The following is a 72,089-nucleotide window of genomic DNA, read 5'->3' on the forward strand; positions in this document are numbered from 1 at the left end:
CACTGTCTCTTCCTGGTGCCCACAGAACTCTCAGCTCTTTCTCCAGTGCCATGTCTGCCTGGATGCCACCATGCTTCCTGCCATGACAATAATGGGCTAACTCTCTGACCTGTAAGCCAGTCCCAATTAAATGCTTTTCTTTGTAAGAGTTGCTGTGGTCATGGTGTCTCTTCACAGAAATAAGACCCTAAGACAATAATACTCAAATTACAAAACTTTGAAATTAGATTAAGAAAATAAGTGCTCCCAAAAGGCAGATGAAATTTATTCAGAATAATATAACCAATACAGCATTTAATAGAGTAATATGAATTATATTAATTAATGTAATTAATTAATAATTGTAATTATTATTACAATTTTCACTTGGTTCCATTGCATCTGTATAAGGAGTGATTTCTCTACAATAATTTTATGAAACGAATGACTTAGGGCTTGAGATTCCTTTATTTGTATTTATTTTGTTTTACACATGGAATATATTAATTTTAATTAGATCCTACCCCAGGATAGAGGTAGGGGTGAGGCTTTAGGTATTAACAGTAGTGGCAATTGTTTGTACAAAATGTAACTATAAAAATTTATGCATCCCTTTATTAGTGTTGGATGACACTTTGGTCCATTACATTGAAATGAAATATAAAGAAAAACCAACAGACCCATAAAGCAAGGAAAATGGGACATAGTTTGTGTTCCACTCTAATTAATGTGACTTTAGATCTTTATTGGCCATTGGAGTTCACTATAAAAGGACTCAGTACATCAAATTTTCATGTTTAGAAGGATTAATAATCTGCTTATGTATTTCTGTGTATACTGCGCGTATACAAAGCAATATACACAGGTACTTTAAATAGGACTTCTCACTAGCGTGTAAAATTAATTTGATACTAAGATTTAAGTTTAGGTTAAACATTTTATTTTTAGTCTACAAAAACCTCCGTATTATACTTACACAGTGAATTATATTTCCTGTCTGTAGTTTCACCCCTCTCTTGCTGCCCTACTAATTACACGCTGACAGTTTTTGTTGAGTGTGTGTGGCATAAGGGACTACTGTTCATCATGTAGTCTTATGAAAGAGGTATCAAGTAGTGTTTAAATAGAAAGGGGTCAAATAAGAAGGCATTGCTGTCATTGCTCACATCACTACAACCGTCCCAGTCAAGGTAGAAGGATTGCTTCTTTTCCTTTCAGCGTCCGAGGAATGTGAGAGGGGAGCACCCGTGAGAAGACGCTCACAATACACAAGGGTGGCTAATATCAGCACTCTGGTTTTCAGGCAAAGAAGGTAATCTTTAGCTATCTGATGATAAATTCTATTTTCTCCTATTTGAAAAGTTTTCATTTGTAAAGTTACCTACAAGTCGAACAGCAATTCCTAAAGGCTTCTCTCTTGGATAACTAAAGCTTTCAATATATCTTGACTTCAGTTATGGATTCCTTTGGGAAGACATTTTAAAGGATAAAGCGCATATACATTTACAATAGATTCCTTATTTCTTTTGAAAGTTTGTGACTCCTTTATAACAAAAAAGTTTAGGTTCGTATGTGATACTTAAATATTTCTTTTTTTTTTTTTTTTTTTTTTTTTTTGGATTTTTTTTTTTGCTGGGGACTGAACCCAGGGCCTTGCGCTTGCTAGGCAAGCGCTCTACCACTGAGCTAAATCCCAACCTTAAATATTTCTTGATTAGTGTGGGGTTCTACTTGCTAAAAGAAAGCTTAGTTCACATTCACCTAAAAAATCCCTGAGAAAAGAATGAACTATTGAAGATAAAGTCTCAGACTTTATCAGGCACTAGCTACGGGCTTCCATGTCCCCATCCTTTAAACCAGGGAAAGAAAGGAAATTCAGGCTCTTCAGCTTGGCCTCAGCATTAGCAGTAAACTCCTGGGTGGCTTTCTGCAGAGGAAGCCGGGGTGGGCCCATTGGAATCCCAGAGACCAGGGTCATGATGGCTTTGGTCTGCGACACTCCGAAACCTAGATGGGAAAAATAAGGAGTGAGACATTTCTGCTACTTCTCACTTCTCCACAAACGTCTCAAAGGAACAATTGTACACCTAAAAGATAAGAACACTTGCAGTTCCGTTAGTCTGAGCTGGGCGTGGCGTGCGCACCTGTAATTCCAGCACTTGGGAGGTAGAGAGAAGGGAAGCAGAGTTTAAGGTAAGTCTTGGCTACACGAGACCCCGTCCCACACATACACAGTAGAATGGGAATCGCTCCTTTCAGGGCTCTTAAGAGATGGTCCAGCATTTAAAAGCATCCCCTATTCTTCCAGAAGACCACATTTTGGTTCCCAGCACCATGGTAGCCAATGCAGAGTGGCCTGAAACCCGTTGTCATTCCAGCTTTAGGGGATTCGATACCCTTCTTCTGGCCTCTGTGGGTACTGCACTCATGAAAAAATTCCTACACTTGCCTCATCCCCACCCTGACTCCAAAACACAACTAAAAATTAAATATCTGTGGTAGAGTGTTCACTTAGTATATAAGAGTCCCTGAGCTCAAGTCTCTGCCTTACTGTAAATGAATAAACAAACAAACAAATAAACAAACAAGCAACATTAAACAACATAAAGAGTCAAAGCTGGAGCCTACGATATAGCTCAGCAGGTAAAGGCAGAGCTTCCAATGTAACCGAGTTCAATCCCCAGGACCCACATGGTGGAAAAAGAGAACTGATTCCCTCGAACTGGCCTCTAACATCTACATGGGGGCTATGATACACTTGTAAGTTTCACATACAACTCAATAAATACATAAAATGAAACAAATAAACAATAAAAACACAAACCCCACAAAGTCAACCTTCAAAGCAAGAAGGAGCCATGCGAAGTGGAACACATCAATAACCCCAGCACCCAGGCGGAACATGAGGATGAAGAGTTAAGGGAAGTGTGTAGGTAAAGAGTTGGCTTGGAGCTGGAGAGATGGCTCAGCGGTTAAGAGCACTGACTGCTCTTCCCGAGGTCCTGAGTTCAAATCCCAGCAACCACATGGTGGCTCACAACCATCTGCTATGGGATCTGATGCCCTCTTCTGGTGTCTGAAGACAGCTACAGTGTACTCATATACATTAAATAAATTAAAAAAAAAAAAAAAAAAAGAGTTGGCTCTACTGAGCTCTTTAAGAGCATTGGCTACTCTTCTAGAGGGCCTAGGTTCAATTTCCACCACCCACTTGGCAGCTCATAACTATGTGTAACTCTAATTTGAAGGGATCCAATACCTATCCACTTCTAGCCTGCTTGGGTACAAGACACACATGTGGTACATAGACATATGGGCAGCAAAACTCTTTAAAAAAGGGATTTATTAATTTAATGTACATGAGTACACTGTAGCTGTCTTCAGACACACCAGAAGAGGTCATTGGATCCCATTACAGATGGTTGTGAGCCACCATGTGGTTGCTGGGTATTGAAGTCAGGACCTCTGGAAGAGCAGACAGTGCTCTTAACCATTGAGCCATCTCTCCAACCCAAGCAAAACACTCTTACACATAAGAATAAGAACAAATTTAAAATAAATAATAGAGCTGTGTGGTGGTGGTGTATGTCTTTAACTTTAGCCCTCAGGAGGCAGAGGCAGGTGGATCTCTGAGTTCCAGGCCAAAACATCTGTAAAAGGATTTGATGCCCTCTTCTGGTGTGTCTAAAGATAGCAACAGTGTACTCACATTTAAAAAAGAAAATAAAAAAACAAAACAAAACAAAACCCTCAATTATATCGTTTCCCTCTTGATGCTAATTTTTATTTATTTTATTTTTTAAAATTTATTTATGTGTGCATGTACTCGCATATGTAAGGGTGCACTCATAGACCAGTAGAGGGTGTTGGATCCATTGGAGCTCTTGTGGGTAGCTCTAAGAGGGTGCTAGAATTTGAACTTTGGTTCTTTGCTAGAGCATAAAACATTCTTAAACACCGAGCCATCTCTCCACAACCCCTAAAGCCCTCTTAGAGATCAGGTTTTACAATATATCCATGGCTGGCCTGAACCTGGTAGATGAGTTGTGTTGGAACTTGTGGAAATCTTCTTGTCCCTGCTTTTACGGGGCTGGTATTATAGTCATTTTATTTATATTTCATTTTATTATTTATTTTGACAGGCTCTAGAGCCCTGCCTGGCCTTAAACTCTCTTATGTAGCCAAGAATGACCTGGAAAGTGGTCCTCCAGCCTCCATTATCCTGGTGCTGGGATTACAGACAAAGTATTGCCACGCCTCACTTTGCAGTTCATTTTCTACCTTAATGTACTTTAGAAACATAATTATTGTATCAAAATCACAATCTTTGTGAAAAGTATTAGTTAAGACAAAAGAATAATAGTGCTAATTAACAGAACCGGTGGCGCCCCACCATGACAACATTACTGAACAGGGAGAGCAAATAGAATACTGTGTTGGACGCCTTGAGAAAGCCAGCTGAAACTCTGGGAATGAGACCAAGTAGACAATAGGTGCTTGGGCAGAGCAGAGAGTTGCTACAATGAGGCAAGGAGGCTCTGAAAGGGAGGCGGGAGGTCTGCCAAGAACACAGAGAGCTTCCCGGCCTGACCCATGCTCAGCTATCCCGAGGGCCCATCTCCTGTAGCAGCAAAGGAACGGCAGCGGCTGTCGCTGGCTGTGCAGGAAGTTAAGAGGCTCTGCAGAGGTTTCTCTACTCAGACTCGCTGTGTTTCCCCCTAATTTCCCTTTGTCATCCAAACCTCCAACGTTTAAATACACTGGTGTTAATAAACTCATTTTTCAATTTCATATACTCTTGGGAGAACTGTCAGTCATTCATAATTTAGTAAGATCTGCATTCAGAACGCCTTCCTCCAAGTACTTAGGGTGAGATCAGCCATAGCTCAGCAGTAGAATTTTAATGAGCAGAGGCAAATAATGGTAGGGAGGGGTGTAGAAGAATAGAAAATGCTGTGTGCACGCGCACACACATGCATGCACACACACACACACACACACACACACACACACACACACACACAAGAGAGCAACATGCTGGTGGAGGAGAGACATTTGTAGGAGGCTGAGGGCCAAAGTTGATTCCAGCATGATATTTAGTTGATGCTGAAGGTCAGGGGCAGGACTCTGCTCACAGCTGAACACAAGAGGCATGCTGGGAGTGATGGAAGCCATTTTTCACACCTGATCAGCTTTGGGGAATCATGGAGTTGGCTTGGCCTACTTGCCTTGAGAGGCATGTGTCATGGGTCTTTCAGGTTATAGTCCGTGGTTCCTGGGGGCCTGTGTGCCTTTCAGTTCTTTAGAAACGAAGGCAGAGGAACATTCAGGCCATATCTGTATCTCTGCTTTCTCTAGAAGTCAGTGAAGCATATAGATAGAAACTTGACAGAACAATCAGTCTTAGGCATATACTCTTGGGTATATAGCTTGTGGATCTCATTGTATCCTGGCAACTGCAATTGTATTCTTCTTGGTAACTGCTATTACATCCTTTCTTTTCTTTCTTTCTTCTTCCTTTTTCTTTCTTTCTTTTTTTTCCTTTTTTTTTTTTGGTTCTTTTTTTCGGAGCTGGGGACCGAACCCAGGGCCTTGCGCTTCCTAGGCAAGTGCTCTACCACTGAGCTAAATCTCCAACCCCTCTTTCTTTTTTTGAAAGGGTTTCTTTGTGTAGTCTTGGCTGTCCTTAAACTCTGTAAAGAGTGGGTAGCCTCAAACTTGCCTCTCCCTCTCAGGTGCTAGGGTTAAAGGTATGCACCACGATAGCCTGGCTCTATTCTGTTTCTCATAAGGGTGTAGAATGTCTGATTGCTCCTGGCCATGGTGGCACATATACCTTTAATTGCAGCACTGGGGAGGCAGAGGCAAGTAGATCTCTGATTTTGAGGCCAGGCTGGTCTACAGAGTGAGTTCCAGGACAGTGAACAAACAAACAGCCAAAGTAGTAACAACGAAAAAAGTCTGATTGCTTGAAAAAAACAAACAAACTTGTCACAGTCTCAGGCTTGCTGTGTGACCCCTGTGACCCACCCCAGATGGATGACACTCCCTGAGACCATAATCAGGTAACCCTGGCTCAGTAAGCAAGTGCTGGCTGTCAGCTTTCAGAGAGGACCAAGGGCACTCACCTAGCTTGATCACGTAGTTGATAAATCTCTGGATGCAGAACTAGAACAGAAGAAAGTATCTGTGGTCAGCATCATCACACTGTGAAAACCACATCTGTAGTTCAGACGTCAAACCCCAGAGACTACAGAGGCCTTAGCTTTCTGTAGATCCATCAGAGCGGGAGAAAGAAGCTCGTGAGGCAGCTAAGTCTGCTCAGGCTGCAGGAGAAAATGGACGTCCCCTGAGCTCTCCTCTTATCTCCATTTGTGCAAGTGCACACACCCATGGCAGGTAAACAGGTAAATGTCAAAAGCAGAAAGCCACTGAGCTGTGTTTATAGGGAAGGCATCCTGACCTTCTATATCTAGAGTTTTACTTTTAACAGAGGCTTCTCAGCAAACACCCTGCTGTGATCTCATTTAAATTTCTTTGTAACCCTTTGAAGGTAGTGACTTCAGTACACATCACATCCCCTCCATGGCTACAGTGTTTAGGAACAGTGTATGCCTCTCTTGAGAAGGCCACACACACACTCTGTTTCTAAGACAATCTCTTTCTAGGAACCTCCATGCTTAAATCCACATTAAACTTGTCTCCTAGCAAGCTCGAAAACACTCGCTCCTCACGAAATCCTTTTCTGTGGCAAAGTCAAGAATGTCTTTAGGGCTGAGGACGGAGTTTAGATGGTTGAGACACTCTCCTAGCATGCAAATAGCCCTGGGTTCCACCGAGAGCACTGGGAAAGACCAGGTGTGAGCCTGGCATGGCGGGGTCTGTCTGTAATCCCAGTGGTAGCAGGATTCATAAGTTCGAGGCCAGCTTGAATTAAGTAACAAGACCCTATCTCAAAGAGCCAAAAATCAGAACAAAACTAACCAACCAAAAAAGTCCTTAAAAGTCCCAACCCACCAACCAACTCTCCAAACTTACTGTGATGGTAGACCTTCTTATAATTCTATTTGATTTATTGCCTTGAAAAACTGCATACTCTGTAGTATTAAGATTGGCTCTTCCGGGCTGGAGAGATGGCTCAGCGGTTAAGAGCACTGACTGCTCTTCCAGAGGTCCTGAGTTCAAACCCCAGCAACCACACGGTGGCTCACAACCATCTGTAATGGGATCGGATGCCCTCTTCTGGTGTGTCTGAACAGCTACAGTGTACTTATATATAATAAATAAATAAATCTTAAAAAAAAAAAAAAAAAAGATTGGCTCTTCCATGACGTCTCTGTTGTCCTCCCAGTAGCCAACACACACACAGTAGCAACTGTTGCTTCTGTGTCTTTGAAATACACCTTTCTATTGTAAGAGTCTCAGCAGGGTGCGGTGACAAAAAACACTGGGTGAGGGGATGGGGTGGGGCAGCTAAGGGAGGAGAACTGCTTTCAGTTCTAGCTCATCAGGTAGGTAGCAAGGTCCTAACTCAAAACAAAACCAGGGCTGGAGAGGTGGCTCATCCGGTAGGAAAAAATGCTGTGTGCACCTGACCATCCCAGTTAGGACCCTGGAGCCCACATAAAAACGTGGGGACTGACTCCCTAAAGTTGTTCTCTAACACATGTGCACAAACACACACACACACAGACTCCTCAAAGCCGGCCTTCTTTTGCAGTCTGTTTACTTCCCGCCTGTTGGGTGTTTCCCACTCTGAGCTTACTTCCCGGTGCACACCGGTGACTTCTCTTGACTCTCCATTATCCTTCCCCTCTCTATTTTAGGTTCTCAGCATCACACTTTGACATTTCTTGGTGATTCAGGTGGAACTTCCTTAAGGGTGGGCACACGTACGTCTGTCATTGCATCTGTTAGGTCTCAGGCCCTCTGTATGTCTAGAAACGAGTTCAAACTGGACTATAGAAGAATTTCTGAAGGTTAGATACAAGCCAGCACTTGCGAAATGGGTTTTCTTTTCTTTTTTTTTTTTTTTTTGATTTATGCATTTTGCCTGCATGTATGCCTGAAGGCCAGTAGGGGGCACCAGATGTCATAACAGATGGAATTGAACTCAGGACCTCTGGAAGGGCAGCCAGCGCTCTTAACCTCTGAGCCACCTCTCCAGCCCATGAAATGGATTTTCTAACCTGAAAAGAGTGCTTTCCTAGCAGCTACTCATCCTTCTCATAGTCTCCATGGCTTGCCCATCCCATGTTCCCTTGGTACTCTATTCTCTGCTCTCTTGTGCTTTTTGGGGTTCTTTCTATGCTCTGTCTCTTGCTAGTTCCACTCCCCTCCCCCACTCTCCCACCTTCCCAGCCCTGGCCATGCTCAGTCTGCTTGCTTTGCTTTGTGAGAGCCAAAGTAATGTTTTAAGTTTTAATGAGTGTGCCTAAGAGATCCATCAGACAAAAATGCCCCTAACGTGTAAGACCCTTTAAGGACAGATACTTCCTGAAGTACCGGAGGCTATTGCCTATGGACGATAAAAAGCCAGATGTTCTTAATACCCTAATAGGGTTTGTTGGACTCAACTGCAGGGATGCACATGATTACGCGTGTAGGTGAGAGGTGTGTTGGTAAGACATATCTCAGGATGTGTGCTTGCCCCTGATTGAACTTGGTGGGAAATAAGATTGGCATTGTGGGATTGCCTCCTTAAGCCTCTGCAAATATGACTCATTGTCACCCACTGGGAACCATGGCACAGACATGGCCAGTATTTAATTAGAGCTTGCTGCAAAGTTGTGGCGATGATCTTATTCTCCACAGGTGGGATTAACACTCTCTATATAACCCTTCCAGATCCTCTGGGCAGTTTCTCTTTCTTACCCACAATAAAGACCTTCCCCCTATTGGAGAAAGCTGTCATGTTGACAGTTTCTTTTTTTTTTTTTTTCCTGGAGCTGGGGACCGAACCCAGGGCCTTGCGCTTCCTAGGCAAGTGCTCTACCACTGAGCTAAATCCCCAACCCCATGTTGACAGTTTCTTTACTGTGCCCCTTTACATGCAGGAGCATTGGACAGGAGCCTCAGGCAGGAGAATACCATGAGTTCCTAGCTAGCCCGGGTCAGAGTATGAGACCCTGTCCCCTCAATGAACAATAATAACAAAAATTAAGGATGGATGGAACTGGAAAGTTGGCTGCTCTTCTGGAGGACCCAGGTTCAGTTCCTAAGATCCACATGGCAGCTCAGGTTGTCTGCAACTCTAGTTCAGGGAACTCAACACTCCACATACTCTGTGTGCTTGCGTGTGCGTGTGTGTGTGTGTGTGTGTATAGTGCATGTGTGTAGGCAAGCAAAACACTAAAGGATGGCATGGAGTTACTCTTACAGAACTATAATCACAAAAAACCTTGAAGATAGAATAAAAGTAAGATCCTTTATAGGAGGAAGAAAGGACTCTTTCCTATATGGGCCGTGTATCCCCTTGGATACGGGGACAGGGAGGATTGGGGGCAGGTTCCATTAAACAAACAAACAAACAAAAAAGAACAGAAGAAAGAGTCAGAGACCCTCAAGCCTGCTGAGAGGAGACACAGGAATCTCAGAAAAAGAAGGCAGTGACTTCAGTGATGAAGAACGGGTTTATTTACCTGGTAACTTAGTGCTGACGCCAAGTCCTTCTGTTCAAAAGCCTCCAACATCTGGTTTGTCTTTTTTCCCAGGTAGTTATAGGTACTGGCAAGACCACAGAAAAATAAATAAATAAATAAAAAATCCCAAGCTAAATAATTCGGTGGGAAGGGTCCAAGCTCTTTATATTCATTTGATATTTAAAAGGGCAAAATTAGGGGCAGTGGATTGCCTCAGTGGTAGAGGCTAATTTAGCATATGTAAGGGTCTAGGTTCAGTCACACACACACGCACACACACACACACACACACACACACACACACACACACACACACACACACACACACACACACACACACACACACACACACACACACACACACACACACACACATACACACACACATACATACACACACACACACACACACACACACACACACACACACACACACACACACACACACACACACACACATACATACATACACACACACACACACACACACACACACACACACACACACATACACACACACACACACACACACACACACACACACACACACACACACATACCCCTGAATTCCAGCCTGGGCAACATAGTAAGAACCTGACCAAATGAGGTTTAAGGCCATCCCAAGCTACATAGTAAATGTGAACTTAACTTGGGCTACATGAGATCTTGTCTTTAAGGCCAAAAATCAATACAAACATACATAAAGGAAAAAATATACCTAGGGCCCCCACTATTCTATTTGTCAATTGATAAGAAAAACCAGTCTGTCTTCAGTTCTGAGTTCTCTAGCAACACAAAGCGGGGCCAGAGGAGGAGGCAGAGTGATGGGTTATTTCTCCATTGGTGAAATGAGCCAATCCAAGCCAGATTAGATTATGTTAAAGGCAGGTTTATTGGGAAGCTGCTCTTGGATGGGCAAGTTCACTGGCCCCAAGGGAAGTTGCCATGGGGAAGGGGGAGGAGCTAGGTGTGGGAGAAAGAGACAAAGGGGGGAAAAGGGAGAGGGGGACAGAGATAGGGAAGAAGAGAGTGAGGGAGAAAGGGAGATATGAAGGGAGGAGGAGAGGGAGAAGGAAGTGGGAGGGAGGGAGAGAGGGGGGATAAGGAAGGAGAGAGAAGGAGAAGGAGAGGAAGAGGGATAGGGAAAGGGATAGGGAAGGAGAGAAAGAGAGGGAGAGGTCGAAGAAGAGAGAGAGCAAAATATCTCAATTAAATAGGGAGGAACCTTTGGGGGAAGAGCAGCCCAGCCCCTGGGCTGGAAAGTTCAGGGTTGAGGGCAGAGTATGCCAGGTAGGGACTGAGGAATGCTGGGAGAACCTAGAGGCCAACATAGAGAACACCAGAGGGGATATAATCAGAGAGTAAAAGTTGGAGGTGGGTTTTAGTCCAGAGAGGCTGAGGCCAACAGCTGCCTAGGGTACACACACGGACTTAGAAGTAGACAACTGGGGTTCAAATGTAGCTGGATTATGAACTAAAAGTCACGTGCTGCAGTGCACGGTCACAAATGCCTGTAATCTCAGCACTCGGGAGGCTGAGGGAGAAGGACCTCTTCCAGTTTGAGTCTAGCAGGTTCTAGACACTTGGGAGGTGGAGCAGGAAATTCAAAGTCATTTTCAGCTGTATTGTGAGTTTGAGGTCAGCCTGGGCTACATCAATGGATCAAGCCAACAGTGTTTATCAAAGGCATGCATACCAAGACTCGGTGAAGAGTGCCTTAGCTACCCCTGAGGAAATACGCATTCAGCCGGTGCAGTTTACCGTGTCTGCAACATTACCCTACTTAGGTTAGCAAGTACAATGGGCGCACTGAATGAACTGCTTGGCTTGTGCTGGGTAGGCATAGGGCCACAAGACTGTGGATTCCTGGCCACAGTGGACTGGACTTGGGTGGACCCTTGACTAAGTCAGATGGTGCAAACAATGTCCTGAAATGGGGAAGAGAAACAAAGGCATGCAGAAGATGCAGAAGTGAGCAGCTTCAGGGGCCCCTTGGGGAGGGGTGGCTTGCTGTGGATGGTGAGAGTTTTCATGGGCTCTAGGGTGTGGCTGCCTTTATCTCTGTCTTTTACCTGGCTGGTCGGCATTTTATAACAACTAACTTACTGTTTGCTTTAAAGGCAGGCTAGCTTGAATGGATTTCTGTCTTTTGTAACTGAGTTTCTGATAAACCAGCTTCGAGATACTGACCATCAGGGTCTACAGAGAGAACAATAGGCCCTGCTAAGCTGGAGTCCCCAGCCCCTTCAGCCTACAAGCTCACCCTTCAGCCTCCTTCAGCCTACGTGCTCACCCGCCTTGCCTGATTACAATGGAATGTAATTTCCGAGTAGGAATGACAGCTATGTCTGGAAATGATGCAATGACAGGCGAGGTGACTTGCATTAGAGAGGACTATTGTGGAACACAGCTTTCTTCTTTAGGATTTCTATTATTATTTTTATGTGTCTGTGTGTGCACGTCATGGGTTTATGGACACCATGTGTCAGCTGGAGTCTGCAGAGGTGAGAAGAAAGCGCCAGAGCCTGCAAATACAGTTTCAGGTGGTTGTGAGCTGCGATGTGGGTGCTGGGAACTGAACCCAGGGCCCCTGCAAGAGCAGCCAGCAACTGCAATTGTTGTTGTCTTTTTTTTTCTTTCTTTTTTAAAGATTTATTATTTATTATATATAAGTACACTGTAGCTGTCTTCAGACACACTAGAAGAGGACATCAGATCCCATTATAGATGGTCATGAACCACCATGTGGTTGCTGGGAATTGAACTCAGGACCTCTGGAAGAGCAGTCAGCACACTTAACCACTGAGCCATCTCTCCAGCCCCCTCGCCCCCCTTTTTTTCTTGACAGAGTCTATCTATTAGCTATCTAAAAATCATGGCTATCCTTCTGCTTCGAGCCTTCGAATGCTGGTATTACAGGCACAGATCACCACATGTGACCATATTGGAGTGCTTTTATTTGTTTTGCTGCCATTGTTTCGAGACAGAGTCTGATGGAATTCAGACTCGATCCGAACTTTTTATGTAGTTGAGGATGAGTTTGGAGTTCTAATCCTGCTTCCTCTACCTCTCACGTGCTGGCTTATAGGTTTGCGCCAATATTCCAAGCCTCTTCCTCCCTTCTAACGCTGGAGGATCATTTCCTTAACATTTGGGAGAAAAACCACAGAGTGAACAGAGGTGGGGAGATTGCTGAAGGGGAGAGAAGGCCATTCCTTTCCAGCTAGGGTCCATCTTTCCAGGGCTGACTGTGACAAATGACTTCTAACTCAGTTTCTTTTCAATGAAAGCGCCTGTCATTACAGGGGACTTCTATCGGAAAGGACGAAAATGCTAGAAGCCCGTCTACCTCAGTGGTAAGTGACTTTAAATTCGTAATCACTAGGAAAGACAGGTCAGACTTACCTGCCTACTGCTCCAGTTGCTCCCAGGACCAGAGCACTCAACAGTTGCTGATGAGAAAGAGACAAAGAATTCAGGCTTTGAGAAAGAGAAGAGCCCTCAGTCAGAAACAGCTGAGTGATCACTTTGAACTTGGGACACGCCCAACGGGGACTTACCTCATCCACCCCGAACAGCAGAGCAAACTGTCGCTGGTGGTTCTGATCGACACACTGGCCGAAATCTAAGAGGTCAGTGTCGCTGAACTTCAGTCCTTGAAAGGAGGGGATCTTATCCTGAATCCCGTCGAGCAGCTCCTCAGCACGAACTTTGGAACAACAAACACATCAATAATCCTCACAGCCAACAGACACCATCAAGTACCATCTCGAGATGGCCTTTTCACACATGACTGTATTCCCCTTCCCATGCAATCTTTAAAAAGTCAAACACAGATGGTGTATGCCTGTAATCTCAGCAGTCAGCAGGCAGAAGCAGACAGTTTCTGTGAGTTTGAGGTCAGTGTGGTCTGGGCCATCCAGGATGAGATATATAGTGAGACTGTCTCAATAAACAGACAGACAGACAGACAGACAGACAGACAGAGGCAGGTGGACTTGTGAGTTTGAAGAAGCAGGAGGAGGAGGAGGAAGAAGAGGAGGGGGAGGAGGAAGAAGAGGAGGGGGAAGAGGAAGAAGAAGAGGAGGAGGAAGAAGAGGAGGAGGAGGGGGGAGGAGGCGGAAGAAGAGGGGAGGAGGAGGAAGAGGAAGAAGAAGAAGAAGAACAACAACAACAACTAGTAATAATAACTCATGCAGCCTAGACTGACCTTAAACTTATTGTGTAGCAGAGAATGACTTGGAATTCCTGATCCACCTGTCTCCACCAAAAACTACATGTCAGTCTATCAACTCTTAAGCTTAAGTACTTCCATATAAAGTGATGCTGCTCATGACCATCTCTAACCCCAGTCCAAGGGAATCTGATGCCCTCTTCTGACTTTCAAGGTCACCAGACACACGTGGTGCAGATACACATGCGAGCCAGTCACTTGCCCTCATACACATAAAATAAATAGAATTGAGAAGAATTTGAACCTGACTTACTCTTCACCCCAGTCAGTGAGGGGATGTGATAGTAGTAAAACGGCAAAGCAGGGGCTGCGGCAGCCACCTCCCTCAGGAAACTTATCAGGGCATCTGAAAGAACAGGAGTCACATGAACACGTGGGAGACAAGCACTTTCCTGTATTAGAAAATGGTTCAATGAGACGCAGCCAGCTTCCGAAAGCTGGAATTCCTGACCACCCTACCACTCGCCTATACAACTACAACATCACTGCGCCTTAAGATTTATTTTTCTTTCTGTCCAAAGGTCGAAATGAGGGGGCTGGAGAGATGGTTCAGAAATGAGAAGCACTGGCTGCTCTTCCAGAGGAACCCGGACTGACTTCTACACTCACACGGTGGCTCACAACCCTCCAGTCCAGGAGGATCTGACACGGTCTTCTGGTCTCTGAGGGAACCAAGCCTGTCTATGTGGTTCAGACATATATGTAGAACACACACACACACACACACACACACACACACACACACACACATACACACTCACACTCATATACACAAACACACACACTCATACACACAAATGCATACACACACACTCATATACACACACTCACACACACATACACACATACATGTACACATATACACACATACATACACACACATACACACACACATACACACACAAATAAATAAGATGAAAAAAAATGCTAATTGTTTTCCTACCACACTAGTATACCATTAAACAACTGGCCTTCACTGGGCAGGGCGGGCACACCTTTAATCACAACACTCAGACTTGGGAAGCAGAGGCAGATAGATGGGTGTCTGTGAGTTCACTAGCCTGATACACTAGCAAGTCCCAAGCTAGCCAATGCTGCATAGTGAGACCCTTCCTCAAAAAATAAAAATGAAAAATAAAAGAAAAAGAGAAAAGGTTCCAGGGAAGCTGGGAAACGGCCCGGCAGTATCTGTTTCTCCAATAGGCATAAAGACCTCAGTTCCGAGCTTTAGCACCCACATAGAAAGCAGGCAGTGGTGTGCGTCTGTAACCCTTGTTCTGAGAAAGTAGACATAGTTAGGGTTCAGTGCTGTGAGCAGACACCATGACCAAGGCAAGTCTTACAAAAGTCAACATTTAATGGGGGCTGCCTTACAGGGTCAGAGGTTCAGTCCATTATCGTCAAGGCAGGAGCATGGCAGCGTCCAGGAAGGCGTGGTGCAGGGGGCTGAGAGTTCTACATCATCTGAAGGCTGCTAGGAGAAGACTGATTCCAGGCAGCTAGCGTGAGTGAGGGTCTTAAGCCCATGCCCACAGTGACACACCTACTCCAACTAGGCCACACCTACTCCAACAGGGCCACACCTACTCCAACAAGGCCACACCTACTCCAACAGGGCCAAGTTTATACAAACATGACATAAATACAGGAGAATCCTTGACCAGTCAGTGAGCTTCAGGCCAGTGACAGAGTAACCCTGTCTCAAAAAATACGGTGGATGGTGAAAAGATGCCTGAAGCCAACTATTAGCCTCCACCTGTACATGCATGCAACACAACAAAACACATACACACACACACACACACACACATACACATACACACACACTGGGACTGAGGGTGTAGCTCAGATGAAGATGTATATATATCAGACCCGAGTGCTAGGTTTGATCACAATCATGGTCCACTAGTAGGAGACGATCACTACATATTACCATGAAAACCAGAGGCCAGCCATGGAGGCCTTCTGTCCTTTTAGCCCAGGAGGGCTATGTGACAACCACAGAGACTATGCACCAGAGCCACAGCAAAGCAGCAGTGACCAAGTCAGTTCTACAAAAGCAGAGACACCAGCTTCAAGAGGGAAGTTATAGCCGGGCCTGCAGCACTGTAGGCCTGTGAACCCAGCTTCTTGGGAGACTGAGGCCAGAGGATCAGGAGTTCAAGGTCTGGGGTCTGGGCGGGTGGGGTGGGGTGGGAAGGTTAGTGTGATCCCCGAGATCCACAAAGGAGAGAGCTGAACATTGAAAGTTCTTTTTTTTTTTTTTTAAAAAATATTTATTATATATGAGTACACTGTAGCTGTTCAGACACACCAGAAGAGGGCATCAGGTCCCATTACAGATGGTTGTGAGCCACCATGTGGTTGCTGGGATTTGAACTCAGGACCTCTGGAAGAGCAGTCAGTGCTCTTAACCACTGAGCCATCTCTCCAGCCCACGTTGGAAGTTCTTATCCCCTCACCTCCATACTCAACGTGGCCATGTGCATGCACATCTATACACACACGCACACATGCATGCAGCCCATCTGGGCAATGAAATCAATTCGGGACCAGCCTGAGTTGTTTTCTTAAAAATTTAAAAAAGCTTTAAAAAAAAGAAAAGGGCTGGCCATGGCGGCAAACTCCTTTAATCCCAGCACTTGGGAGGTAGAGGGAGTGCATCTCTGTGAGTTTGAAGCCAGCCTGGTGTACAAAGAGAGTTCCAGAACAGCCAGGGCTGTTCCACAGAGAAACCCGGTCTCTAAAAAACCAACAAAAAAGTACGTGTGTCAGGGATAAGAGTGGTGACTCATGTCATTGGCACTTGCCCCCTTTTCGGACTGAGCCAGAAAGACCAGACGCCTGCCTCTGGTTTACTGAGGAAGTGGGAGTCCTCTGGTTATCAAGTCAACTGAGGCCCTACTCAGACACTGAGAGCTGGCTTACACTGTGTGTGACACCCAAAAGTGGGACATTGTTATGTGTCATACCTTCTTTGTGCACTGTGAAAATATGTCCAGCACAGGGGAAAATTGTCCTGTATAATTCATTTCTTTGTTCATTTCTTTGGAAAAACTGCTCATGTAAAAATTTGCAAAACAGCCTTTTAAAGGTCTATTCTAAACTCTCAAACTGTCAGTAAATAAGTTACCACCTGTTGTGGATCCTAGAGCTCAGTGCATGCTAGGCAAGGGTACAAACCCCAGTACATCCCAAAAACCCTTTACTTCTTTTATTACTAATCAATGTTGAATAAAATATCATACTCTCTTATTGGTGGAGACAAGAAGAGCAGAAATTCAACATTTCCTGCTGCGTAAAGAGCTCAAAGGCCAGGCATGGTGGCGCATGTCTCTAATATAGCACTCGGGAGGCAGAAGCAGGCAGATTTCTATATGAGTTGGAGGCTAGCCTGGTCTACATAGTGAGTTCCAGGATAGCCAGGGATATACAGAGTAATCCTGTCTCAGTGCCCTCTCCCCAAACAAATAAACAAGAGTTCAAGGGAAGGCTGGGCTATTTGAGAGCTGATCTTTAAAAAAAAAACCAGACCAGAACTAACCCACTCTGTCTCTGTCTCTGTGTCTGTCTTTCTGTCTCTGCCCCTCTCTCCCTCTCCTTATATTTGGATACGAATAGTTTCTTCAAAGAAAGAAAGCACTATAGAAGGAGAAAGCAATAGCTTGCTTGGGAGACAGTGGGCGACTTGGTGAAATCCCTTTTCACCTCATCGCAACGCGTCAATCCTAAATAGGACGGACGTGTAGCTTCAAGATGACCATCATTTATACCTGACTTTTGAGAAAAATGGGCTCATGCTTTGACATACGACTGTGAAACCTCATAACTTATTCCACCAGGAGTGTACACCTGACCCAAACAGAGGCACCTACCAGCTGGGGCTCAGTAGATGACCAGCCAGGCGAGCAGTGTGCTAGTCTGTATCTGCTTGGCCCAGGGAGTGCCACTATTTGGAGGCGTGGCCTTGTTGAAGTAGGTGTGGCCTTGTTGAAGTGGGTGTGGCCTTGTTGGAGGAAGTGTGTCACTGTGGAATTGGCTTTGAGACCCTTGTCCTAGCTTCCTGGAAGCCAGCCTTTTCCTAGATGCCTTCAGAATGAGAGGTGGAACTCTCAGCTCTGCCAGCCCCCATGCCTGCCTGGATGCTGCCATGCTCCTGCCTTGATGATAATGGACTGAACCTCTGAACCTGTAAGCCAGCTCCAATCAAATGTCCTTTATGAGAGTTGCCTTGGTCATGGTGTCTGTTCACAGCAATAAAACCCTAACGAAGACAGATGGCAAAATCCAAGTGCTTTGTTATAGAGCTTGGAGGAGGAACGGTATTCCATTGCAATGTGACGCTGCCAGTCTACAGGACTTTGCGTTTATGAATTAAATATATATAAATCACACACACACACACACACACACACACACACACACACACACACAATTAATGAGAGAAAGAGGTGAACGGGGCAAAGCAGTGTGCACTCAGACCAATGCCCTTCCTTACCTTTGTTCTGTGACTTGAAAAAGAAAGGCGCAATGACAGCAATGCCATCAGCTCCAATTTCTGCTGCATGTTGGGCCTGGAGAAAAAAGGGCCAGAGTAGAGTTAGCGATGGGAGTCCCACAGCCTACTCCTCGACAGACACTAGAGTTCAGCGACAACCTCTTCAGGTCTGCCAACTAACCCCCCTGCTAGAGAATGGACAGATTAACCAATTCAATGAAAACAGTGGTTCTCAACCTTCTGACGCTGCGACCCTTTAATACATATTGTGGGGACCTCCCCCAACTATAAATTTACTTTCACTGATAATTCTGAACTGTAATTTTGCTGCTGTTATGAGTCGTTGTGTAAAGATCTGCATTTCCTGATAGTCTTAGCCCACCCCTGTGAAAGGGTCACTGACTCCCCGCCACAAGGGGTCAAGACTTACAGAATTGAGAACCACTAACTTAAAACATCATGGTCAAGAATGTCCCAGATTGGGCCGGAGAGAAGGCTCAGTGGTTAAGAGCACTGACTGCTCTTCCAGAGGTCCTGAGTTCAATTCCCAGCAACCACATGGTGGCTCACAACCATCTGTAATGAGATCTGATGCCCTCTTTTTGGTGAGTCTGAAGACAGCTACAGTATACTTATATTAAATAAATAAGTACCCCCCCCCTTTTTTAAAGAATGTCCTGGTTCAGGTGAGCTGAGGGCTTAGTTTATTTTTTCACAGCAAGTGCTGCTCACTGGGCCGTCTTTCTGGCACCTCTTGATTTATTCCCATTGATTTTATTTTTGTGTGTTTGTACAGAGTCATCCACAGAGACCAGAAGATGGTGTCAGATCCCTGGAGCTAAAGTTACAGGCAGTGGCAAGCCTCCATGTAGGTGCTGGGAATCAAACCTGGGTCCTCTGGAAGAACAGTCAGTGCTCTTAACCTCTGAGCCATCTTTTCAGTCACCCCCAAGAGTCTCTGCTTGCTTTTGTCTTTTGACACAGCCTTGGCCTAAGTAGACCAGGCTTGACCTCACAGAGACCCACCTGCTTCAGCCTCTCCAGTGCTTGGGTCCCTCCACGGTTAGACTATTCTTGAACTAAAGATCTGCCTCCTTCCACCTTCTCAGAAACAGGAATTAAAGGCCTGTGCCACCAGGCCTGGCTACTTGTTTGGATTTCAGTCAGCACACACCCACCCCAAAATCTTACCACACCACCCAAACCACTTTGCTAAGCCACGAGCAGTTCCTTTACAACAGAGAAACTTGCATGCATAATTTCTCTTCCACTGTTCTGCCTACTCAGCGATACTATCTTTCCCACGGGATGGTGTAACAGTCATGTTTTGAGCTGACATTACAGATGGGGAGTGCGGTTGAGAAAGGTTAAGAAGGAGAAGAGTATAAACACCACAAAAGAAACACAGTGCCAAGCTCTGACATCCTCTTCAACTCCCCTAGAGGGAAGGAAAAAACCCACAAGTCCTCTCCTTGGGCACTCCTAACACTTTAAAATGTTTATTTTATTTATAATTTTATGAGAATAGGTGTTTTGTCTACACACATATCTATGTACCACATGTATGCCTGGTGCCCAGGGAAGCTGGGGAAAGGTACCAAATACCCTGGAACTGGAGTTACAGACAGTCGTGAGCTGCCATATGAGTGCTGGAAATTGAACCTGGATTCTTTGGAGGAGCAGTCAGTGCTCTTAACCACTGAGCCATCTCTCCAGCCCCTAACATTTTAAATCTATCTTAAGAAGAATATCAAGGGGTGCTGGAGAGATGGCTCAGCGGTTAAGAGCACCCGATTACTCTTCCAGAGGTCCTGAGTTCAATTCCCAGCAACCACATGGTGGCTTACAACCATCTGTAAAGAGATCTGATGCCCTCTTCTGGTGTATCTGAAGACAGCTACAGTGTACTTATATATAATAAATAAATCTTTAAAAAAAAAAAAAAAAAAAAGAAGAGTATCAAGGGCTGGAGAGATGGCTCAGCGGTTAAGAGCACCCGACTACTCGTCCAGAGGTCCTGAGTTCAATTCCCAGCAACCACATGGTGGCTCACAACCATCTGTAAAGAGATCTGATGCCCTCTTCTGGTGTATCTGAAGACAGCTACAGTGTACTTATATATAATAAATGAATAAATCTTTAAAAAAAAAAAAAAGAAGAAGAAGAAAGGGATCCTTATCTGAGAGGTGAAAAGAGGGAATGACCAGAGGGAGCAGGTGACCTGACTGTCTAAGGCTCACTAGAGGGTTCAGCTTAGTAGACAGCAATACCGTTGCTTCCCTGTGTACTGATATTTTAGGAGCTCATCCCTGTCCCAAAGGACAGCATTCATGATCTCTCTCTATACTAATTGTGTTCAGTTGTGTTCTTTCCATCTGACATGACGGCATTTTAATCTTTGTTTATTTGTGTGTGCCTGCATATGGGCTCAGAGAACAACTTGTGGGTTATTATTTTTGAGACATGGTCTCACTGTGTAGTCCTGGCTGGCCCAGAAGTCACAGAGTTCCAACTGCCTTGGCCCCTCGTGTGCTGAGATTAAAGGCATATACTAGGATGCCAGATTTTACCTTTATCATTATTTTTTTTTTCAGTCTCTTGCTGAACTTGATACTTGTCCATTGATCGGGTTGGTCTGGCTGACTGATGAGCTTCAGAGATCCGCCTGTCTCTGCTTGCTCTAAGGTTAGCGTAATGGGCACTGTAGCCACGCCCACCTTTCTACGTGGTTTCTGAGGCTCTGAATCCAGGTTCTCATGCTTGCTGAACACATACTTCACCAACTGAGCTATCCTAGCCCATCCCTTTGGTTTATCTAAGAACATTTAACTGTAATTCCACGAGTATATAGTATTCACTCACATTAGAGCCAAATAATATGAAAAACAGACAAATTTTATGGAGCTAGACTACTAAAACACTGTAATCTTGGAGCTAGAATATCCTGGGGACACAGTTAATTTGTAGTTGTATGAGGTCTGGACCGTCTGATAAGCCCTTTGTTCTTTCCGTAATCAAATCACCCAGGCCCCAGAACCATCACTACCTGCTTTTGCTTGTTTTCTCTTGAGACCAAGTGACACTATGTGGCCCAGGTTGGTTTCCAGCTCCCGATTCCCCTGCTTCAGTCTCCAGAGAGCTAGGATTACAGAGTGTCTGCCACTTTGCCTGGCTCTGGTCTGGCCTTCTGATCTAACATAGCCTAATCGCTAATCCTAGAGCAACCCAAGTCTCTGTTTCCTTGATCCTATGTCCTAGCTGAAGACTGTATCTGACGAGTGTCTGCAGTTCTGAACGGGGAGCTCGTCTGATAGGTTTCTGGCTTACAGCTTTGGTTTTGAACCTCTGAAGAACCCCATTCTCCAGGGCCGCCCATTTCCTATTCCCTCTCTGTCCAGCAGATGGCCTTGCCTTCACTTCGCAGAAAACACAGATGTTGGCCCATGCTCTGCAGACTCAGCGACTTTATATCCAACCTCAGCTCTTCCTGGAGGAAGTTCTTTTGTCTCCTGTCCACTTGCTGGGTCCGGCGTGGCTTTGGTGGGGACAGAATGACATAGTTCTTGCCCCTGGGGCAGGGCCAGCAGAGTGGGGCTATATGAATATCAGTGGCTGTCATGAGCACAAGGCTTGTTTGCAAAATAATGAACATATTTTCACATTCTCCCAAGGAATGGAATGTCCTCTCTGTTTACTTTAATGGCTCTATAATAATCTGAGCATGCATGAGTCCGGGAGGTGAAGGTGTGGCTAATGGTAAACATTGGGACCTTTAAGGGGACAGCCTTAAGGATGTGGAAGAGAGCTCTACAAACATGGGTTAGAAAATATATCACTTCTCAACTATGCAGAAATATAAGAATGAAGTATGAATTATATGAACCTAACGGAACAGAGGCAGCTGCATTAATGAGCCACCTTGTCAGAAAGACACAAAGGCAGGCAGATTCCTGAGTTCAAGGTCAGCCTGGGACATATCCAGTCCAGGTCCAGGTGTGGCAGAAATGGTAATTTCAGGATGGGGGTCCCACCCAGCTAGTTTATCATCTATGCTATCAGAGGCAGCAAGCTCTCCGAATTCTTTTGCAATGTTGAAAAAAATGTGTGCTTGCTGTTTCCTAAGAATTAAGGGGCTGGGGTCACCGGATGCTGATTCTTAGGATATTCAAAAGGAGACCTGAAGTAAATAACTTGATTGACATGAAAATAAAAGATTTATGATCTGCAGGAGATGAGCTGTCCAGAGAACTTTTTAGACTAGCAGGAGAAAACTGCTTGGAGAACGGTCTCAAGCAGCACACACACACATACACACACACACACGCACACACACACACACACACACACACAGAGAGAGAGAGGGGGGGGGGAGCGAGCTGTCTGTAATCTTCAGAAAGAAGGCAGAAAGCATGACAGAGAGAAGGCAGACAGAAAGCCATATTCAGAACATAGGCGGCCAGCTTGAACCCACAATTTGACTTGGAATTGTTTGTTTCACCGTTCCCAGACACCCCTTCCTCAGAACCCCTCTCCAAGCCAAGGCTGGTCCTTGGCATCCGCTGTTGGCATCTCTCTGAGCTACCGCCTTTCCATGGCCCCATGGCTGCTCCAGCGGTCCCACATTTGATCTCTTCCAGACAAATATAGGATTGGTATCCATTCTAGCATAAAAAAGGAGGTCCCTTGAGTAGTCTCGGGGGCAGGGGGAAGCATAGCCATACCAGTTCTTGTGACTCCTTCAAGTTTAGTGCTCCCACGTGAATCACCACCTGGTCCAACCTGCAGAAGACAAGGGTGTGAACTTCCTGGAGTTTAGAGGAACAAAGAAGGCTGCACCATCCTGGTTTGTGCCCTGAGACTAAAAAGATGGTTGAATCAGTGTCTACCCTCATCCCTGGGGCCCACAACACGAAACAAGAGAATCCATTCCCAGAAGTTGTCCGGTGACCTCCATCCACAGGCCATGGCACAGGTGCTTATGTGCAGGCACATAAAAAACCCAAACCCCAATACTAGTCAAGGACGCATGAAAACTGGGTCTAGTGGCACATGTCTGCCATCCCAGATACTTGGAAAACTGAGGCAGGAGGATTTCAGATTCAAGGCCAACCTGGGGAAAATACTGAAATTATTTGTCTTCAAAACAAAAAATTAAAAATACATTATATGAAACTCTCAAAAAATTAAAAATATTATTTAAAAAGTTAAAAAGTATATGGGTGTGGTGGCTTATGCCCTTTAATCTCTGCACTTAGGAGGCAGAGGCACAGACAGGTGATCTCTGCGAGTTCAAGGCCAGCCTGGTCTACAGAACCAAGGCTGGTCCTTGGCAGCACAGCCAGGGCTACACAGAGAAACCCTGTCTAGAAAATAAATAAATAAATAAATAAATAAAATAAAATAAAATAAAAAGTAGGCAAGAATGAATAAAAATAGACCCTAGTGGCACAGGCCTATAATCCCAGCTATTTGGAAAACTGATGCGGAGGGATCACAAGTTTAAGGAAACCTTGGGAACTTACTGAAACCCTGTCTCAATAAAAAATACAAAAGAGCTACAAATAATTAAGATATGTCTCAATGGCAGGGTACTACCCTAATGTGTAGGAAGCAGATCTGGATTCAGGGGTTGGGGATTTAGCTCAGTGGTAGAGCGCTTGCCTAGCAACCGCAAGACCCTGGGTTCGGTCCCCAGCTCCGGAAAAAAAAAAAAAAAAAAAAAAAAGGAAGCAGATCTGGATTCAATGAGTAGCATTTCAACTTTAAAAAGTGCATGAAGTTATTTCTCTGGTCTTATACAGTAAGTAAACTGGCCACTATTCAAAGTTATTTTAGGGCTGGAGAGATAGCTCAGCAGTTTAAAGCATTGGCTGCTATTCCAGAGGACCCAGGTTTGATTCTCAGCACCCACATGGTGGTTTGCAGCCTTCCAATAGTCCAGTGTGTAGAGAGGGGGTAGGGGGATTGAACTCCAGGTGTTAGGCTTGCGGGCAAGTGCCTCTTCCTGCTGAGCCATTTCCTCTAAGTTATTTTATTTATTATTTATTTTTGGGATAGGTTCTATTGTGGAGCTCGTTATGATGGGACTAAAGGGGGTACACCACCATACCCAGCCCTCCAAAATTATTTTAAATTGTCCTTTTCCTTCCAATCCACAAACTCTCATTTGCTCCTGGTGTTGACTATCTGATCAGAAACACTTGGAAAATTATATATATGTTCTATATACAGGCAGCACACTATCTACAGGCCACACACTTTCTATATACAAGTGCTTGTGTTAGCATTTCTTCTAGGCTCTGCCCCACAGTTACCTGGCAACAGCCTGACAGATGCGCCTGACTCACTATAAAAGGCGCTGCTTGCCCCCTCCTTACTCTCTTCTCTTGTTCTCTTCTTCTCTTGGTCTCTTGCTCTGTTACCCACTTCTCCCTCTGTCCCTTCTCCCTCCCCCGCCCCCTCTCTTTCTCTGTCTCCTTGTCGCCCTCTGTCTCTCTCTGTCTCTGTCTCTCTCTGTCTCTGTCTCTCTCTGTCCCTACTACCCCCTCAACTTCCCCTAAATAAACTCTACTCAGGGGGAAGGGATGCTTCAGCTTCAGCCTCCAGAGGCACCCCCCACCTCACCCCCACACCATACCACTATACCACGCCTTCACCAACATATCCCTGGCTTCCTTTTCATTTTTTATAAAATACAACACCATGTAGAAAGAAATTTTTGTAGAAGACCACAGCAGGGCAGTTCTTTCAGGATCCAAATGTACACAGGCTTTCTTCAAAACATCTGGAGACAGAACTCTTCTACTCGAGAGCTTCATATCAAGGAAAAGACATGAGCAAGAAACGTGGGTGCAAGGGCTGAGTCAGGTCACCAGGTCCTGACCGGCATAAAAGGGAGCTTGTACTCAGTTTCCAGGACATGCAGGATTCTGAAGCTTAGAACGAGAGCTTGGTTTACCAAGAACATAACCTAACTGGAGAGATGGCTCAGTGGTTACGAGCACTGGCTTGTTCTTTTAGGACCTGGGTTCAATTCCCGGCACTTAAATTATTGTCTGTAATGCCAGCTCTAGGGAATCTGACATCCTTTTCTGGCCTTTGTAGGCATCAAGCACACATGTGGAGCACCTACATACTACTGGGTTTCAGACCGGAGACAAGCGGCTGAGGTACATACTTAACATGCCAAAGCAGACCCGGCCTCCAGGTTCTCTCAGCATCCCTCAGTCCCGACATTTTGGTTCTCTCTCGCCTCTCTCTATCTTTCTCTTCTTGCATGCTTTCTCTCTTTTTCTTCCTCTGTCTCCCTCTCCGTGGCAACTGCACTGGCCCCATCCTGTGTGGTTGGTAAAGAGCTACCCCCAATAAACCTGCCTTTATACTTTAATTTGGCTTGAATTGGCTCATTCTGTTGGTGGACACTACTTATCACTTACTTACACTCATAACATAAAATGAATAGATAATAAAAACATTCTTAAAAAGAAAAGAAGCAAGGGGGTGAAAGGGGGCAGAAAGAAAAACAAGGCAAACTACAGAGGAAAAGAATACAGAGGAAAAGAATACAGAGGAAAAGAGGAATCTTCTGTAGGAAGAGAAAAGGCTGACCTCAATTTCCGGGAGCTGTGTGACAGCGGGGCAGGACTTCCTCTCCTCCATCAAACAAAGGAAACTTCAGCTACCAGGTTCTGCATTTCTAGGCCTCACAGCTTCCTTTCCCCAGCTAGAACCCACCTTTACACTGACAGACCCCCCTCCACTCCCCATCCCCTCCCACCCCACCTCAGGACTGAATGAAAGGGAAACCTCACAGAAATATAGTACACTTGTACTACTGCAGGGGCCAGAAACTAACAATGTTAAACTGAAGACATAAGAGCAACATGACAGGGAGAGGGGGAGTGCCTTTGCCGTTAGTTAGCACGGCTAAGTCTAAAGAATAGAGCAGTCCTGAGAAAGCAAGCATGGTGGCATACACACCTTTAACCTCAGCACTCCAGAGACAGAGGCAGGTGAGTCTCTGTGAGTTCAAGGTAAGCCTGGACCACATAGTGAGTTACTGGACAGTAAAAGAGGCCCTGCCTCAAAAATAAAAATAAAAATTCTAGGTCACTTCAGTCTCCTGATACACTGCACACCTGCTATTCCAGCATTCGGAAAGTGGAGACAGGAGGATGGAAAGTTCAAGGTCATCTCTGGCTACGTAATGAATTGAGCCGGGCCAGCCAGGTTGACAAAAGACTCTCCCCTGTGGGATAATAAAAGACAGACTGGAGAGATGAAGTCAATGGGTAAGGGGGCTTGCTGAGAAGTCTAAGGATAAGAGTTCTATCCCCAGGACTGATGGAAGAGACCTGACTCTTCTAAGCCATCCTCCGACCTTCGCATGCTGCTCATGCTCTTACACACCATACACATAAGGATGATGATGGTGGTGGCGGTGGTGATGATGATGATGATAAAGGAACATGGCAGGGGGTTTACCCTGCATCAATTTAAAAACAAACCGCTGGGCAGTAGTAGTGCACACCTTTAATCCCAACACTCCGAGGCACAGGCGGGTGGATCTCTAAGTTTCAGGCCAGCCTGGTCTACAAAGCAAGTTCCAGGACAGCCAGGGCTGTACAGAGAACTCCTTCTTTGAAAAACCAAATACCAAACCAAACCAAAAATGACAACAAAAACCCAAACCACCCAAAATAGAAAAAAATAAAAATAGTAAGGAAAAGCCCAGGCAACGTGGCTCTGGTAAGCTGTGTTAGCCTCCCCTCATCAGGGATGAAGAAGCTTCCAGGGGTAGAGGCCAGCTTTCGGGCTCTCCAATCCACACGTAGCTATATAGAAGGGGCCCTTGCTCAGCTGTTTCTTCTAACCAACATTTTACCTCCACACCTAAATACTACGGACCACGCCTTTGCCTCAGTTTACATTTAAGCAGAGATGGCAGTGTTAGGTTTCACAACCTGATTCCAAATTGGATGGAAAACAGATTGAGGGCAAAGACGATACAATAGCTCCCCGGCGTGACGCTCTGGGTAGCTGGCTAGTTTTATGTCAATTTGACACAAAGTAGGGTCATCTGGGAAGAAGGAACCCTAATGAGAAAATACCTCCATAGACTGCCCTGTAGACAAGTCTTCAGGCCCTAGAATCTAGGGCAGAGGTTCTCAACCTGACAGGAGTTGAGTATCAGATACTTACAGTATGATTCGTAACAGTAGCAAAATTACAGTTATGAAGCAGCAACAACAGACTTTTATTTATTAATATTTGTTTTTTATGTATATGAGTATACATTGTTGCTGTCTTCAGACACACCAGAAGAGGACATCGGATCCCCATTATAGATGGTTGTGAGCCACCATGTGGTTGCTGGGAATTGAACTCAGGACCTCTGGAAGAGCAGTCAGTGCTCTTAACCACTGAGCCATCTCTCCAGCAACCACAGACTTTATGGTAGGGGGTCACCACACCATGAAGAACTGTATTAAAAGGTCACAGCATAAGGAAGGTTGAGAACCATTTGTTTAGGGGATTTTCTTAATGTGGGATTGATGTGGGAGATAGACAGACATCTGTGATGTTCTGTTCCATGTAAGAAAATAATAAACTGGGTGTGGTGGCATACACTTTTAGCCCTAGCCCTTGGGAGGCAGAGGCAGGTGGATATCTGTGAGTTCCAGGGCAGCCTGGTCTACAGAGAGAGTTGCAGTAGAGCCAGGGTACACAGAGAAACCCTGTCTCAAAAAACCCCAAAAATAATGGACTGGAGAGATGGCTCAGTGGTTAAGAGACTGCTCTCCCAGAGGTCCTGAGTTCAATTCTCATATGGTGGCTCACATCCATCTGTAATGAGATCTGATACCCTCTTCTGGTATTTCTGAAAGTGTACTCACATTAAATAAATAAATAAATAAATCTTTAAAAAGCCAAAAATAAATAAAATAAAATATAAAAATAAAAGAAACTGATGAAGCCATAAGGAGCAAGCCAGTTAAGTCCCCCTCCTCCACGGCCTGGGAACCAGCTCCCACCTCTGGGTTCCTGCTCTGAGTTCCTACTCTGATTCCCCTCAGTAATGGACTATGATGAGGCAGTATTAGCTAAATAAACCCTTTCCCCCCAGGTTGCTTATGCTCAGGCATGGTGTTCCGTCATAGCGATAGAAGGCCCAAGTAAGACAGAGTAATAATACACACAACCGCGGGCCGCCCTCTTGTTCTCCTCTTCCAGTCCGAGTACAGGAGACCCTGAGAAGCTCGGCCTCACAGAGGTGGCTTCTGAGTAAGAGCTGGGGTGTTCTGTGGTCCGGCTGCCCTTCCCCAGAGAAAGGAAGGACGCTCTTCGTCAAGCGTGGGAGGCTCAGAGCTCCGGCTCATCTCCCCTGTCAGCTGACTGGGACGATGGGAAGAGCCTTGCTGGCACAGACCTTGCCCATGAGTTGCTTTCTCAGCCTAATTACTCACTTGTTCCTCCCTTGACGAACCCATTCCTCCGCGACCTGGCGACGTTCGGAGATGCTCAGGGACAGGCCTTCTCCCGTGGTGCCGTTCACTGTTTTAAACGAAGAATGAGTTAGTAGGACCAACCAATGCTTTTTGTTCCTCTGATCCTAAGTCTGGAAGGATTCGGTGTGAAACCCTTGCATGAGAGGAAGGGGCACAAAAATAAACAGAGATGGAGCCTGGAGGGGGCGCACCGCTTGTCCATTTTTACTTCAGACTTGATCCTTTTTTCTTCCTTCATGTAGTCAAAAACAGTCTACTGTGACTTTGGTTAGAAATCGCTCCTTGCCATTAGGGATAGATGGGAATTAAAAAATATATTTTATTTTTACTTCTGCGTATCTGTGTACATGTATGTGCCCCGGGGAGCATGTTTGATGTGGACCGGGGCTTTGAGGTGGTTATGAGAAGCTGATGTGCCTGGAATTGAACTCAGGTGTTTTGCAAAAGTGGCGAGGGTCTTAACCATTGAACCACCTCTCTAGCCCAGTGTTTTGTTTTTGTTGTTTTTTTAAAGGCAGAGTGTTACACAGTATCCCAGGCTGGCCTTATCCTCCTGCTTTAGCCTCTTACCTGCTAGGATTATAGGTGCACGCTACCTACCACATTGAGTTCATTTGCATTTATTTTTTTGTAATTATTTTTTTTAACTCCTTGTAAATGTATTTTTCCTTTATTCTTCTCTCATATAATACACCCCAAACCCAGACTCCTCTCCCTCTAGTCAACACCCCCTCCCTACCTCCCCTCTCTCCCAGATCTACTGCTCCTGTTTCCCTTCAGAAAAGAGGTCGGTCTGTCTGTCTGTCTGTCTGTCTGCCTTTCTTTCTTTTCCTCCCTCCCTTCCTAGACAGGGTATCTCCTAAGTGCTGGGGTTAAAGGCCTGTGCCACTTTGCCAGGCCCTGTATCAGGGAGCTAAACTGTTACTTAAGCAGGCTTTGTTGTTACTTTACCCCCTTTTGGTTTCATGACTTCACCAGTTTCTAGGACACAGAGTTTTGTCTCTAAGTGGGGGGTAAAAACACTGTATTTGTTGGCACACTGCTAAACGAGGTGCTCTACGGGGAAGCCGCAGACCTAAAATCAGTGAGCCTACACATTTGAAATTTTTAGTTCTCCTAGCAGGCTCTGCCATGACCTCTGACACATGCTGTATGACCTCCTGGTCAGGTGAGATCTATGACTTGCTAAAGCCCAAGCTAGACACATCCAGAAAACTCTAAAGATGACTTACCGAAAATGTTCTTCACCCCCTGTTCCTTCACCAAGTAATCCACATACTGACCAATGACAGGAAAGTTGATTTCTCTAAAAGACAGGCAAATAGGGAATAGTGCATATTTAGTCTACTTTTTTTAGATGATTCTTCAACCAATTCCTGGCTCATGAACTGCTCGTATTAATTAATAATTATTAAAAATCTACTCCAGGGTTGGCTACATAGCTCAGTTGATAGATGGCTTGTTTAACATGCACAAGTCATAAACTGATGGTAGTGATGCATGTGTGTGCACGCGTGTGTGTGTGTTAGAGGCCACTCCCATTTGGGGAGTCTGTCCATCATGTGGGTCATTGTGGGAAGGCTCAGCCGTTAAGAGCACTTGCTCGTTGCTTTTCGCAGAAGACCTCGGTTTAGTTCCTGGCCCCTCACGGTGCCTCACAGCATCTGAAACTCTAGTTTCAGTGGTCTGAGATCCTCTTCAGACCTCCTCAGGCAACAGCCCCGCACACAGTACACATACACACACAGAGGCAAACACACATACATATAAACTAGAAACGAACAAACCATTAACAGAGAGACCTTTAACTGAGATGCTAAGGAGTGACCTCCTATTGGGAATGCCTAGGACTGAATGTGTCTAGCGTTCCAAAAGCAAATCCCCGTGCTTCCTTTGGTGGGAGGAGCACTGTTTTGGATATAACCTTCATGTTCTCCTTGTCTTCACTCTTTTGTGTCTCAGCTGAGCTCTCTCAATAAGATGTGCATTTACAATGTCCAGTCACAGGTCTCATGTAGCTCAGGCTGGCCTCTCCCTAGGGAGCTGCAGCTGGCCCTGAACTCCAGTTAGTCCTGCCTCAGCTCCTCCACTGCTGACATCACAGGCATGGTCTAAGACACTGGCCGAGCGCCTGCATTTTAACAAGCTCCCCGTGCGACCTGCCTGTACTTCTCAGTCTGAAGCGCAAAGAAAGATCAGATGCGTAAGGTGATAAGGGTACTTTCCCTTAATTTAGAAATAAATGGACTAAAAAACCTGCACTCAATGGCCTACCACTATAATAAGTTAAGGTGGCACCCGGCAGTGAGGGTGAATGCCTTTAATCTCAGCATTGGGAAGCAGAGGCAGGCAGATGTCTGAGTTCAAGGCCAGCCTGATGAGTTCCAAGACAGTCAGGATTACACAGAGAGACCCTGTTTTAAAAATAAAACAAACAAATGAACAAACAAACAAAGAAAAAAGGCAAATTAAGGTAGGGTGGATGGATGACCACCCTAAGAGTAAAAATTCAAAGGTGAGTCTGGGTTTACTGTTGCAGAACCATGGTTCTATTGCCAGGAACACATCGAACCTGTTGGCCCCGTCATTTCTGCTTTTGTATAGGAGGACCACAGGCTAATTTGGGTTTAGCTTCATTATCATTCTTTTCATCTTATTCCTTAAACAGCAATAAAAAAAAATTGGAATTCATCTAGAAAACAGACATCAAAGGGTATTTCGGCCAAGGGAATGGAAACAAAGAGAGAAAAGAAAGGGGCAGATCCTGAGATGAAAGGAAAAGATACTAATGGCATAGACCACATTGTGGGTGATGATTGCCCACAGTCCAGAGGCAGGAAAGGGTGCTTAAGGGACCAATTTAAAGCCATGAGGGAAGGGCACTTTTTATAGTGGCTCAGGCCCCAACATAACACCGTCTCAGTCACTTGTGCTTCACAAAACAGGAAACTTTGCCTTCAGGCTCCCATATCTCCTGTGATACTTTGTAACTCTCACTGTATGTTAATGGAGTCAAGGAGTTTGTGTAAACACAGGTTACTAACACCTGGAAGCTGTGGTTAAGTTAAGAATTACGTGCATCAGGGCTCAGAGCAGTGGACGTAAATCCCAAGAAGGGGTGCTGGGAAGCAGTCATGGGGCTGGGTTTGGAGGGACAGCTGGGGTGAAACTCTACCTCCTCTTTCCTCCCCCTCTGTCAGAGCTGCCTATGTCTGGGTCTGTCCTGGCATGTGCCTCTTTCTAGGGAGCTGGTTATACCCCTCAAGCAGATGTAGGCAGGTGAAAGTCAAATTTCTTCTCCTTCCTCGGTAAACTTTACAGTTTTGTTTTTGTTTTGCTTTTGGCTCAATGAGAAGGGGTTCCCCCTATATTCACCCCCTTCCCTGCCACACACCTTCAGGTGGCCCTGGGTGACAATTCTATCTGGGCTCTTAGGCTATGCATGATCTGTCTTTTTTTTTTTTTAAAGATTTATTTATTTATTACATATAAGTACACTGTAGCTGTCTTCAGACACACCAGAAGAGGGCATTGGATCTCTTTACAGATGGTTGTGAGCCACCATGTGGTTGCTGGGAATTGAACTCAGGACCTCTGGAAGAGTAGTCGGGTGCTCTTAACCGCTGAGCCATCTCTCCAGCCCATGATCTGTCTTTTTAAGAAGACAGCTCAGTCTGGGGATGTTTTTTAAATGCCTTTAGGAATGGTCGAAACACTAGAGTTTCTAGGGCAGTGGAAGAATCATCTAGAAAAGCTTCTCAGCCTATGCCCCTTTGGAATGTCTGCAAAGGCTGGAAAATGGCAACCCCTGAGAACAACTTCTGTTTGGCTTTCCGTGTTAAAACTCCTTTCACATACAGAAGGGCTTTTTTGGGCTGGGAACGTTGCTTAGTTGGTGAAATATTTGCTCTGCAAACGGAAGGAACTGAGTTTGATGTACAGAACAGATGTAAAGGGTGAAGAGATGGAGCAGCAGTTAAGAGCATTAACTGCTCTTCCAGAGGTCCTGAGTTCGATTCCCAGCAATCACATGGCGGCTCACAATCATCTGTAATGGGATCTGATGCTCTCTTCTGGTGCGTCTGAAGACAGTGACAGTGTACTCACATACATGATATGAAAAACAAACAAAAAAAAGAACTGATATAAAAATATATCTATGCCGAGAGGCAGCAGCAGACCCCCGGGGCTCGCTGCTCAGCCAGTCTAGCCTAATTGTTGAGTTCCAGGCCAGTGAGACTCTGCTTCAAAAAACAAGGTGGATGGCACACAGGGAAGAATATTTTGAGGTTGTTTTCTGCCTTCCACAGGCACACCTGCATTCACGGACACACACACATGACTGAAAAGCCAGATATCTAACAAGGCTAGGGCTCTCTTTTTTTTTGAGACAGGGTCTCTCTATGTAACCCTGGCTATCCTAGACAGGGTCTCTCTAAATAACCTTGGCTGTCCTGGAACTCACTATAGACTGGGCTGTCAGCAAACTCACAGGGATCTGCCTGCCTCTGTCCCTAGCACGCTGGGACTAAAGGCTCAGGCTACCGTTAGGACTAGGGCTACTTTGTCAAAGAGGAAGATCAGCATCTGCCCTGGTAGAGGCTCCATTTCCAGACAGTCACTTCAGGCCTTTTCAGATCCCTGCCTAATGCTTGCTGTAGGTTGTAGGACCCAGACACTCAGGAGTCCAGTCACAAACAGACTCAGGGCCTGTAAGGCGGCTCAGCGGGAGGGCACTTGCCACAGAGAAGCGATGGCGTTTGATGGAGAGAAATGAAACTTCTTTTTCTTTTAGGTTTTTTGAGACAGGGTTGCTCTGCGTAGCTCTGGCTATGCTCGAACTTGCTCTGTGGTCCAGGCTGGCCTCAGAACACTCAGAGAGCTGCCTGACTCGGCCTCCCCGAGTGCTGGAATTAAAGGCATGCACCACCACCAGGGGTGAAAAAGGAACCCTTTTCCCTTGGCATTTGGCCTCTTCTTACCCTCCCCCACCCCCTTCTAGTTTACTGTGTTGCCCAGTTTGAAATGATCTTCTTGTCCCAGTCTCCTGAGGAGCTGGGACTACAGGTATGTGTTATATTTTTTTCCCTTTTTAAAAATTTATTTATCTATTTTATGCATGTGAGTACACTGTCTCTGTCTTCAGACACACCAGAAGAGGGCATTGAATCCCATTACAGATGGTTGTGAGCCACCATGTGGTTGGTGGGAATTGAACTCAGGACCTCTGGAAATCAGTGCTCCTACCTGCTGAGCCCTCTCTAACCCTGGGACATATTATTGTACCCAGAAAAAAAGTGACTTCTTAAAGTAAAACCAGGCAAAGCAGCGCAAAGCCTGCTGGAGGATGCAGGCACAAAACATTATCGGGGGCTGAAAACAGCTCAGTGAGTAAAGGCACTTGATGGATGCTAAGCCTGATACCCAGAATTCAATCCCTGGGATCTACATGATGGAGACCCGACTCCCACAATCTGTCTTCTGACCTTCATGCGTATGCTGTATGCCCCCACACAGACACAAAATAAACAAAGAAGTTATTGTCATAGTCAATGTGGTGGTTTGTATATGCTTGGCCCAGGGAGAGGCACTATTAGGAGGTGTGGCCTTGTTGGAGTGGGTGTGTCACTGTGGGCCTGGGCTTTAAGACCCTCCTCCTGGCTGCCTGGAAGTCAGTATTTGCTAGCAGCCTCTGATGAAGATGTAGAACTCTCAGCTCCTCTTGCACTATGCCTGCCTGGAGGCTGTCATGCTCCTGGCCTTGATGATAATGACTGAACCTCTGAACCTGTAAGACAGCCCCAATTAAATGTTGTTGTTATAAGGGTTGCCTTGGTCAGGGTTGGGGATTTAGCTCAGTGGTAGAGCACTTGCCTAGCAAGTGCAAGGCTCTGGGTTTGGTCCCCAGTTCTGAAAAAAAGAAAAAAAAAAAAAAAAAGAGTTGCCTTGGTCATGGTGTCTGTTCACAGCAGTAAACCCTAACGAAAGACCTAAGACAGTCACCATAAGACAGATAAATTTGATGCATTGTTAAAAGGTATACACAGAGTACCGTGGGGTCACAGAGGAGAGAGCCTCTAGGCTTTTTATAAAAAGAGAAATAGGGACGAATTCACGATGGAAGGCTTTAGGGATTGGGAAATGATACCACAGCTTCTGATGCTTAGCACACTGAGAGCTTTGAACTAAAGAGTTAAAAAAAACAAAACACCAGGCTGGAGAGATGGCTCAGCTGTTAAGAGCACTGACTGTTCTTCCAGAGGTTCTGAGTTCAATTCCCAGCAACCATCTGGTAGCTTACAGCCACCAATAATGGGATCCAATGCCCCTTTCTGGTGTGTCTGAAGAGAGGGACAATGTATTATTCACATATATAAAAAAAATACATAAATCTTAAAAAAAAAAAAGAGTTAAGAAATCCTCAGAATCAGGGACTTTCTGACCTGCTGACGCTTCTCCCAGGTGCACAGTGGAACACTCTTTGAAGTTCTCTCACTGGACATCATTCCAGAGGGACAGCTGCTAGCCTATGTCCTCCTGACTAGGCTATGTCATCACAGCAAGTCGATCTTTCTAGAGAACCACTTACAACTACTGTCTCCTCTGGGCTCACTTATTCTCCTAAAGGTGCCTGTAGCCCTCCCTACCCCCCAAGCTAAAGAGAGAACTTAAATCTAAATCATGTTGTCCCTTGAAGTGTCATGGCTTGTATGGTTGCCAAGCCCAGGCCAGGCACATAAGTGCTGCACTCTCCTCTCCCATCTCTTGCCAGTGTATTTAGCACTAGATGGGAAGATGGACTCTCGGGGAGTGGGGAGGAGGAAACTCCCTTCACCCCTGCAAATGTTTTGATGGGTAAGTAGAAATGTTAAAGGAGAAGGTGATAACGGGAAAAAGCAGAGAAAACAGAATGAGTCAAGGTCCGGAGCCTGGAAGGAAGGATGTGCTATTGTTTGTGGAAACAATCCGAAGCAGCAGGAATAAAAGGCAGGTTGTGTGGGACTTGCTATACTGTCTCTAGTTTGGCTTTCAGCTTCAGGCTAGTTCACCTCAGGCTTTAATGGACCTCTGTTCAGAGGCAGGTTCTGACTAGTGGTATGTATAGGGCCTGAAGCCTGCCTCCCCATCAAATCCCCATGCATTCCCATGTGGTACTGGAACAACTGGGGTAAGAACCATGCAGTGAGAAGGCAGGCTTTAGGAGAGTCAACAGACTCCAGTGAAGGAGAGGGACCTGCCAGGTTTCTAGGACACTTACTAGGCTACCTGGTGGAGCTGAACTGGTGGGGCAGGTACTTTACAATGTCTTACTAAGTGGTTAAACTCAAGGTTGCTAGTGGCATAAGAGCGGAGGTCTGTGGCCACTCGAGCTCCATAGAGGTTGTCTGGCTGAGGTCTTCCTTCGCAGGGGTGAAGGATGGCTTTCTTCTTATCTTTTGTCTGTGTGCTTGTATCTGGGTATGTTCCCATGTGTGGGAGTGGGTGCTATGCAGGTCACAGGATAACCTCAGCTATCAGTTCTCATGGTGTACCTTGGTTAAGACATGATCTTGTTTGCTCTTGTGTAATCCAGGCTGGCTAGCCCCAGGGCTTCCCAGGGTTCCTCTGGCACTATCTGCTGTGCTGGGCTTAACAACAAGTGCTATCATGCACTTTTTAGTGTGAGTCCTGGGGATTTAAGTGCTTTATTTACTATTTACTTGGCCATTTCACTGGCCTAGTAACAGTTTTTATTTTTATTATTATTTTTTTAAATGCGTGTGTGGTGGTTTTAATAGGTCTGACCTCCCCCCACCCCCACATAGATTGTGTCTTAACACATACATACATACATACATACATACATACATACATTCATACATACATACGAAAAGTAAGGCAGTCATTTGGGATCATGGAGGCTTTTCTGTTGCAAGCCAGCTTAGAAACACTACCATAATGGCTGATCTCCTAGAGGGACTCCCACGTATTAGATTCCAATGCCTTACATTAGATGTAATGTTTTGGAAACACATCAGAAGGGCAGATTTTCCTGTGGCTAAATAGGCTGGTGCCCACTTGTTCTTGGGTATTCTAAGCTTTTTGTGTGTATACAAGTGGTTTTGTTTTAATTTTTTTAGATTTATTTACTTAACATGTATAGGAGTTTTGCCTACATGTAATTCTGTGCACACCGTGTGCATGCCTGACACCCTCAAAGGCCAGAAGAGGGCATCGATACCCCAGACTGTAGTTACACACAGTTGTGAGTTAACATGTGGGTGCTAGGACTTTAACCCAGGTTTTCTGGAAGAGTGGCCAGTGCCTTAACCACGGAGCCATCTCTCTAGACCCTATAAGAGTATTTTGATGGAGCGAGTGGTGAGAGAGCAAAGAGTCAACCCAGCTCAGTCTGTTGTCTTTTCCTCCCAAGTGCTGAGCTTGCAGGAGAGCATAAATACCCTCCACGCCTCCCTCTGATTCCAGAGACCGGTTAGTTATCTCTAGTGCTTTGGGTCTGTGGCTCCAAATAACAGCAGAATAGGGCACACAGCTGCTCCCCGAGTGTCCCAGATAAAAAGTAAGGCTGTCTGGAGAATCCGCTTCTGAGGTTAATGTAGCAAGAACTGGATGGAATGTGCTGAGCTAGGACACAGACAGGGCCTTACTTGTAGCAGGAAGTAAATCCAGCCTGCCCGTGTAGTCACATGCCTCCTGCTTATCTACGAGACAAGTGGCTAATGCATTGAGTAAGAGCTGATTTCAGCCTTTCCCAGAAGCCATGGAAAGGGAGAAGTAACAGAAAACAAAGACCAGCAGAGTGATCTGCAAAACACTTCAGCAAGTTAGATCCAGGGAGGATAAGAGGTTGTCATACATCTTACAAGTCTGGGGCTCCACATATCTAAGGGACCCATGATGTGGCCACCTTTGAATAAGAATTAAAAGTGCTTATTAGGTTTGCAAATTTAGGAATAGAAGCCCCCAAAGAAAAGCCTTTAAGAAGGAGTATTATTTAAATGGTCCATCTTCCTCTAATCCTTGCCTCTTGCCACAGTGACAATTCAAACCCGTTGTCCTGTGTGCAGTGGGCAAGCACTGTCGTAAGGATTATCTTACTAATGTTCATCAGTTTGCCATGTAGGTCTAGTGATAATTTTTTTCTTACAGGAGGAGGAAGCTTAAAGAAGCCAGAATTCACCTCCAATGGGTCAATGACTCTCAGATGGGGAAGTGTCTGCTCCTGTCGTGTTGGGTGTCCAAGGAGGAGTTATGTGCAGTGCAAAATCATGTGTGGCGCATGGCCATTATCGTGCAGGCAAAGGGTCTGTCCCAGGCTGCGTCTAGAAGTCAAGACACCTGTGTGAGACACTCAACAACCATCAGCTACCTGGAGGCTGTCTTCCCTCCTTCCTCCGCCCCCACCTCCCAATCGGTTTCTGAATGAGCTTGGAAAGATGTCCGATGAGTCTACCTTGCTGACGTCTTTCCCTTTCTCACAGCTTACGGTACGCCTAAGACACGGGTCCTTGTAAATTGTACGTGAACTTGACACAGAGTCATTTGGAGAGAAGGACTTAAAAACAAAGCTGTGTCTTTAATCTTTGCACTTGGGAGGCAGAAGTAGGTGATGAGGCCAGCCTGGGCTACACAGTGAGTTCCAGGACATCCAGGGCTATGTCCAGAGAACTTGTCTCAGAAAGAAAGAAAGAAAGAAAGAAAGAAAGAAAGAAAGAAAGAAAGAAAGAAAGAAAGAAAGAAAGAAAGAAAGAAAGGGAGAAAGGAAGAAAGGAAGAAAGAAAGACAGACAGACAGACAGACACAAAGACTTGCCTATAGGCAAGTCCACAGTGCAGTTTCTAAGTGACTGATTGCTGTAGGAAGGCCCAGCTCATTGTGGGTGCTGCCATCCCTGGGCAAGTGGCTCTTGGGTGCTATAAGAAAGCAGACTGAGTAAGCCAGTAAGCAGCACCCCTCCATGGCCTCTGCATCAGCTCCTGCCTTGTGTGCGTTTCTGCCCCGCCTGCCTTTGATGATGAACTGTGATATGAAGTGTAAGCAGAATAAATCCTTTCCTCCCCAGCTTGCTTTTGGTCATGGTTCCATCGCAGCAATAGAAACCCTAAGGCAAGTCCATGAACAGCCTGCTTTGCTTCCCTTGTGCAGTGTGTTTTGATAGACGTGTGTAATATGATGTGGCTGTGTTTCTGAGTACACGTGTCTATGGGTACGTGTTTGTATGTGCATAGACATGTATGTCTTCCTTAATTGCTCTCTGCTTTGTTACTGTTATCTTTTGAGGTAGTATCTGCACTAAACCTGCGGCTTCCTGACTCAGACGGACAGACCGGCTTGTCCGCAAGCCTCAGAGATCCTCCCGTCTCCTCCTCTGCGATCCTGGGATTGCCTGATTTTCACACAGATGTTGGTGATCTGCATCTGGGTGCTCAGGCCTGTGCAGCAAGCACGTTTCCAGTCAAGCCGTCTCCTCAGCACCCTCCCCCCACTTTTCGAAGGTGAGTTCCGTGGATCAAACCTAAGCACAGACTCTACAGTGACCCACGCTGCCAGCCACTCAATGATGCGAATGTCCAAAATGACAGGCTCCCTAAAGGAACATGGACAGTACTAAGACAGGGTTCTCCTCCATTCCACCAGCCCTAGCTGGGCTTAAAGGCACCGGGAGAATTTCCTTCCCTTTTCCTTTTCCACTGTGATGACTTTTCTGACTTAGGAGGGTCAGGCACACTGCAGAAACCACCTTTTGGTAAGACCACCCCAGCAGAGGTTCAGGGACTATTGGAGCTTCTGAGCTTTCCAGTGGCTGGGAACAGGTCCCCCTCTGTCCCTCTCTGTCCCCCAGTGATAGTTACCCATTCTCTGTCATTGGAGTGATGGTGGCAGCAACAAGACCCCGGAGTTTCTTCTTAGGGAAGGCCATCGGGCTGCTGGAAGGTCTGGAAGACACGGTATCATTACTCTGTTTCTTCAAGGAATGTCAATTAATGGTCAAACCCCCAGGCCAAAGTTCATTCCCAGTTAAGAACCATAAAGTAAACTTACAAGATAGAAACAGCCAGAATAGGTAGAGGAATGTAAAAATTTAGAGCCGACCTATATAGGTGGGGAAACTTTAAATACAAAGGGAGGGTGGGCCTAGAAAACTACTATCTGGAAGTCTTCCCATTTTAGCTACAAGGAGAGCTGGAAAAACCCAGCCCTGAGGAGGAAGCGGAGGAAAAATCCAGCAGACGCAGGCCTGGAGATAAAACTTAACTCAGGGGCCTCAACTGTACAAGGTTGCTATTGCTTAAACAGAATATAGTTAGAAAGAAGGCGCTCTTTTCTTTCTTCCCTTTCTCTTTAAAGATTTATTTATTTTATTACATATGAGTACAGTGTAGCTGTTTTCAGACACACTAGAAGAGGGCATCAGATCTTATTAAAGATGGTTGTGAGCCACCATGTGGTTGCTGGGAATTGAACTCAGGACCTCTGGAAGAGCAGATGGTGCTCTTAACCACTAAGCCATCTCTCCAGCCCAACACCCAGTTTCCCGCTCACGTGTGATGGCTATGTAGGTGACTGAATGAGACAATCGGATTGATGGCCAATTCCCTGATCGACACTCCCCTTTGGAGCAGGAAGCCTCATTTCATTCGTTCATGTGGGACTGGTGGAGCTTTCCCCTGGGCAGAGTGAACCCAACCATCCTAATACAAGTGGAAGACCCAACAGAGGAAATGAACATCCCAGGAAAGAGACTGGATTCCACAGGCAGGCGGAAATGCCTGCTGCAAGTCTCCGCCTGTCATTCCTACGGCCATGTTAACCCAAGATACCCAAAGTGAACACCATCTTAGCTTTCAACCTTACAGGGTAGCACCAGCGTCAGGCTGCACCCTGGCTCTACCATTTCTCTCTATGCTTCTTTTTCCCTCTGTAACGAGGACGCCAGGAACTGTGTTGATAGGGTAAAGTGAATGAATTGACACAAGGTGCTGGCAGCTGTGCCAGGCACCTGCTCGACGCTCTCTGCGAAGTTCTGTCTAGTAGGAGCAGTCACTGGTGTGGCCGCCTCCTCCCCAACGCTCAGCACTTTAGCTCCCTGAGGTCCCGAGTCACTTAAACTCTGTTATCTTCTTACCTGGAACTTCTTCCTTCTCCTCTCCTGCCTGTCTCATGACATACCCGTGCTATCTTTTATCTGGCTTGGTGGTCATCAACCTGGGTCCAAGAAGGTTAAATTGATAAGACGCTGAGTGCTTGAACCAGTCAGCTTAAGCATCCACAATCAAATGGTTGGCTCTGGCTACCTAGGCTCCCATCTCCTTGTGCTTCTGGCTGCATTCATTTCATATTTAATCAGAACATCCTTTAAGTTCTGATTCGGAGTCTTGTATGTCTTTTAAAGCTATTAAATGAGTCACCACTTAGATGCAGTTTGAGTAGTTAGAAACATAGGGCCTGTGGGAGAAAAGGAGGGGGGCTGGCAATCACTGTGACACCCCTGGAACATCCACGTTTCTAATCCTGTCTTGATCCTAGTCAGATGATGAGTCAAACTCCCTGGCCTGCCTGGAAGGCTTCTTCATGCCTACAGCATACAGCTCTACCGCTCAAACCCGTGCCTGAGGCCACCACCTGTCTCTCCCTGTGACTTCTCTATCCTCCACAGCATCTGTCTCCCACTTCGATCCCTTCAGCGTAGCACACTTTTCAAACTCACGTTTAAGAGTCAAGGAATTACCATGCATCTGAGGACCAGCATCTGGAAGGTGGAGGCAAGACGGTCAGGAGTTCAAACCCATCTGTGGCTACTTATGAGTGGAGACCAGCTGGAGTTACGTAAGACCCAGTTTTAAGGACATCAAAACAAAACAACAAAACCCAGAGGATTCAGCTGGGCACGACGACACACACCATTGATCCCAACATTTGGGAGGCAGAGGGAGTGGATCAGCGAGTTCCAGGCTAGCCTGGGCTACTTAGAGAGTTTCAGGACAGTCAGGGTTACATGATAGAGATACCTAGTTTTAGAAAAGAAAAGAAAAGGGGCGGGGGAGATTTCTTGATCCTATAAACAGAAAATAATTTAACTTCAGATTTCCTCCTGAACTGTTGCTTTTCATTAAAACCCCCAGAGTTATAAGCAGGATATACATTCATTTCTGTTCAAGACTGCAAGCCTTGGAGGCAGGAGGCAGGAGGATCAGAGTCTGAGGCCAGCTTGAGATACAAGAGATTGTATTCCAAGTAAACACAAGCCACAATCCTGGCACTTGGGAGGCAGAGGCAGGCAGATCTGAGTGTCTGGGGCCAGCCTGGTCTACAAGGAAAGTTCTAGGACAACCAGGCCTACATAGAGAGACCCTGTTCTCAACTCCGTCCCTCCCCCAACAATGAAACCAAACAAAAAAGTCAAGTTTTAACAGCGAATAACCAATATTTTTATAATGCAAATCTTAAGATCAACTTGGGAGTATTATGCTTTGAAATATTTCATAGTTTGAACTAAGAGCAAATAATCACAATGCTCATACACCCGTGACTTAGGGTGAACTTGGGATGTTCTTCTTGAAACGCTGGGGAAGTGGTAGTGCCCTGGAAACCTCACGTAGGAATGCCAAAGCACAGACAAAAAAGTTGGCATTTAAAAACCGCCAAGTTTTAAAAGGGAGGAGGGGGAAGTGATGTAGTTCTGAAGAAGGAGAATGACTTGAGAAATACTTGGTAAACTAGAAATGCAGATATTGAAAAACACGAGACACGAAATACAAGCAATCTCTCCTCTACGAGATAGGCGTATTAGAGTTAATGGCTAAACTCCCTTCTACTCAAAGGCTGAGAGACTGATTCAGACAAGGGTTCCCGGAGGCCAGGCAACGCGGGTCTGCAAGGAAAACCCGACTGTCACTGGCCCCAAGGCATCAGGGTCGCTCGCCTCACACTCCCAAGCTTCCCTGCCCAGCATACCTACCTTCACTCCTCTGGTCGGCGGCGCCGCGCTAACCTTGGCTACCGAGTTGTTCCTGTGCACTGGGGACCCGGTCTCCACCGAGCAGCGCCGTTGAGCTTTTATCTCAGGGGCTGCGGGACCATGTGCGGCTGCGCGGGGAGCCTGGGGGTTGTAGTTCCACTTCGGCCGGGCGCTGTTTCACGGGATGGAATCCCGAGACAGTGCACTAGTTGCTCCTTCCTGGGTGTGGCCAGAGCCTATTTTCAGAAAGGTTCCTGCACCTCTTGGACACCCACCGTACTTACTACTCGGAGTCCTGGAGTTCTCCCGTCCTGTAAGAGCGAGTCTTGGCTGCACGGGATGTGAGATGTTGTGTCACAAACGACCTCTAGGCTGACACTGCTCCAGTGCTGCTCTTTTCTTGTAGGAAAAAAAGAGAAGTGAGAAGAATTTTAGAGTGGATTATAGGCCACTGGTGGCTGTGCACGCTTTTAATCGCAGCCCTAGGAGACAGATCTCTTGAGTTCGAGGCCGGAGTAGCCAGGTCTGCTAGGTCCAGGACACCCAGGGCTACACAGAGAACCCTTGTCTTGAAAAACCAAAACACAACACAAAACAAACAGACAAAAGAATTATGGGCTGGAGAGCTGGTTCTCTCTAATCACTAAATCTCCTATCATTAAAAGGGATTACTGTTTTTGCAGAGGATCTGGGTTCAATCACCAGTAGGCACAGTCAGTCTCGATCCCCCATCACTCATATGGCGTCTCGCAACCGGCTGTAACTTCAGTTCTAGGGGATCCAATGCCTACCGCATACACTCAGACACAAACATAAATTATATATGTATTTATATGCATACACACATATACATATATTCAAATAATTTGTGCGTGCGTGTGTGTGTGTGTGTGTGTGTGTGTGTGTGTGTGTGTGTGAATTAACTACTATTTGTATAGACAGGAGCTTTTCTGCCCCTGTTCTGGAGAGTAATTGAAAGACTTTAGAAAAGGAAACAAGTATTTTTAACCAAAACACTCCACATCTCTACTTTCAGGAACATGGGGTCTTTCTTAGAGTCTCCAAAAGCCGAATTTGGCCTTGAACTCTGTCTAGGACAGCTCTATCCCTCTGCCTCCGTCTCCCTACTACCGAGATTCCAGCTGTGGGATCAAATCCAGGGCTTCATGCATGCTAGGGCACGCACGCACTCGGGCTGTCCTCCCCACCCACACCTGACTCTTCAAGTCTTTCTACTGCAAGGCTCATCGCTCAGAAACCAAAAGCATAGCTCTAAACAGGTCCACAGCTGTCTTGCGGCGATGCAAATCGATCTCAATTTCTCACGATAGGCCATGGCTGATGCGTATTATCTTATTTAGGGAAAAATAGGTCTTCTTTCTAGCTTGCAAAGTGCTTTTTGACTCCTCTGTGGTTCTTTGCATGAGTGCACGTGTCAAGCCCCACCCCCCCCCCGTGTTTTAACTTTAAAAGTTTAACCTTTTATTTTTATTTTACTTTATTTGTGAGTCTGGTTATTTCTGTACACTACATGCCTGCAGTACCTAGAGAGGCCAGAAGAGGGCATTCGGTACCCGGGGACTGGAGTTACAGACGGTTCTAAGTTACCATGTGAATGCTGGGATGGGAATATCTACCGAAAACAGAGAGAGTTAGGAAGCCTGAGGATTCCTATTAAAAAAGGGGTGGGGAGGGCTCTTAATGTATAAGGCCGTGTTCTCACTTGTTTTATGTTAACTTGACACACAAACTAGTGCTATCGGAAAGGAGATAACACCTCACCCCACCCTGCCACAAGGCCATTGAGGATGTATTAACAGGAGGATCCTGGTACATCCACTGTGGGAATCAGTAAATTAATATAGAACACCACACGGGCATGCTGCTGCATGCCTGTAATCTCGGCGCTTGGTAGGTTAAAAAAAGTGATGCTTTTAATCAGCTATAACGAAGAATGAGATTATGGCATTTATGGGGAAATGGTAGAGCTGGAGATTGTCATGTTAAAAGAAACAAACCAGATTCACAAAGATATATTTCCTTTAATGTGCAGAATCTGTCCGTCTGTCTAGCTGCATTCCAATTCTCTCTCTCTCTCTCTCTCTCTCTCTCTCTCACACACACACACACACACACACACACTCATGTATATACACACACATTTCTATGATATGGAAGTGGAAGGGGACTATGGTGAGGAAGGAAGGGGTCAAAGGGAATGGGAGAAGGGAGCAAGAGAAAGTAAGGAGGAGGGGGCAAAGAAAAATATCCCTTACACAAGGAATCTAGATCTAATAGTATAAAGGGGGAGTGTCTGGGGGGAGAAGGGACCAGCAGGGTGGGGGTTAAAGTAGTATGTGTGTGGGGAGTTATCATCAACGTATAATGTTGTATATGCATGAAAATGTCATGATAGGATCCCTTGTTTGTGTGTTGTCTTTTTTGTTGTTATTTGTTTTGTTTTTTGACACAGGGTCTCTATGTAGTCCCGGCTACCCTGGAACTCCCTAAGTTGACTAGGTTGGCCTTGAATTGAGAAACCCTTCTGCTGATGCTTCCCTAGTGCTGGGACTAAAAGCATGCACCATCATGCCCAGTTATGTGCTGTCTTAGTGAGGGGTTCAAATCCTGGGTTAAAACGCCTTGTCCAAAAGCAACTTGGGGACAAAAGGCTTTCTCTGGCTTCCATACCTCAGGTCACATCCCACTGAGGGAAGACAATGCAGAAACTCAAGACAGGCACCTGGAGACGGGCACTGAAACGGAAGCCCTGGGGAATGCTCCTTACCAGCGTGCTCAGCCTAGTAATGAAGAAAAATGCACTGTAGACTTGCTGCCAGCAATCCGATGGAGGCGTCTTCTCAATTACTGTTCCTCTTCTTTCCCAGATAACTCTAGCTTGTGTCAAGTGGATACAAACCCGACCAGTACACTAACTAGTTAAAAGATTTATTCATTTATTTTCTGTATATGAACACACTGAGCTGTCCTCAGACCCACCAGAGGGCATCAGATCCCATTACAGATGGTTAAGGTGAGCCACCATGTGGTTGTTGGGAATTGAACTCAGGACCTCTGGAAGAGCAGTCAGTGCTCTTAACCGCTGAGCCATCTCCCCAGCCTGAGCTAGATGAGAGCTTTTCTCAAAAAATAAACCTAGTAGGGAAAAAGAGGGAGCATAATTACACACACACACACACACACACACACACACACACACAGAGGCACAGAGGCACACGTACACTTACACATAGGCACACACACAGGTGCACACACACTCACACACAGGTATACACACAGGTATACACACACAGGTACACACACAGGTACACACACACACACAGGTACACACACACACAGGCACACACACACACAGGCACACACACAGGCACACAAACACACACATAGGTGCACACACACAGGAACATGTACATATATTTGTAGCACATATAATATATATATGTATATATAACATGCATAATAGAATTATCTTATACCTTATAAGAGGGATAATACTCTTCCCAGAAGACATACATGAAGCTGAATGCCAGGGCTGGAACACTGCATGTAGTTGTGGTTGTGGTACAAGCTGCATGAGCACCCACCAGTGAAGCACTCCACCAACAGAGCCATCTCCCCATACTAATTCCAAGATTTGTCCGCATTGTTTGTCATACAACAATTTTTTTTATGGTTGACTAATATTCTACCTTATGGATCGACCCCACTGTATTTATCCATTTATTAGTTGATGGATTTGTGTTGTTTCTATTTTGGTTACTATGGTTACTGTGGTGGTTGATTTTAAACATCCTAGAATTTTGTGCTATCATTTTTCCCCCTCCTTCTCCTTCCTTCTTCTCCTCCTTCTTTCAAGACAGGGTTTCTTTCCTGAAACTCATTTTTCAGACCAGGTTGGTCTTGAACTCACAGAGATCTGCCTGCTTGTCTGCTTCTGTCACCACATCAGGTTCAAAATCAATCTGTTTGTTTGTTTGTTTTGAGACAAAGTCTTACTGTATGGCCCTAGCTCATTTGTAGACCAGGCTAGCCCCAAACTCACAGACTATGACCCCCAGCAGTGGGATTAAAGATAAGCATCACCATGTCCTGCCCTGAAGATCCTCCCCCCCCAGATTGCTCTAGAATCATCTTTAGACAGGGTCTCTCCATTATGAAGCTTTGATGGTCCTGGAACTCGCTATGTGGCCCAGGTTAGCCTCAAACTCCCAGAGATGCACCTGTCTCTGCTTCCTGAGTAAAGAGTGCACGACTGCACCTGGCATTCTTTTTTTCATTATTAAATAAACTTTGTCATTGTCTTTATCATTATTATCCGTGTGTGTGTGTGTATGTGTGTGTGTGTGTGTGTGTGTGTTAAAATTGTGAGTAGGGAGGTGTGAGGTTCTGGGGATAGCACTCAGATCATCAGTACACTGAGCCATCTCCTGGATCCTGTGGTTTGTTTCTGAGATATTGTCTTCTTATGCAGCTCTGGTTGGCCTTAAACTTACAGGTAGCCTTGATTCTGTCTTAAGATAAAACAATGCATCACTTAATTTTTATGTATATGAATGTTCTGCTTGTATGTGTGTACAGGCACCACGTGTGTGCCTCGTCACTGCGGAGGTCAGAAGATGGCCTCAGAGCTCTGGGAACTGGAGTGACAGATGAACCAGCAAACCCCAGTCCTCTTTAAGAGCAGCAAGTGCTCTTAGTGGGTGAGCCACCTCTCCGAACCCCTTGCTTCTGCCTTGTAAGTGCCGTGCTGTCTTTATTAAGTAGAATTAGTTTATAGCTTGCTGGTCTTTCTTTAAAGTCCCCAGAGATCCCAAATTCTTGCCAAGATTGGGGTTTTCCACGAACCCAGGATCTTTTCCATTCCACTGATCTCTCATCCTTCTGATGCAAGAGGGCACTTATTTCAGATCCTTCCCCTTCAGGGGCTGCCTCCCTGCTCTAACAGCCAATACCTTCTCTTCTGTTTGGTTTTTTCTGTTCCGTGGGACACGTGAGTCCCTACCCTCCACACATGGTTGAATTGGTATGGATTGCTATGGAACGCAGAACAGACACGGCTAACAGGTCATGTGGCAGTCCTGTGGACGCAGGACGATAGTCAGCTTAGCAGGAGAAGGTTGGCTCTCTGTAGCAGCTATCCACACTACAACAGGTGGACAAGTGGGGCCATTTACAGCTTTGGAGGACTCCGAGGACTGCCATGCTCAGAGCGAAAGGGAGAATCCTAGTGTGGATTAAATCTGGAGAACATTGCCTCATTGTTGGCCTGTGGCATTCACACCTTTTGACATTGGCGACAACTGGTCACACACATTGCCTTGCAATAATCTAGTAGTTGAGAAAACTTTTGAAAATGCAGGTCATTGATCATTAGCATGGGAGACTATGAACATTGATTGTTAGCCAAAGAGAAAGTTAACATTAATTTTGACTGGCAGGGTTTCTTTCCTAATATTCAAGTAAACGCAGAGGCAAAAGACTCTTTTGAAGAATGCTCGGCTTGTCCTAGTTATTGTGTGAATGATCTATAGTCTGCTTGCCACAGCTTGGAAAAGCATCCCAAGGCACACGGGCTACTATCAACGCTGTAGGGCAGAAACCTACCACTAGATGGCAGGCTACTAGCAGAAATTGCTTGCTTACTGGCTTTCTTGCTTGGCTTCCCTCCCTCCCTCCATCCCTCCCTCCCTCCCTCCCTCCCTCCTTCCCTCCCTCCTTCCTTCCTTCCTTTCTCTCTTTCCGAACTGCAAGTTTCTTGGAACTTTAGCAATCAATGAAGATATTAGGACTGGAGAGATGGCTCAGTGGTTAAAAACTCTAGCTCTTCTTCCAGAGGCCCCAGGTTCAATACCCAGCACTGTAGGACAGTTTACAATGGTTTGTAACTCCAGCCCCTAAGGGATTCTGTCCCCTGAAGGCACCAGACATGTACCTGGTGGACAGGTATTCATGCAGGTAAAGCACCCATATACATAAGATAGCATAACACATTTCCTCTCAAACACTGCCTCTGGGTTTTGAGCATTAGGGTTGAGGGTATAGCCCAGTCGTAAAATGACATCTTAGTGTATATAAAGCATGAGCAGGGCCTCCAGGACACCCCAAATAAAAATGCAGCAGATGGAAGCTGTGTCAGGGTGATGACACTCACCTGCAGCCCCAGTGCTTGTGAGCTGTGGTCAGGAAGATCGGGAGTTCACAGACATCAAGGTCCAGGTAAGGCTGGACTACATGAAACCCTGTCACTTCCTGTCTGTGTGTCTGTCCTTCTGAGTACTCCCCTCTCACCCGCCCCCCAAGACTGGGTTTCTCTGTGTAGCCCTGGCTGTCCTGAAACTCTGTCTGTAGACCAGACTGTTCTTCAATTCAGAGATCTGTCTGCTTTTGCTCCCCCAAGTGCTGAGATTAAAGACCCAGGCCCCCATGCCCAGCTGAGATCCTGTCTCAAAACAAAACACTCCCGACAGCACACCCAGTGGTACTGACTTCTTGAGAAGCAGAAGATAATGGAAGATCTCGAACATGATGACCAGTCCCTGGGACCCACAAGGTGGAAGGAAAGAACCAACTTGCCCAGGTTGTCCTCTAACCTCCAAGTAGCATGGCATGCACACACACGCACACGTATACCACACTGCACGCACAGGCACATGCACACGCACATGCACACTAACATGCACACCACACACACACCACATCGCACATATGCACTTATGCAATAAAAAGTCTTGACATTGTGGTCAGGGGCCATGGATCTGAAGGAAAGCAGGGAGGGGTGTATGTGAGGGCTTGGAGAGAGGAAAGGGAAAGGTGTGTGTCTGCCTGGGCGTGTGCGTGTGCGTGTGTGCGTGCGTGTGTGTGTGCGTGTTGAACAATAAAAAGATGCTATGCTTCCCTTATCATTTGAGGTAAAACATCTTAGCTTTTCTTTCTTTTTTCCTTCTTCCCTTTTCTTTTTTTTTCCAAAGAATTTCATTTATATGCATCTGACGAGAGAGAGAGAGAGAGAGAGAGAGAGAGAGAGAGAGAGAGAGAGAGTTCTGAAAATTGTATGAAGTAGGTGAAACTTGAAGTATAATTTGCTTCTTCTGTGTGGTCCTTGATTAACTACTGAGTGCTAACTATGATGCAGGATCAGAGATTGCAGGCCTCCAAGGGATTCCGTTGATCCTGCCTCCCCTCTCGCCTCCTCCCACTCACCCCCTCCTCCCTTCTTGCATAAGCCTTAAGGACATTGCAGCTTGTAGCCAGTGGGCATTCTCAGATCCCAGCTCTCAGAACTGTTGGCAGTGCCCTCCTTGACCAGGTTCATCTGGGCCTGTGGCAAGCTCCCAGAATATTCGAGAGCCTTCCTTCTGTGTTCCTCTCGGGCTAGACATTGTGCTATAGCCTGGATTGTGTTTCCTCTGGAAGAGAAGTCTAACTCAAATATTTGCTGTATTTACAGGTGGACCAGGAAGTCAGGGAAAAGCCAAACACAGAACAGGATTTATGTAGGCATCCCGTCTGTGCTGAAGAGAAAATGCCATGTGCAAGGATACAGCTACATATGCACTGGTACATCTAGGGGGGCGAGAGCAATGTTCAAGGGGATCCCACATTACCGAACAGGTGGATGCCGATCTGAGAGCTGGGAGACTCCGAGGTTCTTGTTATCTGTGCTTCCACCTTTTAATGATGAAGGAGGTCTGGGGGTTAGCATTCCAGGGGATTCAAACAGCTCTGGGGAAGTGGCACCTTGTGTTAATCCGGATCACCTGTGGGGGCCTCTGAGCGAAGCATATCTGATTTTAACATTGTTTCTCTGGGGCCAGAGGCAGAAGGTATCCTTTTAATATGGTCTGAAATGTTTATTGTGTCTGTAGGTAGAATTTTCTTTTGCTTAGCTCAGGGAATATCTATTTTTTCAGAATTTAGTTCTTGTCTTTGCTGTCTGTTCACCTGACATCAGCCTGGTCAGACAAGTCTCCAACCTCCACTACTTGGGCGCTCAAGCTCCTCCATACCTCCAGGAGGGAGAAGCCTATCTGAAGTCTCTCTCATTATTAGGACCCATTTAGATGTTTATCTTGGGCCTCTAGGGGTGTCTTAGGTTTTCTCTGTACGGTCTGGGTGGGACCCACACTACTGCTCACACTGTATTGGCTGTGCCTAGATCTGCCTAGGGGAGAAAGAAACTCTCTCTCTAGCAATGCTCTCCATAGGGGAGAAACTCTCTAGCAACCCTCTCCATTGGTTTACATCAAAGTACCTTGCTCTCTCTCTCTCTCTCTCTCTCTCTCTCTCTCTCTCTCTCTCTCTCTCTCTCTCTCTCTCTCTCTCTCTCTCTCTCTCTCTCTCTTCTTCTTCTTCAACCCTGGGCTCTTGGTTGATGTTCCCTCCCACTAGGGGGCAGTGTCTCCTTTCAGCCACTCTCAGGTGCTCTCAGGGCCAGCAAACTCACCTGCTTTAAACCCACGGGGGAAGTGACCCGACTTTTTCCCCTTCTCCTCCAGGGTTTTCCATCTGCATTCCGAAGCAGCTGATACATGTTCACCATCTCTTTCTCTCTTCTGCAGGCTGAGTCTAAGCGTGAGTCTGCGGAGCTAGGGCGGGGAACCGAGGCTGGAGATAAACACCTCAGCAACAAGGTTGCCCTTTTGGCGCTTTCTTCTTCATCCCGGGTCCGCCTTAAAATTAGCTTTCAAGTAATCTCCCCTCTCTTCGGGTCAAAGGGCACCTGCAATCAAGCCAACTCTTCCCTTAACTCTTATCCAACAGAGTTGACTCAGTGGGAGGGACAGCCGGCTCAAGCAGGACCCCTGAATCCATCCCCTCCCCTCCCCCGGCCCCCACGTAGCAGCTACTGGAAGAAAAAAAATATAGATGCCTGATCTCAAGGAACTGAAGTGTTAGCAGTAGCTGAGCACGGATTTTGAGTGAGAAGAATCTTCATATTATTTGGACGGAGTAGAAAAGAGTTAAGTCTAGGTTAAGAAAATTAACCTTTCTGTTGCTTATTTTGTGCTAGATTTTAGAGATGTCAGCTTGTGTTGCCCCCTCAACCCCTTCGAACCCTGCCCCCCACCCCAGTCATGTTTTCTCTGTGTAGCCCTGGAACTCAGCTATAGACCAGGCTGGCCTTGAACTCTCTCCGCCTCCCCAGTGCTGGGATTAAAAGCATGTGTCACCATGCCTGGCGGGACCTGAATTCTCACAGTGATCTTCTATGTGCGAACTGTCTATTGTCTGCCTCCATTAGGTGTCCCTTGCTGGAATGTGAGTCTGCCCGAGTGGTGTTTATTTTCCTATCTCCAGCATGCAATACCCCGCCTGTGACGTGGCTGACCTACATAAACACTTCTGAGAGAACAAACGAATCCGGACAGCTGACATGGAGGGCCAAGGCAGCAGGTAGTTTCACGGAAGGGAAACTCTGCAGTGCAAGCCGAGGAAAGTGTTCTTAAGCAAGTCCTCTGTCTTACTCAGGAGCCTGAGAAGACCACTTAGCGCCTCAGGGATGGGAAAGCCCCTCCATGAAAGCTCTTCCTGGACAGGCTTCCCTCTCCAGTCCCGGGAGAGTCACACATTGCACAACTGTCCTTCTTGGTAGATTTTATTGTGTACCTATCAGTTGTTAAACAACAAGAACAAAAGCGCAAAAGGATGTGGTGTGGCAAAACCTATTGATCAAACAGGGAAAAGTCAGGCGGCACTCAGTGATGGAATCTTTTTACATCATCCCAGAGTCAGAGAGACCGGTCAAGCCATAGGATCAGGTCGCCTGAGTGTTTACAGCAGAGGCGAGAATCACAGCCGGTGGCAGGGATTCTGATGGAGGTGGGGTTCTCCTTCTCTTAGTACTTTAGAAGTAACTCCGATGTCACGTGGCAGGCCATTAAATAGAAACAACCTCGGCTGGGAAGAGAAATTAATTGCGGGACTCTGTCTGACTTCATTTTCTACACTCACCGAGGGACGAGCTTATGAATCACAGCCGAGGCAGACACTGTTCAAAGAGTGTGCGAGGCGAACAGAGGTATCAATCATACTTATTATGTTTATAATAAGGCTTCCTATTTACTTCAGGAATTGAGAAAAGTAAGACTATTCCAGCAGGCTGCAGACACTCAGCCACATCGCACCTAAGTACGGACACTGGAATCATCACAGAGACAAGGAGTGGGAGTCTAGCTTCAGAGGGACAGGAGAAAGAACAGGCAGTCCGTTGAGGACCATGCAGTAGGTTCGAAGTCTCTCTAATTTCCAAGAATAATCGCTCTCAAGCTCCTGGCGGGAGAATGCTGTAGTGCAAATCATTGGATGGGACCTATGTGTTGTCATACGTTTTGGCCTTCCTGTTTTGTATACATAGAAAACCAGACTAAATGACTTTGTAAGCCTCAGGGCCGGTGGGACAAAGGGACAGGGAGGGATGACAATGGTACCCTTTTGTTACCTGGTGCCTCAGTTTGTTTCCCACTCCAAGCCTAGGCAACTCAGCTTGTTTAAAGTCCACCAGAAACTCAACTAAACCATCTTCCAACCTCCTCATTTCCCATCAACCAGGACTTGTTGGGGGTCTGTGCTTGGCCAAGCAACTGTGCTGTGAGAGATGGTAATGCGGGACCAGACGGGGACCCTGCCACCCTGTGCTTGTAATCTAGGCAGAGAGATGGGACAAAAATACACGGCACAGTTACAGAATCTGACAGAATGTAATGAAAGTGCTAAATTGTGTGGTACAGACAATTAGGGAACAAGACAGTATATAATAAAGTGCTAATTGTGTGGTACAGACAATAAGTATAATAGGAGTTCAGTGAAGGGATGGGTGAGTGTGGGCTGCAGTCTTCATGTGGGCGCTGCCGTGTTTACCCAGGGCATGATGGGAAACGGAATATGAAATAGGAGATGGATTAAGTTCAGGAGAATGGTGCTGTGCTGGCGAAGCTCCTCTCGAGAGAGGGCAGAAGGAAAGTCCTTTGAGAGCTGGCATTCTCTCTGAAAAGAAAATCAAACAGAGAGAAGCCTTATTTTCTACACTGGTTCTGTATTAGTTATGCTATGAAAGACTTCTACAGAAACTTAAAATCACATTTTATCTTATTTTTTATGTGTATGTATGTATGCATGTATATATGCATGAACGTGGGGGCGAGAGATCAAAGCTGGATCTTTTCCTCTAATCCTCACCTTATCTTTATTTGTTTATTTATTATTTTTATGTGCATGAATGTTCTGCCTACTCGTGTGCCTCTTTACCATGTGGATGCCCCGTGCCCTAGGAGGCCAGAAGAGGGTGTTAGATCCCGTGGAACTGGCATTAAAGGAAGTTGTGAGCACCTGTGTAAGTGCTGGGAATCGAACCCAGGTTCTCTGGAAGAGCAGCCCATGCTCTTAACAGCCAAGTCAAATCTCCAGCCCCTCTATCTTAGTCTTTGAGGCAGGGTCTTACAGATTCTTCTACGTGGGCTGACCAGCAAGCCCTAGGATGCTCTTCCAGTTGCCTCCCCAGTGCTGGGATTGTAAGCGTGTGTCATGTGCTTAGTTTCTTATGTGGCTGCTGGGAATCCAAATTCATTCAGGTCCTTTTGCTTAGTGACTAGCCTTTTACTGACAGAGCATTCTCCTTCCCCTCCCCTCCCCATTATACTTAATTTATTTACTTTATTAAAATCTTTTTTAAAAACCTATTTATCTTATTTTGTATGTTTGAGTGTCTTGCTTACATGTATGTATGTATGTGAACTGTGTGCATGCGGGGTGCCTGTAGAGGTCAGAAGAAGGTGTCAGATCCTGTGGGATTTGGAATTACAGATGTTTAAAAACTACCATGTGGGCGCTAGGGTCTTTGCAAAAACGTAAGTACTTTTAACCACTGGGCCATCTCTTAGGTCCCCCATATTAATTTTTAAATATTTATTATTAAATATGCAGAGTAGACTGGCCTCACATTCACAGAGACTCCCTTGTCTCTGCCTCCAAGTGCTAAGATTAAAAGCATGTTCCACCAGGCCAGACTAAAATCATATTTTAAACTGGATGATGCCTTGAACGTGCCAAGAGATATCATTGTTTAAAGTAGCCACGTGGCAAGTCCTTTTAATAAACCCACACTGTTTCTGTACCGTCATACAGGATAGTTCAAGGCAAAGAGGAAACAGGCTCTCTTTATTCCTTGAGGTAGGTTTTGGGTAGGTTCTATTGTACGGAACTGGTGGTGTCAGTGAACTTTTTTTTTTTTTTTTCATGAATGTGGACCTCAAATCATTACAAAGTACACAACCTTACTAGTTCACTTCTGGGAATTTGTGCAGAGGATGTAATGATTATGGTTGACTGCAAGAATAACTTTCTTTTTTCCTTTTTGTTTTTTTAACATTTATTTATTAATTACATATGAGTACACTGTAGCTATCTGCAGACACACCAGAAGAGGGCATCAGATCCCATTACAGATGGTTGTGAGCCATCATGTGGTTGCTGGGATTTGAACTCAGGACCTCTGGAAGAACAGTCAGTGCTCTTAACCGCTGAGCCATCTCTCCAGCCCCCTTTTAGTTTTTCAAGACAAGGTTTCTCTGTGTAGCCTTAGCTGTCCTGGAGCTCTCTCTGTAGACCAGGCTGGCCTCAAAACTCACAGATACCTGCCTGCCTCTGCCACCTTAGAGCTGGAATTAAGGCATGTGCCATCACCACCAGCTAAGAACAATAATTTATTAGAATGATAATTATCACAGTAGGAATGTCCCCACTAGAGGACTGTAGAAATAAACTGCCCTGCATTTATAGCACGCAGTGTATAACCACTAAAATGCTACTAATAAGGAGTGGGGTGTGGGGATATGGTATTTGTGTGGCATGCACGAGGCCCTGGGCTTGATTCTCAGCAGCACACACTGCCTGGTGGGAAGGCTCATGCTTGCAATGTGAACTCTGGGGAGGAGGCAGAAGGATATACGTTCAAGGTTGTCCTCGGACGACGTAAGGAGGAAGAAGTAATGAGGTGGGAACATGCTTATCATCTACAGAGAAGGGAAGTGAAGAGAAGGTGATTTTTAAATCATGTAGAACATGATCCCATTTCGTTGACAACCTATTTTATGTTTGGCAGCAGGTCTAAGTACCGAGGCTGTATTTGATTTCTATTTCTTTCTGAAATTTCCAAGTGTTTCCAAGACTCATGGTTTGCTCTGTTCGTTTGTGGGTTTTTTTGTCTTTTTTTTAAATGGGTGTTTTGCCTGTGTAGATGTCTATGCACCACATGCATGCAGGATCCGCAGAAGCCAGAAGAGGGCATCAGATTCTGTGGGATTGGAGTTATGGATGGTTGTAAACTGGGATTGCACTGGTGTCTGGAAGAGCAACCAGTACACTTAACTGATGAACCATCTGTCCGGTACCTCATGGTTTCCTTGGTATCAGAGCAAACCTCTAAACCCTACTTTTCCATAACTTATTCATTTTCAAGACTGGGGTGGTCACAATTTGCCTTGCCATTCAGTGAGCAGTGTTGGAGTAGGGTGTCCTAGAAGGAGGATTTCAGAGTGAAAACCTAGGCGAATGAGAGCCAAAGACCTCATAGGCCCAATAAATTGTGAGCCCAAGGCTGTCGTGAGAGGCAGCACTCCCTTTTCCTCTGAGTTATAAACATTTCCTATTAGCAGAAGGCTTACTGTGGGAGCCTTTTGGGAAGGAAATATCCTCTAAGGATAGATAGACGACGTCACTTTTTAGTAAGACAGTATGCCAGAGCGGGTAGGTAGGAATTAGTTTTTATGGATTAGTTTTTATGGCTTCTAGAATATATATATATATTTAAATTGAGGTATGACAAAAGAGAGTTTCAAAATTGCGATGTCTTTTTAACGTTTACCTTGGACAAATTGTTAGCGTTAACTCAGAGAACAGTCAACCGGAAATGAACTCTCCACGAGGCCAGGGAGATGGCGAGATGCTTTCCTTGCTCTAGCAGGGACCTGAACTCAGTCCCCAGGAGCCACAAAAGCCAGGCAGATGGTCCCTGAAGAGCAACCCAAGGTTGTCCTCTGGCCTCCCAGCGTTCATGCCCAAAGTCTCCTTGTTAAATACTCTGCCATGAAAACATCAAGTCTCCTACCTGGCCCCCGACTGACACAGGAATGATAACAATATCTAACCACAAATAAATGATAAAGAGAAAAAGGAAGACACACTTCATTGGGTCACGTCAGAGGCCCTAGAATGAGATTGGGATCACCCCAACCAACCTGGTTAGGCTTTGCCTGGAAGTGGCATTACAGGGTGGGGGGTGGAGCTGTCGGAAAACATGTATAGAGGACTTTGGAATTTTGGGTGCAGGGGATTTTCCGTTTCTAAAATGAGAACAAAGCAGTCTTCTCCTCTGGGAGCTTTATATAGCACTGTCCTGAAAGGGGCCTTTCTCTGGAACATTCCAACACAAAACCACATCATTTTCTCATCCTATGACTCGGTGTCTTTCATTTCTTAGATTTTGACTAATGTAGTTTCTTAAAATATCCGTGTTTCAACCCCTTCGACTTGATCGCTTTCTATTTCAGCCTCCCCACCTCACTTTTCGATTTTTTACACGGGCTCGGTGAAAACGCAACACAGCAGGTAGATAGAAAGCTTCGAGCTGAGGACCCAGAGGTGGTCTTTACGGCTTGACTTCAGTTAACTCTGGGACATGTTCACCCCTCTTCAAAATTAGAAAAAGAATTCAAGACACGATTCCTTGTAGGCCAGGCTGGCCTGAACCTTGCTGTATTGTTGAAGATGACAGTGACGTTCTGATCATGCTGTGTCCATCTCCCAGGGGCTGGGATGACAGACGTGTGCCAACGCACCTAGGGTTGGGGACTAAATTTAAGGCCTCCTTTCTTGTGTGCTAAGCAATCAGTCTATCAACTGAGCTGCCAGCTCCAGCCCTTGCTTCTTTTATTTAAGCTTTGAGAATTATTTATTATTGCATGTATGCTGTATATGGTGTGTATGTGTATGTGCACTCATAAGCATGCATGTCCATATCGTGTGTGTGTGTGTGTGTGTGTATGTGTGTGTGTGTGTGTGTGAGAGGGGAGGGAGGGGAGAGGAGAGAGAGAGAGAGAGAGAGAGAGAGAGAGAGAGAGAGAGAGAGAGGTGGAGGAGTGTGGAGACCACAGAGGTACTTCAGGAATGAGGTTTTACCTTTCACCACAGGTTCTGAGATGGAACTTGAGTCGTAAGCAAGTACTTTCACCTCCTGAACCATTTGGCCAGCCTGACTGACTCTTTTTGAAGAAAATTCCTGTAGAAAAATCCTTTGGATTGGAGTTGTAGTCCAGTGGTAGAGTACTTGCCTGATATGTGTGGGCCCCAGGCCATGACTACCACAGAAAACTTCCTTTGCCGAGATGGACAGCAAGGATGCTCACAATGACATCCTGAACAGGCCGTCCTGGACATTCCTCTGTCTTCTGACTAATTCATAAAAAATAACCCCTCTGCACGTTAGCGTTTTCACCGAGTGACGTAATACATTGCTCATGTGGAGAATGAGGGGCGTGTATAACATAACTAACGCACTTCTGAGAACATGGCGGACTGGTCCCCAGGAGAAGACTTTCACTATAGCCACATTGGACATCTTGACATAATGTGGCAGCAATTTAAAGTGTCCGGATCTAATCACTGTTAACTAAAGCAAGGGAGGTGTTATCCTGGAGGTAGGCAGGAAACCCAGGGGTGCGCAAATGAGGCTGGTGCTGATGGATATGTTGATACATCCTTGGATCTGCAGGCAGGCCACGCAGGGACAGAACTGTTGGCCCCAGGTTGGTTAGGGATGACAGCTTTAGCAAGGAAAGACACACTTGTGGCTGGAATGTGAACCATTCCTCTTACTCACTTGTACTCGGTCCCCAGTTAGCGACACTGTTTTGTAAGAATGTGGACCCTTCAGGAGGCAAAGCATCCCTGGAGGGAGTGGGTCACCGAGGGACCAGCCTTGAGGCTTCATAGCCTGACCCCACTTCCTGTTCACTCTGCTATTGGAATCTGCCTCACTGTGACTAGTGGCTTCCCACCCCCGTGTTTCCCCCAGCTTTTTCTGCGTGTTCCTACAGTAATAAAATGATCCCCGAGCTGTAAGCCAGACTACATCTTTCCTCCCTTAAATTGCTTCTTGTCAGGTGTGGTGGTTTGAATAGCTATGGCCCCCTTGGGTTCACGTGCTCGAGTGCTTGGCCCATAGGGAGTGGCACTATTGAGAGGTGTGACCTTGTTGGAGTATGTATAGCCTTGTTGGAAGTGTGTCACCGTGAAGGTGGGTTTTGAGGTCTTTTAACCTCGAACTCAACCTGCACCCAGTATGGAAGGCAATCTCCTTTTGGCTGCCCGCAGAGGACAGTCTCTTTCTGGATGCCTTCAGATCAAGATGTAGAACTCTCAGCTCCTCCAGTCGGTCCCACGCCATGCTTCCCACCATGATGACAATGGCCTGAACCTCTGAAACTGTAAGCCAGCCTTAATGAAATGTTTGTTTTTATAAGAGTTGCCTTGGTCCTGGTGTCTCTTCACAGCAATAAACCCCTGACTAAGACATCGCATTTGGTCACAGCACTGAAACAAGTAATTAGTTTGTTTGTTTGTTTTCTTGAGACAGGGTTTCTCTGTAGCCCTGGCTGTCCTGTACCTTGTAGACCAGGCTGGCTTTGAACTCACAGAGATCAGCCTGCCTCTGCCTCCTGAGTGCTGGTATTAAAGGTGTACACTATCATGCCTGGCTAGCATAACACTTTTTAATGTAAATAAATGTTGTACTATTTATTTGAAATTTAAATTTATTTAGGTGTCCCACTTTTAATTTTTAATTTTATTTTTTCTTTTAATATTTTGTTTATTACCTATCTGTTTGTTTGGTTTGGGTTTTTTGAGATAGACTTTCCTTGTACAGCCTTGGTTGTACTGGAACTTGCTCTGTACACCAGGCTGGCCTTGAACTCAGAAATCTGCTTACCTCTGCCTCCTGAATGCTGAGGCCAAAGGCATGTGCTACCACTGCTTGGCTGATTTAGGTTTTTAAAGCTGGCCAAGAACTCACTATGTAGACTCTGGTGGTCTGGCTGGAACTCACATAAATCTGCTTACCTTTGTTATATATGTGTTGGGATTAAAGACTTGGGCCACCACACCTGCTGACATATATATCATAACTCATATGTGTGTGTGTGTGTGTGTGTGTGTGATCTGTGTGTGTCCTATTGTTTTGGAATTCATTATGTGAAGCAGGCTGTCCTCAAGTTCATACAGATCTTTATGTCTCTGCCTCCTGAGTCTCCTGAGTGCCAGAATTAAAGGCATGAACTATCTATCACACATGACTTTGTCTTGTATTTAGTCTGATAAAGGGAGCCCATAGGTGTGCCTCAGCTGTGAAGGAGGGTTGGGGAATCCACTGACAATTTTGGGAAAGTGAGAAGCAGCCTATAGTGCTTTAGGGCTGCATGGGGGATATGTAAGTGTCTCTTGGATCTTACATAAGTAGATATCGTAAATACACGAATATATATATATATATATATATATATATATATATATATATATCTCGCAGATACAAAGTTTCAATCTGAGACACAGAAACAGGTAGGTCCTGGGGCTGGAGAGATGGCTGAGTGGATAAAAACACTTGCTACTCTTCTAAGGAATCAGAGTGTGGCTCCCAGCCAATAGGCAGCTCACAAGTATCTGTAATTTCAGCTCCAAGGGATACAACACCCACTCTGGCTTTTTTAGGCACCAAGACAAAAGTGGCATTCACGCATACACACATACACACACACTTGCTGAATTATTAAAAGCTATCTCCCAGTAAAGTTGAACTTAAATATAGAAAGTTTGGCAAGGCTGGCTGGAGAAATGGCTCAGAGGTTAAGACCACTAGCTGCCTGGCTGCTCTTTTAGGGGACCTGAGGTTCCTAGTATCCATGCCAGGTTGCTCACAACCACTTGTCGCTCCAGCTCCAGAGGATCTCATGCCTCTGGCTGGCATCTGTGGGCTTCTACACTCATGTACATATACCCATATGTAGACATATGCATACAGTTAAAAATAAATCTTAAAAAAGAAAGGTATGGGCTACAAAGAACAATGGCACTCTTTTTTGCATAATTTTGAACCTAAGTATGATTAGAATGTCTCCAAATATATAAAGCAAAACGTCACAGAACTGCGAGGACAAATAGGATCATGGGAGACATCAAATTACAGGTCAGAAAATTTGGGTTATGGTCCCTGTTTTGACTCTTTGTCACTCAGACTTATAATTAGACTACATACTTCCAGACTTTTACTCCAACTTAAAGACGAAAGGCTCAACCCCAACTCGTTACTTTTATGATTTATGCTACAGTCTTTGCAGTTTAATATGTGCTCTGTGATTGGCTACCTTTGTGATCTGTAGCAAATTAACTCCTCAGAGCATCAGCTTCTGAATTTGCAAAATTGAAAATACATTTATATTAGTTGGGGTTTTAGACAAAATAATGAAAGCCAATCCTTAAATAAGTAGAAGGAGACTTTTTTTTTTTTTTTAAAGGTACTGGATGAATCAGAGAATTGTTGAATAGACTGGAAATTTGCCTGAGGGTAAACCCGGAGGAGAAAAAGGCCCCAAACCAAACTGAACCATAGACCTAATGGAAGATTTCTCCCATAATCTGTAATTTCTATGTCAGAAATTACCCTATTGAAACTCCTACAAATGTCCTCCCAGTTCAGAACCAGACTCTGCCTTCCAGTCGCCAGCAAAGATGAGAAGTCTGTGCAGAATCTTGTCTTCTCAGTTCAAATCTTGTAATATACAGATGTCCTTAAATGGCAGCAAGTAATTTGTGGGTCCAGATGCTAGCTGCAAGAGAGTCTGGAAATCAGCGCTCTGACTCCTAATTTGGTGATTACTCATAATTTAGAAGTCATCCGAATATAGAGAGGAGAGTCAAAAGATGGTAGGCTGCCACAAATAGGGATAAATGCCGACAACTACAACAGCAAGCGTGGTGATAACAGCTGCTATTTAGAGGGTGAGCCTTCCTGTATTTGGGGAATCCACCATCTTATAAGTCTTGCTAGATAGAGGATATTTGTTGTTGTTGGGGTTTTTTTTTTTTTTGTTTGTTTGTTTTGAGATAGGGTTTTTCTGTGTGGCCCTGGCTGTCCTGGAACTTGTTCAGTAGACCCGACTGGCCTCAAACTCAGATCTTTGACTGCCTCTGCTCCAGAGTGCTGGGATTAAAGGCATGCATACCACTGCCTGGTGCTAGGTAGACAATCTTTATCTCACAGAAGATTAAAAAAAATAGACTAAATACAGGTTCATTTAAAATCTTGCCAACTAGCGTATGGATGTGAGACCTAAAGCCACATAATAGATGTCCTTGTCCTGAGCCCATGGCTCTCCGGGTGATGTAAGGAAATGGGGCAGTTTGACAGTCACTCTAGGAATTCTGATGCTTATAATGGTCAGTGTCCACGGTCCAATTACACTAATGACAATGGGACCCAGAGCCCTGCAGCTCTTTTTAGCTTAATAAGTATCTTTTCCCCTCATTTAAAAATGGGTGCTCTTTCTCTTCCAAGGGTATATATAGAGATTAAATGAGAACTGCACACGAAAAGGCCTCTGGGAAAAACCAAGCCCTTTGCACATACAATGCATTATTCTCTCCTATCGAAATCACCAGCCTTGGGAACATTGTGTAATGTTGGGAGTTCCAGAAGAGAAGGAACTATCAATTTACACTCTAAGAGAACAAATACAGCGTGGCAGAGACACATCCATCTGGCTATCCTGTAGTGGACGGTGATAGGTCTCACCCTGCATTCATACACTGGAGCGAATGACAGCCAATGGCACATCTTTTTTTTTTTTTTTTTTATTAACTTGAGTATTTCTTATATACATTTCGAGTGTTATTCCCTTTCCTGGACAATGGCACATCTTTATTCTGCCCATATCACCTGTTCGGACTTGTTGATTATTTCTCTATTATTGTGATCACTGTGTAATTGAGATGCTTGAATCTCAGCTGTAATAGAACTTTTTGAATACGTTCACTTGAGGATACAGATAAGGCTGAGTCAAAATTTTCTGGCATATTACGATTTCTCTCAGTTAAGAGAAAAAGCTGAAGATGTTTCACCGCCAGATCCACATGTGGCAGGAACTCATAGCTGCTGTGGTAGGGCCTTTGGCTTATTTACTCATTGTTCTCTATCCTCACGCTCTCCTATGGCCGCACGGTCTCACATGGAGTATTTATGTGTGGACACTGCTTCCTGTTAGGAGTAACAGAGTGGGGCATGACAGCAGGAGGTATCCTCAGACCTCTGGAGCTCAGTCATCCATGCTCTGATAAGCCCCTATGGGAAAGGACACGAGAGGGCTGATTTGTCAGTTAACATGATGTCAAGACTCCCACCACGGTTAGTTCTGTGTCACGAACATAGTGTCATCGGGCTTGGCATGGGGAAGAGGCATGTGCCCACTCTAGGTTCCAGTGTTGCATTGCATGTGGTCGGTGGCCCATTGGCATCGTTTTAAACTGAGTGTGTTTCTGTTAGCAAATGTTAATTTACATGATAAGGGGTTTCATTATAGCATTTTCCAAACATGAGTTTAATGTATTTTGGTCATGGTTATCCTCTCCTGTTCCCCTCCTGCTGATCCCTCTTCCCATCTAGTCCCTCATTTACTGCATTCATTATTCATTGTGTGTGTGTGTGTGTGTGTGTGTGTGTGTGTGTGTGTGTGTGCACAATTCACAGTGCACACATGTGGAGGGCAGAGGGAGCTGTTGGAGGCAGTACTCTCCTTCCACTTTAACTAGAGAGGAGTTCCCGCAGCTGCCTCTGTCCACAACAAGAAGGAGCTTTCCTGATCTTCCAGAGTCTGGAAGAGGGAGCTGGGTCTCCCGAAACTGGGCTTTTGGGCAGTTTTAAGAGGCCATGAGCTCCCAAAACTGCCTGGAGCTGAGTCCTGTCTAAAACTTAAGAGCCTCTGCTCTCAGCTGCTGAGTTATTTCTCCAGTCCCTTCCTGATACAAAATGTTGTCTCACTGTAAGCCTTCAAGCCTCTTGTCCTCTTCAATTCCTTTAAAGCTTGCTAACTTGAGTGGAAAGGAGGAAGAGACGGCCCGTTGAGCCCTGCAGTGAAGAGGACAGAGAGGATGGAAGCCCTTTCTGTGAATTTATGGCCGAGCACGTCAGGTGATTTCTTACGTATGTGCAGTGCTTTGCGGGTTCCATTGGCTTTTCTGCTCTAAGGGAGAGAAAGCAAGGTCATGCACGGAGAGACGCAGGGGTGAGTCTGGTGAGCTCTTGCTGCTTCACGCTGCCTTCCTACAGCCTCCAGGGCCTCCCTCCTGCAGGAAGAACTCAGGCAGGATGTTTTCTCTCCCTGCCAGGAAGCTTCTTACATCATCACTCCTGCCTCACAAGGTCAAGTTTCTTGGCTTTTCCTGGACTTGTGGTTTTCAGTGTTTCTTCATAATTTTTTTTTTTAAGATGAAGGCTCACTATTTGATCCAATTAGTTTGAAATTCTCTAAACTCCAGCTGCCTCAGTCTCCTGAAGAGCTAAGATGACCGGCATGTACCACCAGCCCAGCCCTATGTCTCCTTGGGTCATATGTCCACGGGGGCCCCTTTCCCTTGCAGATTGACGGAGTTTGATTGGTTTTTCACAGGTCTCTCCTGGGTTCTAGGAATGTCAGACCTAGCCATGACAGAGAGACGAAGTGGTTGACATCTCCTCAAGAAAACTTTAAGTTAAGAAAACTTCATCCTGTAGTTTTTCCCAGGAAACAGGGCTAAAAAGGACTTTCTCTCTCTCCTCTCTCTCTCTCTCCTCTCTCTCTCTCTCTCTCTCTCTCTCTCTCTCTCTCTCTCTCTCTCTCTCTCTCTCTCTCTGACATTGTGTATGGTGTATGCTCATGTGTGTGCATGCATGTGAAAGCCAGAGGTTGATGTTGGTGACGTTGGGTATCTTCTTCAGTAATTCTCCACTTATTTTTTCCAGACTGGTACCTCACTGCAGATGGAGCTCACCACGTCAGCGACGCTGACTGCCCGTGAGCCTCCAGGGAAGCTGCCTATCTCTGTCTTCCAAATGCTGGAATTACAGGCATGTCACTGAACCCAGATTTTTATGTGGTGCTGGAAATCTGAACTCAGGTCCTCATGATTGTATGGAAATCACCTAAGTGTACCACTCCTTTAGCCTGACCCTCCCTCTCTCCCCACCTCTCCCCCTTCTCCTTTTCTTCCTTTTTTTCTATCTTTTTTTTTTTTTAAGATAAGATTTTATGTACCTTGGGTTGGCTTCAAATTTATTACGTAGCTGAAGATGACCTTGAACTTCTGCTTCTACCTTCAAAGTGCTGGAATCACAGATATCATTATTCCTGGCTTTGTGTAAAATCAAACTTTGTAGATCATGGCCAAGCATTATTGTTAACTGACCTATATCCACATCTCCAAATAAGGCGTTTTTTTTGTTTTTTTGGTTTTTTTTTGTTTTGTTTTGTTTTTTTCTGATTTCAGTGATTCTGGTGCAGCTTCTGAGCTGGCTCAAAGCCTTACTGCTTCTAGCGTCAGAAGCTGCCACAGCCGGTAATCGTTCAGTTCCTGCCTCAAGGAAGAGAAAACACTGCATGGGGAAACTTGAAAAGCTTGGGTAGTTTTTAAACCTGTCCTGACGATAACCAAGTCTTTGTTGTACGCTCAGCATATTGATGGATCGATTGGTGCCCCGAGGACCAGGTAAGATGAGCATCTTTGCTATCCGTTCACATAGCAACAAGGAAGACATACACTGCACACATGTAGAGAGATGTTGTAAGCATGGAGGGGAAGGGATGCGGTCACAACCACAGGAATACAGGGACACGAAGGACAGCCTTGTGGTGATTACTACATGTCAGGAACTGTCCTAGTCTCCATAGTCTCCATATAACAACCCTTTTCATTTTCCCAAGACTCCGTAACATTGATGGCACTACCCTCTCTAAAGGCACCCGCATCACGGAGAACTTAAACAACAGTGTCGCCCAGCCTGGGAGGCATGTGAGCATCGGATCTAACCACTGACCTCTGTGCTTTTCAAGTCTGACCTGCAGTGATTATGTAAGGGTGGGAGAACATTCCAGGCTGAGGCAACGAGGAAGGCAAAGGCTCTAAGATGTGAGAAAACTCCATGCTTGTGATGCTTGAGCTTCAGACAGCACGAAGGCATTGGTCCTACAAGCAGATTTCCCTCCCATCCCGGAAGGGTTTTTTTTTTTTTTTAAAAAGATAATATTTGGAAAGTGATGAATCAACTCAAATTCCTATAACTGTAGTGTTTCCAAATGGCCACTGTCCAACCAGTCTTCCTGCTGAATTGTTGGCTGAGGGCTACTTTAAACACATCCCCGGAAGAAAAACTACGAATCCTCTGATTAATCAGGATTCCTGGTATTCATTTAATTGAAAGTTCTTTGAGGTCAACATTCTAAGATGGATTTCCACAGAAAGTGGCGTTTCCGGACAACAGTTATTTGACACAACCACGCCGTGCATTCCTGATCTTAGTTGAGGCTCTTGCCACTGTGGTATCTAGGCCACCCAGTGGGGTAGTGTTTATGACTACATGAAACGTATGCAAAGAAATTGCAGCAGCAAAACCAAACTCTGGCAGGCTTTAGCCCAGAATATAACCCAGCGGAAGATCCTGTAGCAATTCTACTTGCTTGAATATTTGTCTGTGTTCGAGGAACCAGAGGGTTATTGATTCACTCATGAGCGTTTTCCAAGTGCTCCTTGTAGTAAAGGCGGTAACACCATTCACATTTAATAGGGGTCTTACTGAATGGCAGGCGCTGCGCTAAGCATCTTTGAATAGTCATAGTGGAATCCTTATCACAATTCTACGGTATATGAATGACGGATTCCCCAGGCGAGAAAGCCTACCCTAGCTCACAGAGCCTGAGTTCCACCCTGGACGGTCTTTATTTAAGGTCTATGCTCCAGCTGCTGGGTCTGGTCGCTCCATATGAAGTCCTTAGGAGGCATAGGTAGGGCTGCTGATGGCAAACAGCACCGGCACGAGCATGAAGCAGGGGGAGAGCACCATTTCTCAGCCTTGTGCTAGCGAAGCCTGTGGCAGGTGTAGCGTTGCAGAGGGGTTCCTCCTGGTGCCATGCCTGCTCCTTTTCCTTGCATACTGCCCCTGGAAGCAGATGTCACATTAGAGGTCATGCTGCTAGAGAAATGGCATTGAATCAACACTAACTTATGGATGTGCTAATTCTTTGCATATTCTGAACACAAAGATCACTAAGATATATATAAATTCCTATCCAAAAACTCAATTTGGTTCTGGGTACCTAGACATTAGGGTTGGCAAAGAACCGAGCCTCAGCATACTCTGGGCCAATCTCCTAAATGCACCACTGACTTGGGCCAAGATTGGGGTCTTTCCCAAGGCCAAGGGCCAATGTGTCATGGTGGACAGTGATTAACTCTGATACCCTGGTAGTGCTGTGGTATTTTGCCCAAGGGTGCCTTTGACTCTTGGAGCCCAGGCTAGAATCCAGCTTCCAGAGGCTGCAAGAGAGCTGCTCCTTTGAGGCATTGCCTGTCTGTCTTCCTCCCTACCTAGACTCTTCCGTCATCAGACAGAAATCTCCTAGATTTTCCTTTCTCGGAGACACACATTCCTCTCACCAAACCCTATTCTCTTCGGTGAGTTTTATTTTTTTGGGAAAAGAAAGCTACAAAGAAAAATGCTTTCTTTTGCAAATCTCTTGAAAAGCAAGAAAGCAAGAGTCTGAATCAGGAGATGAAGACAGTAACCACGACAGTAACGGGTGGCTAGAACAGTGTTCCTGAAGACAGGTAGTCTCCTTCTCTTATTCTTCCTTGTCTCCCTCCTTCCTTCCTCTCTCTGTCTCCAGCTTTCTCCCTCCTTTTATCTTGGTGTCCTCTTGTCCTCTTTCTTCTCTATTAAAAAAAAAAGATACAAGTACCCTGTTTTTAATTATGAAAGGTGACATCGAGGGCCAGCAAGATAGTTTGTGGACAAAGGCTTTTTGCCTCTGACCACGTAAGCCTGATGGCCTGAGTGCAATCTCTGGAACCCACATAAAGCTGGAATGAGAAGCTCTGTCTCAAGGGAATAAAACAGAGGGAGAGAAGGAGGAAGATGCTGACATCCTTCCCTGGCCTCACATACATGCACAAACACATACTCCCTGCGGAACACGCATATAATATGCATGTACAGCATGTACATATCTATATCCCCAAAACATGTATATCATGTACACACATACACACATGTGTGCACACATAAGAAGCTGGTTTGTGGTCTGAAGAGAAGGGTCAGCTCTTTTTTTTTTTTTTTTTTAAAGATTTATTTATTTATTATATGTAAGTACACTGTAGCTGTCATCAGACACACCAGAAGAGGGCATCGGATCTCTTTACGGATGGTTGCGAGCCACCATGTGGTTGCTGGGAATTGAACTCATGACCTCTGGAAGAGCAGTCAGGTGCTCTTAACCGCTGAGCCATCTCTCCAGCCCCAGCTCTTTTTTTTTTTTTTTTTTTTTTTTTTTTTCGAACTGGGGACCAACCCAGGCCCTTAAACTTGCTAGGCAAGTGCTCTACCACTGAGCTAAATCCCCAACCCCAAGGGTCAGCTCTTAAGAGTACTTGCTCTTGCAGCAAACCTGGGGTGAGGTTTCCAGCACCCACATAGTGGCTTACAACCATCTGTACCTCCAGTTCTGGAGGATCTAACACCCTCTTCTCCCTTCTGGGGCATTGCACGTGAGAAAATAGCTACATGTATAAAATAAAAATAAACAAAAATTTAAGTATAAAAAGAAAATTTGTTTTTGTCTATTTTGGCTACTAGTGAGGTCAAAGCCAGTCTAGGTTACATGACACCACACCTCAACCCATATACCCTTTCCTGAGGGAGAGAAAAGAAAAGAAGACCACTCCCTAACTTTCAGAACTTTCTAGAGGCTTCAGCAGTGACTCTAGTACAAAAGAATGAACAAATGGAGAAGTGTATCAAAAGATGTCCTTTCCAGAACACTCGGTTTTAGCTGCTGCTCTGCCCAGCCAGAGGCAACTCTTCTCATCTCCCTTTTATCGGCTGACATAAATAAATAAATAAATAAATAAATAAATAAAGAAAGAAAGAAAGAAAGAAAGAAAGAAAAAAAGAAAGAACGAAAGAAAGGCCCAGCCCTGGAGGACTAAGATAGGAGAAACCTTCATCCTGAAACATTGTTTGGGGTTTGGGGTTTGGGGGTTGGGGTGGGGCAAGTTGTCCACAGATCAGGAGCATCCATCCACTTCATGCTACTGCATGAGCAAGAAGTAAATGCCTGGATATTTCAGCTCTTATATGCATCTGGGGCTCTTTGTCTCTACCGTGTAATCTATAGAAAGCACGCTTAACATGTTCTGTTGGCTGAGTGTACTCGGAAAGTGTCTGGCAGCCCCTGGTCTAAGCACTGAACAAATGCTAATGATCTAGGCAAGGTAGCTTCATCTGATCAGGCCCAGGGGACAGTGGCTCAGCGTGGCTAAGCAAGTCCCTCATGTAATTACAAGCTGAAGTCACCTCGGGACGCTTCTTAAGCCGGTAGTCTTTTAGTCTTGAAGAAATGAAAATAATGTTTAAAAAAAAAAATGGAAGCCTCACAAATTTACATCACCATTAGTTATGGGAAAAAAAACAAAACTAAGTAGCCTTACTGGTAAGCTAAGGGGCATCTCAGAAGGACATTATCAGAGGACATAGATGCAATGAATCAAGACAGAACATTTGCTTGGCTCACAATTTGCTTGCATTTGCAAACAACTTTCATGTTCCCAGAGTTAAGCTGAAATTAACTTTTTCAAGGTCCATGAATTTTTAAGATTCAAGTATCTCTGAGATATCTTAGCCAATGAAGAGAATTCCGACCTCCTTTCCATCTATCCTTCCTTCCTTCCTTTCTTCTTCCTTCCTAGGTTTATGTGAGACCCAGAAAGCCTTTTTTTTTTTTTTTTTTTGACTTTTTTCTTTTATTGGATTTTTAAATTTACATTTCAAATGTTATTCCCTTTCCCGGTTTCCCCTCCAGAAACCGGAAACCTCCCCCTGCTTCCAAGAGGGTGCTCCACCCACCAACTCCCACCTCCCCGCCCTGGCATTCCCCTACACTGGGGCATTGAGCCTTGACAGGACCAATGGCGTCTCCTCCCATTGATGCCCAACAAGGCCATCCTCTGCTACATATGAGGCTGGAGCCATGGGTCCATTCCTGTGTACTCTTGGGATGGTGGTTTAGTCCCTGGGAGCTCGGGGGGTTCTGGTTAGTTAATATTTTTGTTCTTCTTATGGGGTTGTAAACCTCTTCAGCTCCTTCAATCTTTTCTCTAACTCCTCCATTGGGGACCCTGTTCTCAGTCCAATGGTTGGCTGTGAGCATCCGCCTCTGTATTTGTCAGGCTGTGGCAGAGCCTCTCAGGAGACAGCTATGTCAGATTCCTGTCAGCGTGCACTTCTTGGAATCAGCAATATTGTCTGGGTTTGGTGGCTGTATGTATATGGGGCAGTCCCCAGGTGGGGCAGAATCTGTATGGCCTTTCTAGAAAGACTTTCATTGAGCATTTGACTTGGAGAAGGCAGAGCATGTAGCATTAAAGCCACACTCTTGAAAGTGGATTATGATTTAAGTCAACTTGCATTGTATTGGCAGGGGCAGGGGCGTGATGGATGCATGCTGTTATTCCTATTGTTTTCCAGAATTCACCAGAAAGGAAAAGGGAGAAAAGGCCATGACTCTCGGGGCTTCCAGATTTTTCTTTGCCGCAGTCAGTAGTAGGGTTTTGGGTATTAGCTGCAGATGAATCAAGCGCATTTATGTGGTTCTGAGAGAGGTACCAGACCTCAACATTGACATAGGGAATAACCAGGGTATCTGGACATAAAGGTGGGGTGTGGAGTTAAGAGGATTGGCCCTGAAGATTCATTTGTCCTCCTAAGAATAGGATCCAGGAATGTAGAGGTAATGCATTAATAAAAAGGAAACAGAATTCTGGGGCCTTCACATCCTGTGGAGGAATGAACAGTTACAGAGAAAGGTAGTCCGACTTAGGCTTAGGAATGGGGTGTGGGGAATTGGATGTCATGGAACTGGTGTTCGCCTGGAACTGGAGTTACCAGAAGTGGTTAGCTCTCCCACGTGGGTTCTGGGAACTGAACTTGGGTCCTTGGCAAGAGCAGGGTACTCTCTTCACCACGGAGTCGTCCCTCCAAACCTCGGAACAAGTCTCAACGCCACAGTTTTCTTTGTGTTTTAGAAAACATTGATTTTTTTCCATGACTTCCAGAGTATGGAAGGCAGGTGGTGTGGCCTAGTGCTCAGATGAGCTCTCACCCAACCAAATACCAGAATTGGGATATTCATGCACTGGCTCCTTAGCACTGAGCTGCCTCGGTGCCCCTAGAATAATCTACCTGGTTATATCGCAGAGCCTCGTGGCCTGCCGTGCCCTTGCATAGCCTACAGTCTCTCCAGGTGCCCAACACCATGACTCAACAAGTATTCAGACGCAATTCCATAGCTGCTTCTGGCGGCGTGGGTGGGGTCTCAGGGGCGGCTGCCCAGGAAAGTTCCAAGGTAAATGTGAGCCCGCGATGTGGGTATCGTAGGCTCATTTCCCTTCTCGCTTCCTGCTCCCTTTGCCTAGTAGGCATTTCCCAGGGAAAAGGCTGGAACCCGCTGCTTTATTTTTCACTCAAGAGACTGACTAATGAGGGCTGCTGGGTTTAATCAGTGGTTGTCTGCTTCAGCCTAGAAAACACTATTTTAAGGAGTGGGAAAAATATTGGCAGTCATTCACCTGGCGGGGCTGTATTATTTTACCAGTGGTTCAAAAGGACCCGCTCACTTCTGCATTCAGGAAGCCAGTGCTAAGATCTCTGTGCTTCCGCCCTGAGTGCTTGGGAGCCACAAGACGATGCTGACTTCACACGAGCCATATCCTCGGCACCCGGGAGATGGTAGTGATAATAAAGAAGCCTGCTGTGAAATTGAGCGAGAACCCGTGTACGGGGATTGTTGGACAAACGTTAACTCGGCGCTGTCTGCATTTCCTTTCTCCTGTCTTCTTTTCAGAAGGGTCGGGGTGGGAGGATGCTTGCTCAGGAGACTTTGGATTTGGGCCTCTGTTTTCAGTT

At 45.6% G+C, this 72,089-nt stretch overlaps 1 protein-coding gene across 1 annotated transcript; it reads right to left on the reverse strand.

The window, feature by feature from the left end:
- Positions 1-241: 241 nt before the first annotated feature.
- Npl (N-acetylneuraminate pyruvate lyase) lies at positions 242-39,793 on the reverse strand. Its single transcript, XM_032915467.1, has 12 exons — positions 39,714-39,793; positions 30,093-30,166; positions 28,819-28,906; positions 23,074-23,131; positions 18,353-18,428; positions 14,108-14,200; positions 13,181-13,329; positions 13,026-13,072; positions 9,621-9,705; positions 6,108-6,147; positions 1,678-1,986; positions 242-1,557 (listed from the first exon to the last, which is right to left on the reverse strand). The coding sequence occupies exons 1-11, from the start codon at positions 39,779-39,781 to the stop codon at positions 1,802-1,804; spliced, it is 963 nt and encodes a 320-aa protein (XP_032771358.1). The 5' UTR covers positions 39,782-39,793; the 3' UTR covers positions 242-1,557; positions 1,678-1,801.
- Positions 39,794-72,089: the final 32,296 nt, after the last annotated feature.

The sequence above is a fragment of the Rattus rattus genome, chromosome 10, assembly GCF_011064425.1.
Source record: "Rattus rattus isolate New Zealand chromosome 10, Rrattus_CSIRO_v1, whole genome shotgun sequence".
NCBI classification, from domain to species: domain Eukaryota; kingdom Metazoa; phylum Chordata; class Mammalia; order Rodentia; family Muridae; genus Rattus; species Rattus rattus.

Excerpts from the sequence above, each read along its gene's own strand:
- Npl (XM_032915467.1), bottom strand. The coding sequence starts at position 39,781 with ATGGCCTTCCCTAAGAAGAAACTCCGGGGTCTTGTTGCTGCCACCATC. Across the intron at positions 18,429-23,073 it reads TGAAGGAGTCACAAGAACTG|GCCCAACATGCAGCAGAAAT; the intron begins GTATGGCTATGC and ends TTTTTTCTCCAG. Across the intron at positions 13,073-13,180 it reads TGCTGTTCGGGGTGGATGAG|CAACTGTTGAGTGCTCTGGT; the intron begins GTAAGTCCCCGT and ends CTTTCTCATCAG.